Here is a 71,306-nt window from a genome sequence, read left to right on the forward strand (position 1 = left end):
CATGCAGCAGTGAAAACAGAAGAAATTGCGTTTAGAAATATCTTTTGCCCTGATAAGTATCCACATTGCTGCGAGGTTGACTGCGAGGTACTGGGTACCAAATTTCTGTCATTCGTGGTAATTCGCCTTTATCGCCCCGCCCCCCCCCCCCCAACCCCCCTTTCCTTATTTGCCACTACTGGCCACTATACGCGACTATTCGCACTATTCGAGACTATTCGCACTGTTCGCACTATTTGCTATTCGCTATACGCTATACCCTATTCGAGACTACTAGCTACTTGCTACTCGGGTTTTACAGACACCCGATAATTTCTGGCCAGTATGTGAATTTGAAGAATTTTTACGAAATTTCTTCCAAATGATCGTCGGACATTGGTTCTCGAAAATATGCCGAAATATTTTCGAAATATTTTTATTTTGACAAAAAAATCACATATGCATTGGTCCACTTTAGAGCTTATTTCTCAGAAACCAATAGGAAGATCGTTAAAGCCCGACTCACTTTGGTAGCATATCTAGTGCTGATTCACATAGTACAGTTTTTTTTGTTTTGTTTTTTTTTTTCGTTGTGCGTGATAATGCGAAGTCGGGTTATTTAGCGAAATGAACATCTACGGTTTTGAGTTTGAAGCTTCTCGCGTGCTTAGCAAAGCTTCAGTTTATTACCTTTTCGGTAATGTATCGTTTGCTGGAGTTTTACCGAAAATAACGCGTTTACGATAGATTTCCCTGAAGGCACCCCAAAAGAATATAAATAACCTTATATTATTTCAAAAATGCCACATTGAAGTGCAATCCTTTATCAAATTCAGGGAGCTTGCTCTAAATAAGAATGTTAGGTATTGGTGTGCCGTACGATTCTCGAACCCTTTTGTAAACTATTTCAGACTAATATCTCGTTCTTGTAGCTCCTTGTGTCATACCACTGCAACGAAATCCATAACCTTGATTTTAGCCTAAAATAACTGAAAAACAATGACTTATAATTACACAAAACACTTACAACTCATTTGAACATTTGAATTTTAATATCTGATATTTATTTTCTCAGGCTCTGCCGTGTACGCACTGATGGGAATGAAGTCTGAACAAAGTGAAATATCAATCCCTTAATGCCTTTCCTTTAACATATAAGCAATGCAGTGATACGAATTGTCGATATGCAGTTCAGTTTTATATATAATAATCGGAGTTGTAAAGAAATGTAAAAGAGCAGCGTAATAAAAGTGACAGGAAGACAACAGGCCTGAAAACACTGATTTTCTGCACCTTGTGCTGCCGACTTTCCTTGTTATCCGTCCCACCGACTCACAGTTTGTAAACATGTAAGTAATGATGAAATAAGATCCCCATGAGCAGCCTTCAGTTTTTCATTACTTATACATGCTGGCCTGTAGTAGTTTGAGAGGCTTTCAGTATCATTTACAAAGCATTGAGAGGCCACTGATTAGAATCAACAATTATAAAGTAAATGTTTAAAAACGAATAGGTTAATGTGTTACAAAAATGGTAAATGTCGCATTTGTCTCACCTTTACGTACCGTGTAAAGGTGTGGCAAATGGGGTATTTACCATTAGTATTTCGATTTTTAACCGTCTACATCATATATTCGCTGAGCCAAATTTGAGAAAAAACATTTTTTTCGCCTAGTGTTATCTTGAAATATATATTATTCATGATTGCCACCATGATGGTTTTCATTTTTTGATTGCAATAGGCCATATACTACTTTCTGATTTCAAAACTAATAAAATTTAATATAGAGATTTAGCCGGAGCTACTGGGGCAGATTGCTCAAAGCCTTATTAAGCTAGCCCAGGATAAGCAAGAATTTTGTTTTGAGTTTTGTGACTTTTCGGTGAGGTTTTCTGTTAACACTGTTTGGCCTCCTATTTGAGTTTCAATAATCTCAAACTACACACAACAGAAGCAGTGAAAAACATTTGTATAAAAGAAAAATTGATACTTCGGTTAACTTTTAATCCTGGGTTAGCGTTAACCACTTCTGAACAACCGGGCCACGTTTACAAAAAGTTAACCTGACATGAGCCCGCGATCCAATAGAAAACCAGCACTTGATGAGCAACAAACTAAAAAAACACATGATCTCGATGAGCCCGCGATATGTTCACGTTATACTAGTCAGCAGGTAGTTTGTTTGACAGGTGTCAATTGACCATAACTTTGATGTCCAATATAAAAGAAGTACGCTATAAACCAAGGGTGCGTGTCTCTGCCATTTCATTTTCACTGGAGTATGGCTGCCATCTTGTGCTACTCCGGCGCCGTCGTCGTCGTCGTGCGTGCGCGCCTACGAGCAATACCGCTAGCCATGATAACCATGAGAAAATCAATTCGTGGTTTTTTTCTTTTGTTTCCTGTATGAGTATGGTGCTCCGCTTGGCGACCCTTCGGCCGGCCGGAGCTCTATGTTATCGGTTCTTCTCGCGCCTGGCCTATTTGTCACCTGCTCGGCATGCGATCACGTGGGTGTCCAATTACAGGTTTTCAAATACACCTTGTAATTGGATATATACGCCATTCGCACGTCAATTATCTGCGCTTTAATAGTTTCCTTATTAATGTTTCCTACAGTTTTTGAAACTTACAGAAAGTGCTACTGACGTTTTTGTTCAAGAAAAGCTGAAAGGAGATTTTTCTAAGCTCAAAAATTGTTATTGATACGATTAATTAGTGACTGGATCTCGTGTCGTGCAATTCAGAGAGTAATCTTGCTCGTATTTCAAATCGGCCTAGAACTTTGGTGATTACTTCCTGAATTGTACACCAGTCAGTCAGACGAAAATAAATTTAGACATCAGTTAAACAGCAACAACAACAAAAAACTCATACATTTAGAATTTCTGGAGAATGAGGTAACCCGAGAGTTTTCTATTCAGTCTTCAGTTATTTTAAGGTTTTTATGGATATTGAGAATACATAGAATTCTTAAGAGAAGAGATGTGTACATGGTAAAATAGAATGGAGAAAATCAATACAAGTTTTAACAATGTTGTTCAGACAGTAAATAAAATTTCAGTTGTTTAGAGAAGTTGAAGGCAATGAGATCTTTGAGGTCATTCCACTGAAATAAAACCTGCACTGAGATTTTTGTGAAACTTTGTCTATTGACTCTTTATATTATAGGAACTTACATTTTGAAATAAAAATGAGGGATCCCCATGTTCGTTTAGGAGCAACAGCACCTTCTTTATACCCAATAAATCCCCATAACAACACCATGTAAACTCACGTTCCCAACGATTGTCTTTTTTTTGTTCTACACTGAGAACTGGTCCATATTTATATTACACAGAGAAATTTATTACCCAATTCAAAACAACAGAATAAAATGATAGATCACCATACTCGTTTGCGAGGAAATGACGATTTACCTTTATGGCGAGGTCCAGCCGCAATGAAAAAGCCGCCATTTTTTAATGCGCGCGTGCTAATTACGCGGGAAATCATGCGCAGTACGGATGCAATACTGGGGAATGACCTCAAGGTGCGTGGGGATATTGTCCCAGAGAATAGTTGCTCTGTAAGTTATTGTTTGTTTTCCAGAATTAGTACGCACTTTTGATATCATTTATAGATTTTGCCTAGATACATATCTGGTATTGTATCAGTGTACTTGACTAGCGTAAAGGAGAACAGAAGGCTAAAAAAAACACTGTGTTTAAACATTTTTTAAAAAGTTTATATAATGCATCGTGAGCAAAAACCTTTTTTTTTTTTTATTTGTAATACTACACTTTATGTACAATTTTACAAAACTAAACTTACTTACACTTTATTACTTACAAATTACAGTAACAATCTACATTACTTACGATACTAACAATATAACAACTTTTTTAACAAGAATTAATTCTAAACAACGATGATATTACTAATGAGGAAAAATGGTTTGAATTTCCTGTGCTTTTCATGGTCCTAAATTCCTAGTCCGCTTAGAGATTCAAAAGTACACGTAACTCTACCAGAACTTGCAGATGATGTACATAAGAGTTACAGGAATTATTTTAGCTCCAATGTTTCTTGAAGGAGAGCATGCCATTCATAATTGGCACATTCTTTCTTAAACTCTTTCCAGAAAAGCAAGAAATATCGCTTGGACACCACATTTAGATAAGTAGCCTATTTTTATTGGGATTGGGTAGGGGGAGAAGGGAAAGGGCAGCTAATTAAAGATATACATGTATAATATTTCTGTATTCATTTTTATGCCCTTTTAGAATATGCGACTATCCTCTTTATTTGGTATTGCAGGTGAAGTTGTACTATTGTGCATATCCAAATAACCCAGGTGAACACTGCAGTAACAACTACAGTATAATATGCAAGTGACAGTAAGCAGATGTTAATATTAACAACACCATTACTAATGCAATACTTGTTTATCAGCTGCCAAAAATAATATCGAAAGACTTCGTAGAAACTGGCTTTAACAACACCATTGTTAAGTCACCATTAAGACTTCATGGAATTAATCTGAGAATTACAGATCGATGTGGAATACTCCTGCTTAAAGAGAGAATAAGATGCTTTCAACACTTGTGTCAGCTGCCACTTGACCTGTTGAAACTCATTCTTTGCTAAAGACATTGGTTACAAGCATACATTTAAAACTGCTCGTATAATTTAAGAGTTTCGAACTTCATAAAGGTGCCTTAAAGTCAAGAATGTCAACCAGTGAAATCCACCTGAACTCACTACATGTGTCAAAACTTATCTCAGAAATGAACCTATAGCTTTACAGTGGAATACAGAAATACAACTTCAACTTAACATTAGCAGCTCCGTATCATGTTCACACACATGAACATATATACACGTACATCTAGAGTAAAATCAGTCCTTTCTATTGGGACCACAATTAAATGAAACTACTAGAACCCATCATAAGGAGACACAAAAATAGAATGTGTTAATCTGTCTCTATAATTAAATACAAATCTTGCAGTGTTTATTTCAAGTATAAGCTATCCTAACTGTTCCAGCTTATACCAGTTGAATTTTCATTCAACTCTTAAAATGGCCGCTATCATGCCGTACTTCTATTACATGTGTGTAATGCTGCTGTAACGATTATTTTATTTATAACTCAATAAAAATGTATAATCTACATGTATAGGAGACTGTTGGCTACAATGTCTCCTCTTAGCTTTTCTTTTGTATTTCCGTGGATTGACTTAATAAGAAAGAAACTGTTCCTAATAAAAGCAGTGTTCATCTTGGTTTTTGTTGTTGTGCTCTGTTGAAATCTTATTTCTGTTGAAATTTCAAATATGTAATAAATAATTATTTATTATAAAATGATTGTACCAAAGAACGAATTAAGCCACCTAAAGGGTTTCAATAAGCAATCATATTTGGACATTAGAAACTATACATCACATTTGACCAAACGATGTCTATTTTTCCTGTTTTTCACTGCAGTACCAAGAAGAATCCTACAATGATCAATTTCTCTTCTCGTTTTATTTAACTACCTTTCTACATTCATCCAATAGGCCATTTCCGAGTTGCCTTTCGTCCTTTCGACTTTCACCTACAAGTTCCTTTTTATGCAAATCAAACTCAGTTTTGCACGAACACTCGTTTTGAAACTGAGGCAAAAAGAAACATTCATCCATGAGCTGGCTCACAGGAATCTTTGATTAGGTGTAGATTTTTAAATCTACAAAGTATGTTCACGATGTCGGACAGTATGTCTGACGATATTATAATACCGTCAGACATGGTAAACATATTTTGGGCCACTACAACGCCTGAGGTTCTACTTTCCCTACTGATAGCAGCAGACACTTAAATGATCTTGAATTAAAAAAATCTCTCGACTATACTTGATTATAATATCAATTGATTACTATAAATACTTCTACTTAATGTAGTCAGTATTGTTCAGCAGAAGTTTAATTTACCTTGTTAGCCAATTTCAATGTATTTGGGTATGGATTTTGTCTTTGTCCCAATAGTAGATCCCCCGTTGCCACCTAGTAGACTGTTACATTATTAAAGTTGTTGTTCTCGTTGTTGGTGCTTTACAATTTTCCAAAATCTGTCACACGAAAGATATAGCTTGCTTACCATTTTTACCTGTATTGTTTCAGGGATAAAGATCACTTAATGAGTTTCCTAGTTTACGTATGGTGGGTGAGTATGTTTGCATCGGTGTCCCGGAAACAGGTAATAAATAAGGTAGATTCCTCTCAAACGCCGATATAACCTGGCTGAGAAACCATACTTATAAACAACATCCAGTTTGCTTTCACCACACTTTTCAGTGCTCTTTACGCAGTTTTTGGCTAACAAGGAAGTAAACAGCGCTCGTCATGAAACTTTGGCTAGTTCTTGCTATAGTGGTGGGAATCATTCAGTGTCAAAAAGGTTAGTTAACTGCACCCTAATTGTCGTTTTAGACGACTGTCGAAAATCAATTTGGCTTGAGCCACTCAACTTGGAAAATGGATCGTTTGTAAACAGTGAGAATTTTGATGCCACTGAACTGAGCTATTAATCCTTAGGTCATATATTATTTCCAAATCGAGCTATAAAGGCGAAAAAAGAAATAGAAATTGTGCAAAACGCAAAGGTAAAGGAACACATGATAAACTGTGACACCGTTGAAAACATTCATGAAGTTATTTGACGATCCTTGTCGAAGACGTTACCACAAAGAAAGGAACGCTACTATATCCGATCACCAAAGGAAGCAGTGACGCAGTCATAAAATACCTGTATTTCGGGTTCTGATTTTCTCTCCTATTTGTTTCGTTCTTTATTTCCCCTGCCAATGCTGAGTGATTTTACTCTCTTGTATCTTCTTTTTGGTGGCTTCTTCGTCTTCGGCTTAGCCCATCCATTGCCTCATGTGGTAAAGGGCAGTTTGACCAGTGAAACCGGTCTTCAGTTAGGCATTTACGATTGTAGGTTCTGGGGTCTCAATTCCAAGTTCGGGCTTCGAATTTTTTTCTCTCTTTGTTTAGAAAAAAACACTGTGTTCGGATTGGAATCACTATATCACAGGGACAGCACCGTGTCTCGTCAGTTCAACAAAGTTCTGCCCTGTTCTGCGACGTTCGTACTTGATTGGATGACCGAATACAAATACCCCGTGTTGTAACGATTTCCTTTTTTTCTTCCCTTATGAAGGCGATATCAGTCACTCTAGAAATCCCAGCCCTGTGTAAGGTCTTTTCTTTTGCGAAACGCATCGCACTGATTCTCCTCAATTCTCCTGTCCATTTCTCATCTAACAATTTTAATCACACCTTGAATCATTCGAAATTTCATACAGCTATTCAATTTTGTTGATTTTCAATATCTTCTTTTTTAACAGTCTTGTAAGGACTTCTTCAAAAATGCGCTATTTATATAACTAGCTTCCATACATGGAGACGTTAATTCGTGCAAAAATCTATTGAATGTAGACAAGAGACTATGCATAGTCTATTGATGTTGATTATTTCCGCGGTAAGTTATTGAGTAATTACGTCAGAAATACAAAGAACAAATGAGAAACATTGCCAATAAAAATTAAAACTTATCGCTCCATGAGGAAATCGTCTGTTAATCACCTTCAGGTCGAATGGATGGTGAAATGTAACTTTCGCAGCGACTGTGAAAGCCTTATACATTAGTCAGCGGATTCGATCACAAAACTTCTTACAGGAAGCGAAGGAAGGATCGAGTGAGTCTCCCATCCATATAGTCCATTGGCCAGGACAACAAAATGTCTTACCACTCTTAAGGAAAAAGGCTATCATACCTTTTTCGGAAACCTTGTTCACTCTACTTTATCTTTATGTATGATAGCCACGCTAACGATGTAGCTTTCATTTGAAGTCACGTGATCAATTGACATTGTTTAATGATCACTTTTGTTGACTGACCGGTGCGATACATAAAATGTTCTACGGAATTAAATACAATAACTGAGTGCTACAGCATGTTTCGAGGTTGAGATAGAAGGCCTTTCTGTCTGCTTGCTATGGCAACTAAGCTTCATTTCTAAAAATGTTTCTCCGTATTCTTTTGCTTGATTTTTTTTGTTTTATTTTTGCGACCTTCTAACAAGAATTACTGACAGTATACAGCTCGGCAACCTCAGCGAAACAGTTTTCGCAAAGTTTCTTCTTGCACTCAGCTTCGCAAACATTATCACGCTAGCTCTGAAGACCACAAAATATTTTATCTACTAAACACTTATTCCCATCGTGCTTCTCTGCTACCCACTTTTGGAATCCAGACCACACCGCACGGAACGCTTGTATTTCCGTTCTTCCAGCAAGCCCGACACTGAACCCTCTGCAATCACTTGGCACTCTACACATTGGTCTCTCAAACCAGCATCCTGGAGCCCATTTCCGATTATTCCAAACGAAGTGCAGGCGGTATGAAACGCTCCCATTCTGACAATGATATCTCTAAATTGCTCGCCATATTGGTTACCCATGATGCATAGCAAATCAAGCATATTATTATACCATTTAAAAAAGGTGTTAAGAAGCCCATTTTTGAACTGAACACTGCAAAAATATGAAAAAGTAACATATTGTGTTTGTTTTTCTTCCTGCCTATCAAACGCCTTGAAATTTCTGACAATTTGAAACACTTTTATTTTTAGAGCTTCGTTTTCAAGCCCGGAGGCTAATTTTTGAGATTTTTAACTATAAAATTAAACTCTAAAGCTACAAATTGCACAAGGCTATTACATTTTTTTTTTTTTTCAATACTTTGGTTCATTCTTCAAAAAGACACTACTCATAATTTGTCCCTAAAACTGGTAAGAAAATTCATTGTGGCCCATAGACTATACCTACAAATTGGATTTTCCAAGTTAAAAATGAATCAGTCACCAAATTTAATAATACTCTCTTTTGCTAGGACAACGTGATTTAAAAGTTACTTGTCAAACTAGATCAAATGAATAGCAGTTTTTTGAGACAAATGCTGCAGTGTAGGACTAAGCAAATTATCTCCAGTGAAAAAAGGTTATCCTAAGCATTTTGTTGTTCACGAGGAAATACTCTCTCCATTCACGCTCAACTGAGAGAGACAATCGAACTGATTTTTGTTGGGTATTTCCCATGAGGAAGTGACGCGAGGGAAAACTTTGCACAGAATTAGATCAAAGGCCCCGGTGCATAAGGAAGCTGCCACTGCTGAATCGCCAGGAAAATGTGAAAGTCCGGGCTTGGCTTTTCAAATTAGAAATTAAATCAGGTAAAAAAATTGCCAAGTAAAAGTATTGTAAAAAGCTCTGTTCAAAGACATTTCGTTTCTCAAGACGGAAAGTGGTTATCGAGATAATTGCTAAGTGTTTTTAATCGTACAACGCAAAAGCAATATCGTCACCTGAATCAATCGGTATTCGATGCCGAAAAAAGCTACCATTATGAAACATAACAGTATCGGCAGTATTTCTGTTAAGATTTGTGTAAAGTAATCCTAGATTAATTGGATTACTCTCAGTGTCGTGTCATAGGATATAAACTCAGCTCTTGACCAGAGCTTTTCGCATGGTATCTTCTTTATTTTTAGTGCTAAGCTGTGGTGGCGGAGGTAGCGGTGGCGGCGGCGGCAGTGGTGGAGGTGGTGGTGGTGGGCAAGGCGGTGGTGGCGGTGGAGGAGGCGGAGGAGATGGCGGCGCCGGTGGCAGTCGTAGCTTTGGTAAGTCTAATTGGGTGAAGCAGGACGAGAATAGTTTATATAAGAGGAAAATCTGCTCTTTTGCGCAATGGAGCAGTGCTCGGAAATAATATAACACCCACCTTAAGAGAAAAACCTAAGATAGCTTTTAAGAAAATAGTTTGCAATCTTCTATTTGAAATACCTTCGAAGGACGACAACTTTGTCTTCCTGATAAGATCAATTTTTTTTTTTTCCAAAACCTGTTGTGCACCGTCCAGGTCTTATGTTTTTGTTTTAAGAAATGGAATTTTGTCACCCTAGCGAAGTTTGGTTTTCTAAGAAAGAAAATGTCAGCTCTTCCTAATATCTTTTTCACTCTATCTTCATTACGTTCTAGGAGCGGGCCCTGGAGGTGATGACGATATTATGGACGATGATGATGCTGATGGCAGTGGAGATCCTGAACCTAAACCCGAACCTGAAGGGTAAGTTACTTTCTTTATGACTTTGGTCTGCCATTCAAAGAAAGAATAAGACAGGGAGTATCATCCAGGGTCATTTTAAACGAGATAAAAAACGTTCTCTGGTAAAATTGTCTAAAGTTGTGAGCTTTCAACAGCCAGTCTGCTGTCTTCGACCGACAGAAATGAAATGATAAAATAGACCTAAACGTTTTAGAATATAACAAGCGAATGGCATATATAAAATAGAATACGCGTGAAAGAATGTGAGAATGCTGAAAGTGTAAAATTAGTGTTTGTTTGAAAGAATGTTATATTGTCCCGGCAGAGGGCACGAATTGTTGTCGGCCTCGCGAGAAATAAGGGTGTCGAGGAATGGCAGCTGGCCATTAGATTCTTGCTCCATGGTGAATGAAATATGCGGGTCGATAGAGTGCAGTGAGCCATGAAAAGAAGTAACTGCATTCTTTCTGATGACACAAAAACTGTCGTCTAGGTAACGTTTCCAGATTTTGGGTGGAACCGTGGTTGATCAACCGCGGTTCCTCCCAAAATCTGGAAACGTTACCTGGACGTTACGTAGAACACAGTTTTTGTGTCATCAAAACGAATGCAGCTACTTCTTTTCATGACTCACTGAACTCTATCGACCCGCATATTTCCTTCACCATCGAGCACGAATCTAATGGCCAGTCGCCATTCCTCGACACCCTTATTTCTCGCGATAATGAGAGGCTCAACATTGATGTCTATCGGAAGCCCATGCACACGGACAGATATCTTCATTTCCGTTCACATCATGACAGAGAGCACAAAATCAGCACTGCAGCAACACTTTTACATAGAGCCCTAAAACTTCCAAACTCGGAAGCTGGAAAAGTATGGGGCGCCGTTTGTAAATTTATTATTTAGACCGAATTTATGCCATTTCCCCCTTATTTATAAATAATTGGAAACGCCACAAAATTTGTTTATAAGTAAGACACAAGAACTTGTCCGTTGATATGTAAATAATTATTTTAGGTACGTCCTGATTTGTAAATAATCTTTTACCATAGAGTTATTATATATAAATAACAAACTAAACAACTTCAATTATTTATAAATCAGGTCATCTCTAAAATAGTTATTTACATATCATAAAGTTTGTAAATCCCATTATTTATAAATAAATTACTTCGCCGGGAGTGTAAATTAATTATTTATAGATAATGAACTTCACTAAGTGTGTAAATTCATTATTTAGAAATAATGAATTTCACCTCGCCGAGTGTAAATTTATTATTTATAAATAATGAACTTCACTGAGTGTGTAAATTCATTATTTAGAAATATTAAATGTCACCTCGCCGAGTGTAAATTTATTATTTATAAATAATGAACTTCACTGAGTGTGTAAATTCATTATTTAGAAATAATGAAGTTTCACCTCGCCGAGTGTAAATTTATTATTTAGAAATAATGAATTTAACCGTGTGTGTAAATTCATTATTTACAAATAATGAAGTTTCATCTCGCCGAGTGTAAATTTATTACTTCTAAATAATGAACTTCACTGAGTATGTAAATTCATTATTTAGAAATAATGAAAGTATGAATGGCTGACCCAGCGCCTCTTGCCCGATCGATTTCGGAGGTTGTTTCTCGCGCCATAAGTGAGACAGTTAATGCTGCCCTTGCTCAGGTAGGTATGCAGCCTGAAATTCAGCAGTGGCGGATCTGGGTGAGGGGCCCGGGGACCCGTTCCCCCCCACCCCACGCTTCAAATATCTATTATGTCGTTCTTATTCACTCAACAATTCGGCAGCTCACACTGCAACAGGAACAACTACTCAAAGGCCGAGGTAACAGGTAAATTTTAAGAAAAGAAACTGCTGCATAAAGAAAATAAAAATCGCTTGGCGTGTTAAGTGAAAGGTCTGATTTCTATTGAAATAGACCTTTTTCGCTTGGGCGGTTTGTTGTTCCATTACAGACCACGTGATATTCTCTAGAGAATTGTTCTTTTATTCATCTAAAAATTATTTTTTCATATACGCGCAACTATTTGAAAATTTGAAAGGAAGAATTCTCAAGAGTATCATCACATGGTCTGAAATGGGGCAACAAACCGCCCAGTCGAAAAAGGTCTATTCAATTAATTTAGCTTTCCACGTGTACGATCTTTGGACTTGCCTGGAATAGACATGCTTAGCCGTGACTTGATCGAGCCAAACAAAGTGTGTCGCACAGCTATCCGTCCAAAGGTCACAAAGGTCACAAAGAATTTAACCTGCGAGCAGGCTCACGTTTGAGTCAAACGCACGAGTGACGAAGAGGAATAGCGATCGGCGGGAAAGAAGCGCCAAGAAAGTGACTTTCTCCTCTTGCGGCTTCGCCCGTCGATTTCTCGCTCTCAGCTACGCCGAGCGCGTTTGTGCTCCAACGCGAGCCTGTTCGCAGGCTACAAAGAATTATCTGAGCAAGTAAATACATTATTCGATTTCCCGATTTTAAAAGCTCTGCATTTTCTTCATGCAGCCGAATTGTTGAGTGAATAAGAACTACACAATAGATATTTGAAGCGTGATTCTCGCTTAAACACAATTATTCAAAATAAGGGGGGGGGGGGGAAGCCTCCCCTGGATCTGTCACTGCTGAATTTCAGGCTGCATACCTACCTGAACAAGGGCAGCATTTACTGTCTCACTTATGGCGCGAGAAACAACCTCCGAAATCGATCGGGCAAGAGACGCTGGGTCAGCCATTCATACTTTCATTATTTCTAAATAATGAATTTACATACTCAGTGAAGTTCATTATTTCTAAGTAATAAATTTACCCTCGGCGAGATGAAACTTCATTATCTCTAAATAATGAATTTCTAAATAATGAATTTACACACTCAGAGAAGTTCATTATTTATAAATAGTAAATTTACAGTCGGTGAGGTGAAATTCATTATTTCTAAATAATGAATTTACACACTCAGTAAAGTTCATTATTTATAAATAATAAATTTACACTCGGCGAGGTGAAATTTATTATTTCTAAACAATGAATTTACACTCCCGGCGAAGTAATTTATTTATAAATAATGGGATTTACAAACTTTATGATATGTAAATAACTATTTTAGAGATGACCTGATTTATAAATAATTGAAGTTGTTTAGTTTGTTATTTATATATAATAACTCTATGGTAAAAGATTATTTATAAATCAGGACGTACCTAAAATAATTATTTACATATCAACGGACAAGTTCTTGTGTCTTATTTATAAACAAATTTTGTGGCATTTCCAATTATTTATAAATAAGGGGAAAATGGCATAAATTCGGTCTAAATAATAAATTTACAAACGGCGCCCCATAGAAAAGCCCGTGAAATTGATCGCATTAGCACCGCGTTACGATCTAATGGCTACCCACAAAAAGTCACTGCTGATATCATAAGAAAGAAATCTTCGACTCCTCCAACACCTTCACCTGAAGAACTAGTTGGGATGTTCTTCAGTTGGGCTGACCCAACGAATAGTCAGAGCTTCGCGGTCCTTCCCTACATCAAAGGTATTACCGAGCCTCTTTCTAGAATTCTCAAAAGTCATGATATTCGAGTAACCAACAAACCAATCAAAACACTACAACAAGAGTTCCCTGTTCCCAAGTTTAGACCTCGGGTCGACGACCAGTGCAATGTTGTTTACGAAATGCCTTGTGGGTCTTTTCCCTGGAGTTACATCGGCGAGACAAAAAGATCGTTTAGTACAAGGCGAAAAGAACATATCAGAAATACTAAACAATGTGCTAAAGGCTCCAATGTAGCGAAACATGCCTGGGCCTTTGATCATACCATCGACTTTAACAATGCTGAGATAATTGACAAAGGCAACAGCCGCATTAGAAAGACGCGGGAATCCTGGGACACAGCGAAAACGGCCGAGACCGACAACAATTCGTGCCCTCTGCCGGGACAATATAACATTCTTTTAAACAAACACTAATTTTAGCATTCTCACATTCTTTCACACGTATTCTATTTTATATATGCCATTCGCTTGTTATATTCTAAAACTTTAAGCTCTATTTTATCATTTCATTTTTGTCCGTCGAAGACAGCAGACTGGCTGTTGAAAGCTCACAACTTTAAACAATTTTACCAGAGAACGTTTTTTATCTCGTTTATAATGAATCCTGGTATCGGATCTTCAATATTTTTAGGGTCATTTTAGCTAAATTAATTGTGAATAAATTTCATTGTCGTGTAAAAGAGATAATCTCCGTCCTTGATTTTGTTTTTGTTTTGTTTTCCTTTTTTTTTCATTGTATCTTCTTTGTTTTTTTCAGTCGCAAGACCTGGGGGAGGTGATGGTGATGATGGTGGTGGTAGTGCTGATGGTGAGTAATTTCCTTGTAACTGAAGCAAGTCGAGACTACCTTACTACATAGGAAAATCGTCCTTTTTCGGCAAACTCTGCAGTAACATAACAACCACCTAGAAAAAAACCTGATCTGATTGAACACTGGATCGAGCGAGTTAAAGAACGAGCGAATGATCAAAAGGGCTCGCGTCTTTAGAGTTTAAGGTTACTAATAACCTTTTCGGGGTTTAAAAAAAGTGGTTGAAATTTCTGCATATATGAGAAAAATTAGGCCATGAGGATTTGAAAAGCGATACAAATATTACGTTAACGTACACTAAACGTTGTAAAATGCCAGTCATAAGACCTCTAAAATACAAAAGGATAAATAAGACAAAAGAACTATGTTGAAAACTACAAATGATAAAATCAATATAAAATACGGCTGCGCTATGAAAATAACTTTGGTCAGATGGAGTCTGACTGCTTGTTCAAAGTTTGCTCTAGTTCTTTTATAAAAAGAATCTCATAAATTAAGCTGTCAAATTTGCTCTGGCTCTTCCGTAAGATCATAAATGTAAGATCTATGTCACTTGCCTCCCATGTTGCTCTCTGACGTGTTTCCTAATCGCAAACCCGTTATGTTCCTCAATACGTTGATACAGGAATTGGTATGTGCAGTCGATATAATCTGCATCGCACGGGTTACACTTAAAATACTTAAAATGGTATACAACGCATTCTTGATTCACGATAGGGGTGTCTCTTCCTTTGGCTTGGTCTCGGATCCGATCTTTCGGCTTGCGTGCACGATATGAACATCTGTACCGATTTTGAGGCTTAATTCCCCAAGTTTGTCTTCTCACAGAGTTGACTGATTTCGGGTGTGTGGAAAACCCGAATAGTGAATAGCGTATAGTCGCAAATAGCGAATAGCGAATAGTCCCGAATAGCGAATAGCGAATAGTACGAATAGTGCGAATAAGTCTCGAATAGTGTCGAACAGTCGCGAATGGTCGCGAATAGTTGCGAATAGTGACAGATAGTCGTAAATATTCAGCGCTTTAGTCCAGCACTGATCTGGATTCCTTGAAACCGATCACGTGGAGCAATAGCGTTTATCCGCGAACGCTGATTGTTTCGACTAAGCTCATGCAGCAGTGAAAACAGAAGAAATTGCGTTTAGAAATATCGTTTGCCCTGATAAGTGTCCACGTTGCTGCGAGGTTGACTGCGAGGCACTGGGTACCAAATTTCTGTCATTCGTGGTCATTCGCCTTTATCGCCCCCCACCCCCCTTTCCTTATTTGCCACTATTGGCAACTATATGCGACTATTCGCACTATTCGAGACTATTCGCACTGTTCGCACTATTTGCTATTCGCTATACGCTATACGCTATTCGGGACTACTAGCTACTTGCTACCCGGGTTTTCCAGACACCCGCTAATTTCTGGCCAGTATGTGAATTTGAAGAATTTTTACGAAATTTCTTCAAAATGATCGTCGGACATTGGTGCTCGAAAATATGCCGAAATGTTTTCGAAATATTTTTATTTTGACAAAAAAAAAAATCACATATACATTGGTCCACTTTAGAGCTTATTTCTCAGAAACCAATAGGAAGATCGTTAAAGCCCGACTCACTTTGGTAGCATATCTAGTGCTGATTCACATAGTACAGTTTTTTTTGTTTTGTTTTTTTTTTCGTTGTGCGTGATAATGCGAAGTCGGGTTATTTAGCGAAATGAACATCTACGGTTTTGAGTTTGAAGCTTCCCGCGTGCTTAGCAAAGCTTCATTTTATTACCTTTTCGGTAATGTATCGTTTGCTGGAGTTTTACCGAAAATAACGCGTTTACGATAGATTTCCCTGAAGGCACCCCAAAAGAATATAAATAACCTTATATTATTTCAAAAATGCCACATTGAAGTGCAATCCTTTATCAAATTCAGGGAGCTTGGTCTAAATAAGAATGTTAGGTGTTGGTGTGCCGTACGATTCTCGAACCCTTTTGTAAGCTATTTCAGACTAATATCTCGTTCTTGTAGCTCCTTGTGTCATACCACTACAGCAAAATCCATAACCTTGATTTTAGCCTAAAATAACTGAAAAACAATGACTTATAATTATACAAAACACTTACAATTCATCAAATCAAAGCAAGAATTAATGAACATTTGAATTTTAATATCTGATATTTATTTTCTCAGGCTCTGCCGTGTACGCACAGATGGGAATGAAGTCTGAACAAAGTGAAATATCAATATCTTTCCTTTAACATATAAGCGATGCAGTTATACGAATTGTCGATATGCAGTTCAGTTTTATATATAATAATCGGAGTTGTAAAGAAATGTAAAACAGCAGCGTAATAAAAGTGACAGGAAGACAACAGGCCTGAAAACACTGATTTTCTGCACCTTGTGCTGCCGACTTTCCTTGTTACCCCTCCCACCAACTCACAGTTTGTAAACATGTAAGTAATGATGAAATAAGATCCCCATGAGCAGCCTTCAGTTCTTCATTACTTATACATGCTGGCCTGTAGTAGTTTGAGAGATTTTCAGTATCATTCACAAAGCATTGAGAGGCCACTGATTAGACTCAACAATTATAAAGTAAATTTTTAAAAACGAATAGGTTATGCGGGAATGGTTAATGGTAAATGTCGCATTTGCCTCACCTTTACGTACCGTGTAAAGGTATGGCAAATGGGGTATTTACCATTAGTATTTCGATTTTAAACCATCTACATCATATTTTCGCGGAGCCAAATTTGAGAAAAAACATTTTTTTCGTCCAGTGTTATCTTGAAATATATATTATTCATGATTGCCACTATGATGGTTTTCATTTTTTAATTGCAACAGGCCATATACTACTGTCTGATTTCAAAACTAATAAGAGTTAATATATAGATTTAGCCGGAGCTACTGGGGCAGATTGTTTTGAGTTTTGTGACTTTTCGGTGAGGTTTTCTGTTAATATTGTTTGGCCTCCTATTTGAGTTTCAATAATCTCAAACTACACAAAACAGAAGCAGTGAAAAACATTTGTGTCAAAGAAAGATTTATACTTCGGTTAACTTTTAATCCTGGGTTAGCGTTAACCGACTTCTGAACAACCGGGCCCCGTTTACAAAACGTTAACTGACATGAGCCCGCGATCCAATGGAAAACCAGCACTTGGTGAGTGACAAAGTTAAAAAACACATGATCTCGATGAGCCCGCGATATGGTCACGTTATACTAGTCAGCAGGTAGCTTGTTTGACAGGTGTCAATTGACCACAAGTTTTGTGTCCAATATCAAAGAAGTACGCTATAAACCAAAGGTGCGTGTCTCTGTCATTTCATTTTCACTGGAGTATTGCCGCCATCTTGCCTGACTCCGTCGCTGCCGTCGTCGTCGTGCATACGCGCCTACGAGCAATACCTTTAGCGATGATAACCATGAGAAAATCAAATTGTGCTCCGCTTAGCGAGCCTTTGCCCGGCGGGAGATCTATGTTATTGGTTCTTCTCGCGCCTAGCCTATTTGTCACCTGCTCGGCGTGCGATCACGTGGGTGTCCAATTACAGGTTTTCAAATACACCTTGTAATTGCATATATACGCCATTCGCACGTCAATTATCTGCGCTTTAATGGTTTCCTTATTAATGTTTCCTACAGTTCTTGAAACTTACAGAAGTGCTACTGACGTTTTCGTTCAAGTAAAGCTGGAAGGAAATTTTTGTAAGCTCAAAAATTGTTATTGATAAGATTAATTAGTAACTGGATATCGTGTCGTGCAATTCAGAGAGTAATCTTGCTCGTATTTCAAATCGGCCTAGAGCTGCGAGCTCGTCCGATTTTTAAAATTACTTTGGTGATTACTTCCTGAATTGTACACCAGTCAGTCGAATAGCTATTACTTATGAGAGGAAAATAAATTTAGACATCAGTTGAACAGCAACAACAACAAAAAACTTAATTTACTCATACATCTAGAATTTCTGGAGAATGAGGTAACCCGAGAGTTTTCTATTCAGTCTTCAGTTATTTTAAGGTTTCTATGGATAGTGAGGCCTTTTGTGCCACGAGGCACAAAGAAGCTAGGTAACAGGTAACATGGATATTGAGAATGCGTAGAATTCTTACTGAAGAGAAGAGATGTGTACATGGTATACTAGAATGGAGAAAATCAATACAAGTTTTCACAATGTTGTTCAGACAGTAAATAAAATTTCAGTTGTTTAGAGAAGTTGAAGGCAATGAGATCTTTAAGGTCATTCCGCTGAAAAAAAAACCTGCACTGAGATTTTGTGAAACTTTGACTATTGATTCTTTATATTATAGGAACTTACATTTTGAAATAAAAATGAGGGGTCCCCATGTTCGTTTAGGAGCAACAGCACCTTGTTTACACCCAATAAATCCTTATAACAGCACCGTGATTGTAGTTACGATTGCTTGCTAAATTCACGTTTCCAACGATTGCTTTTTTTGTTCTACACTGAGAACTGGGCCATATTTATATTGCACAGAGAAATTTATTACCCAATTCAAAACAACAGAATAAAATGATAGGTCACCATACTCGTTTGCGAGAAAATGACGATTTACCTCTATGGCGAGGTCCAGCCGTAAAGAAAAAGCCGCCATTTTTTAATGCGCGCACTGTGCTAATCACGCATGAAATTATGCGCAGTACGGATGCAATACTGGGGAATGACCTTAAGGTGCGTGGGGATATTGTCCCAGGGAATAGTTGCTCTGTAAGTTATTGTTTGTTTTCCAGAATTGGTACGCACTTTTGATATTTCTAGATGTTGCCTAGATACATATCTGGTATTGTATCAGTGTACTTGACTAGCGTAAAGGAGAACAGAAGGCTAAAAAACATTTTTTTAAAAACGTTTGACAAGAGTATATAATGCATCGTGAGCAAAAACCTTTTTTTTTATTTGTAATGCTACACTTTATGCGCAATTTTACACTGGTTTGATATGGTTTAAACTAAACTTACTTGCACTTTATTACTTACAAATTACAATAACAATCTACATTGCTTACAATACTAACAATACAACAACTTTTTTTAACAGGAATTAATTTTAAATAACGACGATATTACTAATGAGGACAAAACTAAAAATAGTGCAACTAACAGATACAATACTACTACTACTGCTACTAATACGCTATTATAACAACTGACAAAAGTAAATATGCAACAAAAACAAAAGAGAAAGGAAGGAAAGCAAAATATATAGGGCCATGAAGTACTAAATTAAAGCTGTTCAAATGAAAAGGAACGTAAGCAAAAACCTAGGTTTAATTTTTAGAGTCATAGTTACTTTGACAGCAAAAACTCTGCAACGAGTACTCGAGAGTCCGCCGTTTTGGCCACCATGTTGAAGCCTTGGGCAGCCGACAAGTGACTTTTTTGCATATGTAGCTTTTTACAAATATTTGACACTTTAGGCGACGCTATTAAGAAATATAATTATTTTCACATTCTTTCTAAAAATCTACATTTTAAACGGTTCATCTATTTTGTATATTTCCAAAGACTTACAAAACAGCAATCACTGCGAAATTTCGCTGCGTGAGATGTGAATTCATGTTTGATCACGGAAGTTATAATTTAGTTTTTTGAAAACGTTTTGATATTGCGTGTGCTCTTTTGCGAATAAAAACACAAGCGTGAGTTATCCGATCACTGAACTTGTATCCTGCGTAGACTGGTGTTATTTTTACTTATTTGTTTTGTTTTCTTGGTATCCTCTTGTATAGGGGGATTCATGCTGACGTCATTGTGTACATTTTGCTGATTTGCATATGGCCTTGCGTACAGAAGGAAACATTATATTTCCTTGCGGTGAATGGATTTCAAAGGGTCCTCAACTCTTAAAGGAGCATTGTATGTTAATTGAAACCAGTTTAAGACTTCAGGAGTGATTCATCGTTTTATTGCTACAGTTCTGTTTCGTATGGTCAAACAGTGACCACACTCATCAGGCAACGTACAACGAAGGAAATATGTTAGATATGAATTGACTCAGGGCAGCTTAACAGCTAGTAAAATTTAATACATGGTGAAATTTTTAGCTCTGGGTGTAATATTCAAGGACATATTGTCTTTCAAAAACTGCAAATTTCCGGGTGGCAATAGCGCTAATGAGCTCATACATTCTTTGTAAAAACTGAGTTTTTAAACCCGTGTTGTACAAAAAGTATTCAATACATCAAGCTCATATTCATTGGCAGAGTTAATCGTGCTATTACCTTTCAATATTCAGAACTGATTTATTTTGTAGCTCCATCAGAAACTGAAATACTTATGCTAATGAGGCAAATATTGTAGACACTGAGGATTCCCCCATGTCATTTCTGTCACTCCTTTCTTAGTTTCTGAACTGTGTTACGGCATCCTCCCTTATATAGTATTGTAATTTAATTTTAAAATTTAGTCACATCTAGACCTGTCGAGGGCTGGTCTGGTCAACCGAAATGCTGTTTTAAATATACTATGTTGCGCCGGTTAGCCTTGCAGTAGTCTTGACTTATCATCGTTCACTAAACTTTGTCTAAAAGTACATGGTACTGTACCTTTTAGTCCTATCTCAATATCGGCAACCTGAAGAGGGATGAGAAAAAATAATCAAATATTTATTGACATTGGCCTCGGCAATATTTACGTTTTTAACTTGACTCTGGGTAGCCGATCTCCACTAGAATACACGGTAATGCTGGGGAAAAATCAGTTATAGGAGAGAAATTAAAACATCGAATATCTCTGTAATAATTTGCGACTATATTTCTTGGTTTCGCACACTAACCTAGCCTACGATATCTTAACAATTTATAGAAAATAAAAAATGAAAATCACAACAACACTAGCTGTATTGAACTTGCGAGACAACAATTGGATTATAATAATAATCTGGACTTTTGTTGAGTGGATGGCTTCGTTCACGTCGTTCTTCGTTTCTTGAGGGTCACAGTTCGCACAAAACGTGTTTTAAGAGTTGATTCTTCTTCATTTTGGTTAAACTATTTTTTTAAAGGCTTTGGGATAAAAGAAAAAATGTTCAAATCTCGTTGTGTTTGACCTTTAAGGTTATCCATGTTTACACTGCTTTCCAAGAATGATGTGCCTCTAAACTGATGCAATAAGCGTTATATTTAGCGTGATTGGGGGGTCTTCATATGGCAAGTTACTTACTCGTGCACGTATGATAAGTCACTTTAGAAAATAGCCAAAAGAAAATAAGCGCGCTGATTAGATGACAACTAGATGATTCGCTCTCGATTTCTATCGCGTGATAGTTCACGAGGGCGCAGCCGGAGTTAACTATCACGCATAGAAATCGAGAGCGAATAATATAACTGTTTTAGTATAAATCTATGAGTCGTTCAAAACTTTATCTACATTCTTTTTAAGACACTTCGAAAACGCAGAGAAGCGGCCGCTAGTTTGTTAACACCCGCACAACGCTACGTTACTTACTATCTACAACGGAAGAGATAGTGAGTAGCGTAGCCAATCAGAGAACGGTGAAATTTAATACTAAGACCAGAAATAATTGGAATCGTTATTTGAAGGAAATTTCAGTTAGAGTTCTAATAAAACAATTAGATTATGAGCTCGAGATTTCTATGAGGCGATAGCCTCATGAGGCTACCACCTCATAGAAATCTCGAATCTCGTGGAAACACTCGCCTGTCGGCCCGTGTTCCCACGGGATCTCACGTTCTCCCAAACTTCTCCCAAATTTTGGGCCACTTCTATGGTCAAAATGACAAGGACAAGGTTATAACTTCATTATCAGCAAGGAACATAAAGAAAAAGGACCAGGCTAGTTTAACAGCTGAGAATAGGTGTATACAGAATTTCCCGACTGACAGCATCAGACACTTAAATTACAAAATCTCTTGACTATTCCTAAATTGTAATATTAATTCACTGTTATTAATATTTCTACTTAATATCGTAAATATTGTTCAGCGAATTATAATTAGTCTATTTATTCAATTTTCAATCCATGTGAGCATGCATGAAACCTTAGTGTCTCCAATCAGTAGGCTCCATGCAGCGAGCTAGTATATTGACACATTATTAAAGTTCTTGCTGTTGTTGTTGTTGTTGTTGTTGTTGTATTAGGATTTTCCGAAATCTGTTACATGAGTCGAAAGATTTCACTTGCGTACTATTCTGGCGTGAATTGTTTCAGAGATAAATATCACTTGACGAGTTTCCGAGTTTACGTATGGAGCGTGAGTATGTTTGCATCGGTATCACGGAAACAAGTTATAAATAACGAAGATTTCTCTCAAAAGGCCGATATAACCTGGCTGAGAAACCATATAAATACACAACATCCAGTTAGCTATTCCATACTTTTCAGTGGTCTTTACGCATTTTTTGGCTAACAAGGAAGTAAACAGCGCTCGTCATGAAACTTTGGCTTGTTCTTGCTATAGTGGTGGGAATCATTCAGTGTCAAAGAGGTTAGTTAACTGTACCTTAGGGTCGTTTCAGACGACTGCCAAAAAAAACAGTCTCTAATTAGTTAGTAATACTCTTAATTATAATACTTTCTTTTGCTAACGCATCTGGATTTAAAAGTTACATGTATTAGTCAAACTACGTCAACTGAATGGCAAAGGACTATACTTTTAAGATTTGCCCTTTCTGGTAGCTTGCTGAGAAATATATGAGAAAGATAACTGATAGAACCAAATGTTGCAGTTTAGAACTAAGCAAATTATCTCCGGTGAAAAAAAGGTCATTCTAAGCATTTTGTCCTCAAGGAGGAAAGACCCTCTTCATTGACGTTCAAATAAGAACAACAATTGAACTGATTTTATTTGTTGGGTATTTCCCATGAGGAAGTGGCTGGAGAGACAATTTTGAACAGAATTAGATCATTACGGGATCGCCAAGAAAAGTTGAAAGTCCGGGCTTCGCTTTTCAGATTAGCCTCTTACCTCACTGATTTCATGACGGAAATTAAATTGGATGCAAGATTACCAATTACATTAAAAGTCTTGTAAAAATTTCTGTTCAAAGTATCTCAAGACGGAAAGTGTTTATTCAGATAAGTGCTGGGTATTTTTTGCCAAGCAACGCAAAAACATTTTTTTTTTTTACCTGACTAATCCTAGATTAATTGAGTTTACTTTCGGTGTCGTTTCATGGGAAATAAATCTCAGCTCTTGACGAGGGCTTTTCCTATTGAATCGTCTTTATTTTCAGTGCTAAGCTGTGGTGGCGGAGGTAGCGGTGGTGGCGGCGACGGTGGCACTGGTGGAGGTGGTGGTGGTGGGCAAGGCGGCGGTGGGGGTGGTGGAGGCGGAGGATCTGGCGGCGACGGAGGTAGTGTACAGCGTAGCTTTGGTAAGATATATATTCATTGAAAACCATTCTCTTATTCTTCTGATACTTACAAGGCAAATCATTTTCTTCATAACTCTTGTCTTCCTGATAAAAGCGATAATTATGATAATTATTATAAAAACTTGTTTTGCACCGTTCAGGTCTTATATTTTAGTTTTAGGAAAAGGAATGTGTTATCCTTGCTAAGATGTGTATTTTCAATGCTGTTCCAAGAGAGAAATGCCTGCCCTTCGTAAGGCCCTCTTTTCATTCTATCTTCATTCTGTTTTAGCTCCAGGCCCTGGAGGTGCTGGCGGTAACATGGACGATGATGATGATGGCAGTGGCAGTGGGGATTCTGAACCTGAAAAGTAAATTCTTTTATTTATGACTCTGGTCTTCCTGACAAATCCGAAATTATGTTCAAATTCATTCTGTACGATTCAGTCTTATTTGCATTAAGAATGGTAAATTTGGGTCATGTTAGCTGAGTTCTGTGTTATTTCATTGTCGTGTTACTGTCATAAGAGATAATCTCTGTCTTTGATTTTTGGATTTTTTTCATCGAATCTTCTTTGTTTTTACACCTTTTAGTCGCAGGCCCTGGGGGAGGTGATGGCGATGATGGTGGTGGCTGTAGAGGCGCTAGGAAAGTTTTGGTGAGTAATTTTCTTGTGCTTCCTTTGTTTATAAAGTGACACAAGACGAAAATAGCTTAATAGAAAGGAAACCCGTCATTTTTCTTGAGTAACATAACAACAACTGCCTTGAGAAAACACCTCAATATTATTGAACACTGGCATGGAGGATCGAGCGAGTGAAGGAACGAGTGACTGAAAAAACGGGCTCGCGTCTTTAGAGCATAAAGGATTTCAAAAATGCTAAATTTTGGTACAATCTCTTAAGAAATTTGGGTGTTTGTGTGCCATACGATTCTCAAAACCTTTTGCAAACCATTTCAGGCCAAATATCATGATTTTTCGCACTTTTCCGTCCACTTTTATCAGCAATATTTTATATTTCCCTTTATCAGCAATATTTTATCTTTCCCTTTCGATATCGATATCGTGCGAATTTGAATATTATGATAATAATATTTCGGTGCGGCAAAATCTGTGAACCCACTTTCACCCTAAAATAGCTCAAAAACAATTACATGTACATGATAAGGAGTGAAAACATGTACAATCTATCAAATTAAAGCAACAATTAAAAAGTATCTGATTTTTTTAAATATCTGATGTTTATTTTTCTCAGGTTCTGGCGTGTACAGACAGATGGAAATTGACCACCGAGCAAAAGTGGAATATCAAGCTCTTAATGCCCTTCCTTTAAGAAATAAGCAATGCAGTTAGACGAATTGTCGAAATGCAGTTTAGTTTTGATGTATTAATCGTGGTGATAATGTAATGTAAAAAGCACGGTAATAAAAGTGACAGAGTTAAACACGATTAGCCTAAAACATTGCTTTTCCACTCTTCGTGCTTCCAAATTTCCTTGTTCTATACTATAAACCCGATGGAACTGACTCGTCCCCCCGCACCGACGTTTCGTTAATATATGAACAGCTTTGCACTTTATGACAAGTCAGCCTGTAGTAGTTTGGGAAGCTTTCTGTATCCATGCAAAAAGCATCGCGAGGCCACTGATTGGATTGAGCACATATGATGTAATTGTTTAAAGTTAAGTGCATATGACATGAAAAATAATTTCTGCTTATTTGAAAGGCCTTCCAAAATACAGAAGAATGACGTTTTTATTTTTGAAATATCTTTTTCGTTTTAGGGATATTGACGTTTTTGTATTATGCAAATTAATCAGTGGTGATGTCATATTGTTTGCAACTAAAAAGTGGTAAAATACTGAATAAACGATATCTCTGGAAATATTGGAGCAGTGTTCTTGAAACGTGGCACCACAAATGTGCATCACAAAAGAAACAAAAGGACACTCAATTTATTATATAAACTGTGGTTGTTTATGGAGATTTCGAAGATTCACTTGCTTGGAAAATAAATGATTGAGCATATCACAATCCACGAAATAAGCTACAAAATATGACAGTTTCTATATAATATGTTATTTTATGATCCTCAGAATTGTAAGTGGTCTGTTTTGTAGATGGCAGAGTATAGATTTCTATTTGAAGGCACTAAAACAGAGGATGTAAATCTGGAGGAACAGTTTTGTTGTATAATAATGAAGTTCATGACTGAAATTTGGCAAAAACTTAGGCAGATTTCAAGTCAGCTCATCGGCGTTCGCAAGCAAAATGTCAGCTGATACAGACCAGTTACATTAAGCCAATTAAATTGTTCTTGTTTGCCATATAATAAACATCTTATTAACAGAGCTTAGTCGGTCTGTATGGGAGAATCTTGACCTCTGTCGTGAGTACATCACACCTCACTGCGTTCGGTCTGTGCTCAAGACCTCGGTCAAGATTTTCCCATACAGACCGGCTAAGTTCGGTTAATAAGAGCCAAATATTAACACGAATACAACCCACGATGCCTCACACGAAACGTCAGCTTTAGAAATGGTTACCGGTAGTTTAACTTTATCGACTTTATGGTGACAAGTAGCTAAGTGTTACACTTTTCCGCCGACGCAGCGCAACACTGGTTTACAAATAGCTTTTCTGAGTATCTTCAGAGGAGCGTTTCGTCCAAGAATTACACGAAGATTGTCGATCTATTATTCTACCGGTAAGGGATGGAGTGAAGGACTGCTGTTTTGAGGAATTGTGTGGGTGGAAATAGTAACTTTAGTTAGTAACCACCTTAATCATCAGTCGATTCGGAATAAAACTGCTTTTGTACCCCGAAACTAACAAGTGATTCATGGTTAATCAAGTTTATCTTACGTTTATTGCCTTGATTTGCTATAGCACTTTTGTAATTCTACAAGCATTCGATCTTCATAACCGGCAGAGTTTCGCCTGGTTATTTGTTCTACATGTATGTTAACCAAAAAACTATGGAGTCCTGAGTCTTTCCTCTTGTCCAGGCTTTGTCATTTGCACCAGTGAGTAGACTGCAAAACCTGAGAAAAATGAAAATCAGCCATCAAATAATTTTAAGAAGTGAATATATCAAATATCAGAAATTTTAATTTGACATGATTGATCATCGTAGTCATACACACACAGGTGAAAAAAAGAATTCAGGCTTGAACGGGATTTAACCCCAGGACCTACAAACCTGTCTCACAAAACAAGCAATGATTCGTTCGTTTACTCCTTACAGGTTTGAATTAAGTTATGATGGGGTGCTCCATAGGTTGCAGATTTTGAGTTTCTTAAAACTGCAGGGACAAACTTTGATTTTCGTCCTTAATAGCATTGAGCTTTTTGGGGGCGATTAACAAAATGGATATACTGTATTACACATAATCTTCAAAGGAACAAGACAGGCAACGACCGTCTGTTAATATCTGTCTGTCTGCAACGCATGTTAAAGTCTGTCTGTCTGCGATGCCTGTTAAAGGTGGGAGGTTAAATCTCCATCATTATCATCATCATCATCATTATGAGTCCTTGTCACGCCATTGGACGCATAAGCCCTTATGGGATAGAAAAAAGGGGATAGAAAATCGTACATTTAGGTCTCAGTTAAGTCAGGGGTTTTGAGTGCACTCGGGTGGCACAATCTGTTCAAAAACTTCCAAGTTCCTCCCTTCCCAAGAGAAAAAGTGATTCGTTGTTTGAATCGTTCGAGTTATCGGTTAGATAATTGCTTTGCTCGCTCACGTGTACATTGGTTGGTACCGATCGACAATGCCTTACCTTAACAAATATAAGGTGTGGGGTTCACTATCACGCCATTCTTCTGAAGTTGCACGTGAACATGATTTATCATACCACGCGACACAGCAGCCCTGTTTTCCATGGTACCAACGAAATCTCCTGCAGAAACGCTAACACGATCCCTAACTCCCTTGCTCACATACCACATCTTGACCTCGTAGCCTGGGACGAGACAAATGCAAAAGCAATGTAAAGTAACTGGCGATGAACAAAATCTGCTTGCCCTCATATTGTATCAATAATTATTATTACGCGCGCTCTGATTGGCTAATACTGTAGTGCAATATTCTCTCGTAAGGCCCACGGGCCGATTTCGGGCCTGCAAAGACAAAGAGAAAAGCCATATAATAAACAGCTTATTAACTTTTGTTGTTTTTATGGGAAAATATCAAACCTCGGCCTTCAATATAAAATACCAAACCTCGTTTTGAGATTTTCCCGTAAAGACCGAACGTTCATGGTTATTAAGTAATTAATAATCAGTTTTTTTTTTTTTTTTCAGTTAGTTAGATACGACTACAAAGTGCGAGATGCATTTTACATAATTAGGGTGCCTGATAATTTTGTCAGGTACATGATAATCATACATTGTAAGACTTGTAAGTCTCGACCGGCAAATATCCCGGTTACTGTAGTTTGTGACATGTAGAGCGAGATTGCACCGGTGCAAAGAGTTTCATGAACATATTGTACCCTCGGAAATTGCCAAAAAACTAAACAGAATTAGCGAGAAATTCTCCCGTACGTTGCTAACTGGACTACAAGTAGTTACTTGATTAAGCATGGTTAATTATTAAGTCGGCCCGGCGTATGGAGCCGAAGCCTTTCTATTTGCTCTGGCTTTCTTAGAATTTTGATATACTAAAGGGTAACGTCAATACGTTAAGGTTACTCGTTATTTCCTGTTATTGATCAAACTAAAAAGTAACAGTTTTACTTCAACAGATCAAAAAAGTATATTTGAGTCAAGCATTTTTGGCTGTTTCAACAAAAGATTTACTGATGAAGTTTCTACCTGCCCATGATCCAGTGCCTTCCATGAAGACACCGGTGTTGTAAACTGCCCCCCAGTGAGATGACTTAGGGCTATATGGTCTGGTCAACCCCTTATCTCTAGCGGGAAAAGGTGCGTAGACACTGGCCCCTGCAGAACATACAATGTCGTAACCTCTATGGCGGCGACTACCTCTGCAATAAAAAGAAAGGAAAAGATTATTATTTCTACAAAAAGACAATTAGGTGCGTCTATCATGATAAAAACAGGGAAATGGTTTTAAAAAAACCGATGAACATCAAACAAGCAAACAAACAAGCTAAAATTTATTTTGGAAGTTTATTCTTTTGTTTATTTTCATAGAGTATGCATGAATTTCATAATCGCAATGCTTCTATTGGTTAGTTCAAGTTGTATGAGCACACATAACCAGCTTATGTACTTTGCCAGGTTTTGTGCAGGGTCAACCCCCAAAACAGCCAATTATTATTTCAACAAAGAACTTTGCCAGGTTTCTTAACCTTTTCTCTCCATGAGTATGTGATGAATACATACAGGACTCTGGTAAATTTTAAGGTTGAGATTAAATTGTGGTGCTCTTACAAGATGTTTTCGGGTTTGCTGGTTCTAGCAGTATGTAGGACGCATGTCTCATATGAACCTGGTAAGTAACCTAGCAAACTCATCAGGAGTCTATGCATAACTCATTAGTTAGAGCGCCAAACTGTATGTATCTGAGAGGTCATGGGCTCGAATACTAGCTAATACTAGACAAATGCTGGACATTGCATCCATCACTCTAGCATTTATAAGTTTTCAAAACGGAAAAAAAAGACAAATCAATAAAAAGAGGAAAGCAATATGACAACAAAGAAATATAAAATACGCCATGAAAGAAGTCACCACCCTAGAATGCCTAATGCTCTTGGAAAATTTGCTGACAGTCGATGAAATATCTGAGGTCTGTCATATTTAAAAAGCACAATGGGGCGAATCTCATTGGTTAAAGGTCAAATGAACCAAAATTTAGACATCCTTTCTTCGGCCACTTTATACCGACGAAATGTTAAAAAAAAAAAACGAACATTTAAAGAACGTTATGCGGAAATTTTTCTTTCTGAGCCGTGAAAAGGAGTAAAAAAGTTAAAAGTATGAAGACAGCCGATTGCTTCACGAACGCGTTTCCAAAATGACCGCGCACTTTAATGGCAGGAATGGAACTTAGACTCTGCTTTGTGACGTCACTGTTGTATTGAACATTGCTGCGTTTCTGCCTCAGTGAGTCTTCGTGGGGAAGGTTTTAGACCTAAATACGAGCCTCATTTTACTTGGGAAATGGCTGAGGAGTTCGTCCGCTGTTTGGTGGGCATTATTCACTTGTTTTTCGTCAATTTTTGCCCAATTGCCGGCTTGCAACGTTCCATAGTGAAGTCAAAAATCGTCGGTAAAGCGTCTTTCTTGAGTACAAGTTGACGAAGCATGAAAGAGGGTCCCAACAAACCCCTTACCACAAAGTTTTGTTCGAAGCTGTCTTCGGAAAAGTGTTTAGCACAAACGCGCGAATAATTTTTGGGCGTAAAGCATTCTCTTTTCACTTTTATAAGCCATTCTAACTTAAGTTTTGGGTACGCCTGGATGAACTTGAAAGTGCTAACTTTGGATTTTGAGTGGTTTTCCTCTGAAGTTCAGTGTAAACTTGAAACCAAAACAGTTTCAATCTTCCCGCATTTCTTGAGCTCATCAACAGTGACGTCACAAGTTTTATTTCCGACAATTATCCGACAGTTTTCCCGATCGCTCTACGATTATGAAGAATAAAAAGCAGTGATTTTAACATTCCAATATCTCCGCAATGCTTCGTCCAATTCGTTTGAAACTTCAGAATATGTTTATTTTATACTTAATGAACACATTGGACTCAAATGAAATAAATGTCTAAATTTTAGTTCATTTGACCTTTAAGAGAACACGCAGGTTATCAATTTTCCGTTTGGAACAAGGCTTTCCTAATTAACTTAGGCAGCGTCCACACCACGCCGGGGAAATTTGAAATCGCAGCTCTATTTCTACCGTTAGGCCTACCGTTCACATTTATCCGTCACAAAAACGGAGCTTCTCGAAAGCGCTCTTCAAGCCGGACGAATTTGAAAACGCTGGCTTTTCAAAAACAAATCCAAATGACCGGTGATTGTCGCGTTTTTAAATTCCCCTGGCTTAGTGTGGACGACAAACAGTTGATGCGTTTTCAAAGTGAAACCTCTGTTTTCAGATTCCTCCGGCGTAGTGTGGACGGGGGCCTTAGGTGGTGGATTATCGAAACAATGCACCTTTTGTGTTATTGCTTTTTCTGTGTTGTTTTTTTTTTTTTTTAGCTTATTAGTGCCTCGTAGGACTCTCTTAAAGCCAATCTACCGATTTCACGAACTCACAACAGCCTGAAAAAAGAAAAAGAAATCAAAAGATTTGTTGTGCCTCTTTCCTGACTCTCAAGTTTTTAATTATTATAATTACGGTCACCCAACTAGTTTAGCTTTTTAGTTATTTTGGGTGTCCCACTACTGTATGTACTGTACTGTTCATTTACTTATTTATAATTATAATCTTGTAAATTTTTTTAGTTGTTTATAGTAGTAGAAAATAAACTGTTAAAAGAAGAAAAATTTGTTGCTCAGTGATCCGTATAAAAAGAACATACAAAAAATATGAAAGGCTGGTCTCTTGGAACGAAATAAATACAAAACACATCAAACACACCCAGACACATCAATCAGGCGGATGAGATGGTTATAACATATAGGGGCCATATTGATCATGGTGGGGGGGGGGGGCTTATTTTAGGGGGGATACGAGGGGATATTATTATTATTGGAATTTCACGCGGTGTTGTAACGCCAAATGTACTTTGATGACGTTGTATGAAAATGGCTTTACCTTCTTGCTAAATAAGCACCATCGCCTTGAGAATCGCTTCTTATTCGGTTGGTAGGATTGCCGCTACAGATCTGTGCAAAACATTTACTTCTGCTTGCACCTAGAGGTCCAAGAGCAGAACTCAATTAGTTAGAGAAATATTGCGGATCAGAAGTTATGACTCATTTTACTCAGCTCTTAATGGATTTCTTGCAATTTGTGAGAAGTTTATTGTGTAACAATCAACTACGAACTTTAATGCAAAATGTTATTATAGCCTGCTTATATTAGCCAAAAATGCTCAAGCCGAAGGACGCAACAACTGATCGAGGCCGCGAAAATTGCACGGATCACCTTCTGATACAAATACAGGTAGAAGGCACATACCGAGGGGAAAAAGTTGTTCTTAAAGCAATTATTAAAGTGCCCCTAACCCCCAAAATTGTTTTTCGCTAAAACGAATCCACTTGTTACTTGAAGCATTTGGGCGAAACAATTTTTGAATTTGGTTGAATCCTTGATTTTTTATGCCCTTTCAAAATCGTGCTTGAAGTGTTGCACGACCGCGTTTAAGGGAGTCTGGGCGGCGGTTGCCGATGACGTCTACCCAGGAACTAAACACAATGGCGCCTCAGTCAGCTCTCTGTATTTGCTCGAGAAAATGGAAAACAAAACTAATCGTTCCAATATATTTTGGGACTAAAACGGCCACGTTTTGTTTCAGAATCATTTCTTTTTCGTCACTGGAGTCAGAGTTAAGTTTCGATTCGGAAGAATCCGAAATAAACTTCGATCGAGCACGTTCGACAACTGTGAACTCACTGCTTAGGCCCGGTTTAAACGTCGCATTTTACTTGCGCCGAATCAAATGCTAATTTTAGTCGACTCGAATGAATAAGTTTGGCTGATTTGATTTAAACGTTGCATTTTTTTTGCCGAATAAAATTGCTGGGCGCGAGCGATAGCGACGTGTTAATTCCCATTCGAGCAAACATAATAATTTCTTTAACATAATTTATTTAACACAATTTATGAATTAGATTCGGCACATGTAAAATGCGGCGTTTAAATCAACTGTCCAACTTTAGTCGTATATTCGACTGGATCAGTCGAATATTTGACTGAACTCGCATTTCATTGAAATATGTCGCATTTAATTGATTTAAACGTTGCATTTTACATGCACTTAATTCGGCAATTCGATTCGGCGCGTGTAAAATGCGACGTTTAAACCGGGCCTTAGAGCTTTGAGAACAATATGCAATATTTCAAGCGACGACGGCGAAGACTTCTTTGCGGACGAGCTGTTTGTATATTAGAAATGGAAAGCTAGATACGAAGTGGAAGAACAGGCAAACGAAAAGCAGTAAAGAAAACTCAAGGACTGCTTTGTATGGTAATTTCGTCACCTAAACACAAGATTCCCACGCGTGGTTATAGCCCGTTTACATTTGTCCTTAGCGAGAATGTATTTTGTCAAGGTATGGTTGTTCTATTAAATCCAGTTTGTGTTTTACTTTCTGGAATGCTTCATGTTGAGAAGATCGACGTAAGTGTTGCAGTTTTCGAGACTTGATGACTTCCAAAACACTGGCTTCGATCGATTGAAAATCGTAGAATTGTTTGGACCTGTATTTTTGAAGCTGCGGGAAGCAAAGGCGGAAGGAAACATTTCATACAATTACCGATTTCACATTGTCACACGTTTTAAGTCGTAACTCCACCTAACCAATGTAAATTTTTCTCAAAGTTTGCAGTGAAATTCGTCGGATAAGCGAAAAGGATGTGTTCCGTAAGCGGTCCGCAGATAATGTTACGCGGTCATAGACACTATTGCACAGAATACGAATACGAACTATTGCACAGAATGTTTGTCGCACTGTTGATTTCCAAACCTTCGAAAAACGCTGTGAGTCTAACAGTTTTGTGATCATGTAATTCTTAAGGATTAATCTTTGACTTTTATCTAAATCGAAATAGAATTAAGTGTTGGTTGGCGGCGTACAGTTGCGACCGACATTTACATATCAGTACAGCGGTCGTAACGCTTCTTGATTGATCACACGACTTTGCCAGTTATGTTATAAATACTGCGGGACTGGAAGATATAGGTTGTTGGTAGTAATTCTACAAATTGCTGGTTGGCTTTAAGCAGAACATTTTGAAAATAGCGTTTGAACGTCTGCGGAACAAATTCCAGTGAAAGTTCTTCAATGGTTCTCACGGACTCAGTTCACTTGTTTCGGTTCGACAAAATTAACCACCGTTTACGTCTTTCTTGTAGCATTGACCGCTCATCGCCAGTAAATTGTACAGTATATCTTTCTTTATATCTGGGATATTGCTGCAAAAGCCGATAGCACTTCTGGAAGGCGTTTCTGAGCACTTTTCGAATGTGTAGTGCACCATCCTGAAGGAAATGAGAGGACGTGAGATATTCAACCTTCCAGGGTAGACGTGGGCTAGGTGCACTTTAAAGCTTTTAGGAAATGAGAGAATAACAGATCATTAAAAAGTTTCTTTAAGGCATTGATCTTGGCAAGGGAGCGACTTGGACCGTTTTCAAGATTATTTATAATTGGCTAAACTAAACAATAGGTAAACAAAACAAACAGTTCCCCTAGCGCTATCAATAAAAGAGGTGCAGATGAACAAAAACGAATCAAAGTAACGTTTCAAAGAGGTGCAGGTCGACCGTAACATAGGTTTTTCACTTAAGACAAGTCATTTTGCTATGTTGCCGCTGATTACTGTTCCATTGGAAAAAAAAAAAACGGTTCTCAAAGTTGCTGTTTTCGTTTTCGTTTTCGTTCGCAGTTTAAAACCGAGAAACTAAGTGGAAATTACTTACCACCAACACCGCCGCCGCCGCGTGGTGGAGGCAGCGGTGGTGGAGGTGGGGAGCCTCTACCACCACCTCCACGGCCACCGCCACGGCCACCTCGACGACCACCACCACAGCCGAGAACTAAAAAGAATAAAATGATGAGATGAAAAACTTAGTTTTTTTTTTTTTTAAAAAAGAAAAAAGAGCTGAGTTGTCTTCTAGTCGGAGATTGATTATGGCCTGACGACTAGAATTACAAAAATTTACTGAGCTTACGACAAATATACTTGCATTGTTGTAATGTTTCGAGATTAATTTTCCTTAGCATTGAGGACCACGCGTGATTTAGTCAAAAATTTTATCTGTTTCGCGTTGCTTTATCCAGTATAGCATACTCAGGGAATATCTATTTGGTTCTGGCATTTTAACAAGAATAGTCATATCTAATGTTTTTTTTTTTCTTTTATAATCAAACATTTTATTCAATTAAAACGGAATAAGAAAAGGCTTTTCCCATCGAGAAAAAAATCGCAGTAGGCTAGTTACTAATTTTAACGATTATTTTGTCCTCATGCGAAACGATACCATTTCGCCGACCGCTTGAACTCTGAACAATGAAACTTGGACTCCGAAAGTCTATTATCAATCAGTTGAGAAGATTTTCGGAGCTTTAGTTTAAATTTTGGCTTGTTAACTAAACCTTCTTTAAAGTACCATCAACTAACCTTCTTGAGAATGAATGATTCCCACCACGAGAGCGATAACAAGCGAAAACTTCATAGTCAGTCAATGTAGTAAACTTATCGCCTCCTTACAACCGCAGACGAAATTTGCGAGAACGCAGCCTAAATCTTCAGTTTTTATAGCGCCTCTCACTTATATCAGCTTGTTCGGAAAACATTTTCGTTATTTTTAGCATTTTTTTTTTTTATTTAACAAGCTTATGTGCTGTTACGTCGCTGAAAGACAGTACTAGCCCCTACTTGAATGTGTTTTTTTCGTGGTAATATGATATTGTTACGAATAATGATTGACTGCCCCATTCTCAATATACATGCAGCATCTGAACTTATTTTCTTGCACGATATCGATATTTTTGCCTCGAGACCAATACACAGCAGCCATATTTACGCATACATTTTAAACCCGCTCCCATGCGCCACCGGAAGACATAAGTAAAGTTCCGCTTAAAATCGTATACGCTACGCCTTACCATCAAGGATAAATCCATAAAACCTTGAGTTTTAATTGTTTATAACCTGCAAGTTATCATGGAAAGAGTAAGCAGTTAGATTTGTAAGTCCTTGCTTTACAAATTGCAAACCTGTCGCCGTTTTAGAAGTCCATCCTGATCTTCTTCCTTTTATTTTTCGCTTTACAAAATTGCGATACTTCAATGACATACCGGAGACAAACCACAAATGACACAACACTTTCTGTCTATATCAGCTTTACGGAGGCGCGTTCAAAACGCCGATAAAGAGTCCAAACCAGTGTCATAGATCATTACAAATTTCTCAAATCTCTACAGTGCAAGGACACTGTGTTATCAAAATTTCTTCCCCTTAGCCTTGTAAAGTCAGTGATCTCATTGAAGGAACTCCAGTATTACCCGGAACTATTCTTAAAATAACATTAAGGTTACAGTATACCTTCGGGTCGGCAATTTTCTTCAAATTTGGATTTTTGGGTCAAAATAGTGGTCGAAGAATAATCTCTAATTTCTGGGAAAAAAAATTGAAAAAGGCTAAATATTGGCGGAGAAATGGCGGTTTTACGTTTTCACCGGAAGTAAAAGTTTACCTCTTGATTGACAGCCCTATGGCGCGTATGCAATCAACCGAGACGATTTTCGCGGGAATTACCTATATGGATGTCACGAATTGACTACTCAGTTGATCAGCATTGTTGTTCTGACTACCCAGCATTTTTGGTATTAGGCGTGTCTCTATTAAGTTAAAAGTAAACATAGACCACATTTAAACCATGGACCAGTTCGAAAAAGCGAAAACAGCGAAGAACGAATGAAAATACATCAATGAGTGAAGAAGCGATAGTTCGCCACGCGGATGAAGCTATAGTTATCGTATAAGGCGGGCAAATATTCGTGGTAAGAGAAAAGAAAGGTTCTTTAAAAATTTCGGAACTTGACAGCAATAACAGGGATGCTGAGTCCGATATCGACGAATCGTCGGACTCATTGAGACCATTTGAAATATTATCCATGCAGAGTTGCCCACACACAGTTGCTCTCTGCGCTTTCTTTTGTTTGTTTCCTTCGCTCAGCCACTCTAGCGTTCGTATCCTTTTTAGTCTTCCCCATTTTGCCAGACCAGCTTCAAGAAAAACCGAGCTACAGAAAAATTATCTCTCTGCCTTCGGTTCCTTGAGCGCATTGCTAAACACAAGAATTTTTTAGAGATTCGCGCGTAAATTTCACCAGGAGGTTAACGGTAGTAAACTTTCCCTGCACTGATTGGCTTAGTTATCTGAGAACCCAGTTGAAGGCGTTTGTGGGCGGAGTTTGTTTGCGAAGCAGAAAATTTTTCTTAGCGCTGTTTTCTCGAATAAATTTTTTCACTTGAAGCAGACACTTTAAAGAGTTATAACTCAAAGGGATTTTGTTCAATTGCTCTTAAATTTGGACAGTGGCTAGTTTAACATATAAACTACAAAAGTGTGTCTGGGAATTGTTAATTTCGAGATACTTTTTCTTCGAGAGCGATTTTTGTACGATCACTCCACATTTTTTTAATCCTATTTCGAAAAAGTTCTGTAACTTTTTACTGCAATTGAATATGCCAAATCGCGGACACCTGTTTTAAGCGCTTTGGGCCCTGAAACCGAGGAAAAAATTAAATTGGCGAAAAACGAAATTCGCTTTGACTTGTAGCTTTCGAAAGGTGATTCGGGCGCTCGCATTTAGAAGTCGTGAAAAATTCGACAATTCATTTTCTTTCAAAATTCTTGGTATAGTTTGATAGCCAGCTCCATAAGCTTTAATTTGATATAGGGGTTTAGGTCTCTACAGCTTAAACTGCACGCGCTAGATCGCTTCCGCGCGAGACACCCCTGAAGGTATACTGTAACCCTAATTCGCTTGGCAAAAACCACTCACCGCTGATTGCGCATCACTGACCATCATCCAAACCTTGATATAGCATCGCTCATAAGTGTTCCGGGATTTTCCAAAGTGCTTGTGTGTGAAAGGTCTGCATGCATACTGCTGCACGCTTCTGCCAAAAAAATGTCGCCTGATCTCACTTCGCATGTTAATTTGAACTCAAATTTCAAAGCTTGACCAGGTAACTTCTGATTTTGAAGCGGTAGTGAAGTAAATTAAAAGGTGAGTTTAAAATATATAGCTATTACACGTAGAATTAAATTATATTTGTTGAAGGTCACGATCATCCTCTGCCTAAATTATATGATTTATCGTGTTACGGTCTCGATAATTTCTGAACCTATTGGCAAGAGGTATAAAGACTATTGCTTAGATCCCAAGTTCTAAACAAATGCCCAGCCTGAAATAGAGGAAAAAACCAAGAGACCGACCAATGGGACGTTTTGGTTAAAATAATTTAACCTTTTTTTAGCTATAAAGACCTATGGTAAACTGGGTTAAACTGGACCGTTAACGCCTTGTTGATATATCAATAATGATGTATAAGATTTTATAATAAAGTTTCCATATAACGCGCGCTCTGACTGGCTGAAAGAGCGTGCTTTATCAGAGAACAGAGCACGGGTTGATGACAGTAAGCTAACTTTCAAATTTTGTTTCGCAATTTTGACAAATTTGGCCCAAATTAAACATCCCTGTGATTCAGACAAAAGCAATGGAAACGAGCTATTTGTCTGTAGTAAATATGGCTCACAGAGACCATTGTTAGCAACAGTAGTGTTAAAACTGTACTAAAATAACAAGTTTTGCTAGATTCCCGCCGACAAAACACGTAGCGAAATAAACAAATTCTCAACCTAAACAGTGCTTCGATAAAAGACATTATATTTGTTACGAAGGCAGAAATTATACTTAAGAAGTAAAACAACGACAGAAAACAACAATTGAGCTGTCTCTGTTTATGATGAGAAGCTTTATTTTTGTAAAAATGCTCAATTGTTCAAACAACACTTACATGCAGTGTAGTAACGCTCGTTCTCCGGTCATCTCAGCGAGGTGAACCGACGAGAGGTCAGTCCAAAGCTCGCTCTGATAATCTCTTCTGTGCACGGAGTAGAATCAGAGGGAGCCATTTGTCACGCTAGTTCGGGCAATCTTGCTGCATGCGGCTACAAGCCGTAAATGGCATGTACTAAAACCCGAAACAACGAAACGAAACCACCGAAACGAAACCACCGAAACGAAACCACCGAAGCGAGCGAAACGAAACCACCGAAACAAGCGAAACGACCGCAACGAGCATAATAGTAAGTAAATAAATAAAAAAGTTTAAAAAAAAGCCTTGATCTCTAGCATGTTATTATGGCAGCCGGATCTCGTACCCATGTAGCACATGATCTACTTACGAATGAATTATTTTAGAATTGTTGGAATTACTGTAAATAATGCAGTTAAATTTTAGTCTCTTTTTATTGTAAATATCAAATTTAGGTTTTTAAATTTTATAATTTATTTTATTTATTTTATGTGTCCCCTATTAGTAGAGGGTTTTTTATCCTCGGCTAGAATGTATTTGACACATTAATAAAGTTATTGTTGTTGTTGTTGTTGTTGTTGTTGTTGTTGTTGTTGTTGTTGTTGTACCCAGATCCTGCTCTTAAATCACATGTGTGACATTGTGACATCACAAACCTGAAAGGTGGATGAGCGCAAGCGTGTCGAGCAGGAAGACATCGAGAAAAAGGTGGGTATTTTCACATTCTGAATGGTATTCTAGCTAAAACAAGAAATCTAATTTCAAAGAAAGGTTTTCTGGTCGTATCGTGGATTCTTAGACGGTGACGAATCGAATGGTCTTTTCGAGAATGACTTTGCAGCATTCTTCGTGCGAACCAGGACTTAACAGGCTTTAATCATATTAACGTCAAGCCTTCGTGACTCCTGCAGTTCTCAAAGTAATTTCTTATTAGGCGCTTCAGCTCTTCACGGATACTAGTACTCTTAAGACTGTGTTTCCGTACATTCTGGGCTCGGCGTAGTCGATTCGCCACTGCCTAAGAATCCACGATACGACCAGAAAACCTTTCTTTGAAATTACATTTCTTGTATCAGCTAGAATGCCATTCAAAATGTGAAAAATACTCACCTGTTTCTCGATGTCTTCGTGGTCGTCGTCGACACCCTTGCGCTCATCCATCTTTCAGGTTTGAGATGTAACGATGTCACACATGTGGATCTGGATACGAGATCAGGCTGCCATAGTAACGTGCCAGAGATCAAGACTGTTTTTTTTTTTTTTTTTTTAATTTTTTAATTTATTTACTTATTATTTTACTCGTTTCGGTCGTTTCGGTCGTTTCGATGGTTTCGTTTCGGTCGTTTCGTTTCGGTCGTTTCGTTTCGGTCGTTTCGTTTCGTTGTTTCGGGTTTTAGTACATGCCGCCGTAAATAACTGTAGCTCCTTTCAAATTCAACTCGGCATTTCGCATTTTCATCAGCAAGCTTTGAGCTCCGCGTTTCGTAATTTCCACTAGAAAATTGCACGTTTTCATGGGCCACAATACGGCCGGATTCCTCTGGACTATAAACCTTCACCTGCCTTTAGATCCGTATTTAAAAATTAACTTAAAAGCGAACTTCAAAGGCATCGTTCTTCTCTCGAAAGCCGCTCAAACTACTCGAAACTGAAAGCTTAGCTGAAATCCAGTTTGGAATTGACAGCTGTCGCTTCGTTAGCCAATCAAATTATTTGAACAATTCTAACAAGGATTGTGATTGGCTTATTTTAGCGTGCTTTATCAAAGAACAGTAAACGGCTGACACCACTTTTGCTCGTTTGGAAAATAAAATTCAGCCAAATGCGTGGGGAAATTATCGGATTCTTTATCATAAAACAAATAAAGAAACCTCGACTGTGCTCTGTTCTGTTGTAAAGCACTTAGGAAGCGGTGGAGCACTCAAGAAGTAGGGAAAAACACTCGATTACGTCTCGTGTTTTCCCCTACACTTCTTTCGTGCTCTACCGCTTCCTGCGTGCTTTACAACAGAACAGAGCACAGTCGAGGCTTCTTTATTTGTTAAGTATATAATATGGTTCCGGGCTATCTTAAGCCCCGGCCAAACGATCGCAACATGTCAATGTAACATATCGCAATATTGTTGGGCGCAACATGTTGCGTGCGTTTGGCCACCGTGTTGCGATGTGTTGCGACATGTTGGGTGTTGTTGGCTCAAATTTGATCATTTTCAAACTTGAGCCAACAACTTCCAACATGTCGCAACACATCGCAACACGGTGGCCAAACGCACGCAACATGTTGCGCCCAACAATGTTGCGATATGTTGCGTTGACATGTTGCGATCGTTTGGCCGGGGCTTTAGCTCGCACTTTGTCTTCCGTTCCGATACCTTAATATATAACTTAAGAGATAGTGACAGTTCGCGTGCTATTCCACAGCCCCGCACTAATTATTGTAAAAGAAGTCTGTCCTAGAGCGGAGCTGTATTGTGGAATAGTTTACCCTTGGATATTCGTCAGTCACCCTCTCTTGATGAATTTAAATCTAAGTTGAAGAAGTATGGTTTTGATGGTAGCCTTATGTAAGTTTCACTTTGCTTTTATACACGGCTTCCTGGTAAAGCAGGTTTCTTTTTATCATTTCTCTTATTGTAGTAGTTATTAGTGATTTATTAGTTAGGTAGTTAGACTAATTTAATTCAATATTGTTAAATCCTGAAGGAAATACCGTGTCTAAATAAAGATTTTACCATACCTTTAAAGACCCAAGAACTCAAGGTCGTTAATGAGCCCCCTCACCCCCCTTAGAATCCGGACCTCACAATTCAGAATCCAGCGCGAAAACCATTAGCCCTGCCCACCGCGCCTCTACAAAATATCCAAGTACTGTGTAACTATTACAGCCTGTACCTGAGCAGTTTTCCCAGTACAACGACGAAAAAGCCGCTAAAACTTCTAAGATAGCTTACAATATAGTGCGATAAAAAGAATATAATTTAATTACTTGTCAAGAATGAGTATGTAATAAAGCCAGGAACGCTGGAAGGCGTTGTGACCAAGAGAAAAGGAAGCTCTGAAAACGTGCGGGAATGATAGTTTTCTGAGTAGGGGAAGACAGGGGGCGGGAACCCGGGAGATAGGGTGCGGGAAGCTGGAGAGGAAAGAGAAGGAAGCGGAAGTTCGGGAATCATTTATTAAGCGTTACATTTAGCCTATTTTTAGACTTCTGGGCCGACGGAAAAATGAAAATTCGCCCTTGGGCTGAAAAACTGACCTACTTCCGGTAAAACTGGAAACCCTTTTACGGTGGTCACATCATAGGTCATGAAATGTTGTCGCTTAAGCTGTCAAAAGACGTGAGTAAGAGGAGCAAGGCTGAGAACAAAGGAAAAGAGGATAAGGAAATGCCTAATGATTGCACACCTAAATAACTATGATGTGTTTTGAGTCTCCTTATTTACAGGGGACGGGAGCGAGACGGATGAGGGAGGGAGTCGAGGGATAAAGGTACGGGGAAGCGGGAGGTTCTGATCCCCCGGTCTCCTCCACTTCTGAGTTCAGAGAAGAGAGCACTCTCTGGTTAAGGACAAGAAGAAACACCAACAACCAGAGAACGCAAGCTGTCAATGTGTTTCAAAAGTAACAATAATAATTCTAGACCGGTTACGTTTACGCTACTTTTATTGCCGTGCTTTTTAACATTACATTATTTTTGTAAATCTACTTCTATTTGACCATTAAGTTACAAAATTCACAGCGGCAATTCGTTTTAAAACTACTTATTCGTTCTTTAAGAAGCGGTATTTTCCTTCCTTGTTTCGGTCCGGTCATTTGTACCATAGCGTGCACTGTTCCTTATCCTGTAAAGCCTATGGAAAATGAAAATCGGCCATTAACTTAAATTTAGAAGCTACGTAGAGATAACGACATGGAAAATGAGCGAGCACTAGGTTGTTGACGAAGTGAGTAATATTGGAAAAAGAACGAGTGAGAGCAATGAAGAATGAGAAAGTGAACCAGTGGATAAGTAGATTAAAACTAATTAAATCATAGCTAGCGGAGCCGCGCAATCAGTCTCAGTCAGGTACTTAAGCGTGTGTCAAAATCCAACAAAGTGCGCCCGTGAAGTGGGTGAAGTTAATATCATTACCTTTCGTTCTGCGAAATGAATTCCTAGTTCTTGTAATGTTTTAAAACAATTGATTTGCTTTACTTTGATACAGAGGCAAAAAATCCGAAGTGACCCTTGTTAATTAAATTGATAGATCGTTTACAACTAACTGTTCGCTTCTATGACAATGAACACGCGTTACCTCAACATCTGAAATGAGTTGTGTCGACGTATCGATCTGGGTCGTTCTCATTCATACGACGAAGCTCCAATTGCAAGTGAACGTGATTTGTCATATCGCGTTTCCCATCATTTCCATACTCGGTAGCCATGTCAGTCATTTCACCGATAATTGTGCCTTCATCGACATCTGTTCCCATCAATTCATCTTTTACTTTCACGTAAAACAACGTCACTTCGTAGGCTGGGAAATAAGACAGACACAAAAACTTCATACTTCATACGAAAGATTCAACAACAAATAACATGCACCAGGGAAGACATACGTTTGGTGTGGTGCTCGGTTTCGAAACAACTGGATTAATTTTTCTTTGTACAAATGGTTCCTCGGGTACAGAATAAACCACACCAGTTTCTGTACAAACTGACTGGGAGGCACTAATGAATGCGTGCTTTAACACCCCAAAATTGGTGCCTTCGTCGAATATATGAATACAAAAAAATATATATTAAATTGTTCTCAAACACAAAATAATCTCCCCAAAATATGCTACTCTACGCCAAAAACTACTGGTAAAAATTGACTACTTCCTAAAATAAGAAACGCGCTTATTGCAACATTTAAAATATTAATATTACTGTAAACACGCAAATGGTTCAGGAATTTGATATGAACGAAATGAATGTTACATCATATGTTTTCTACACGTGTTTTTTTTTTTTTCCTTCAATGCGTTAGAGCTGATTTTAAGTTTTTGGGTTTTTGGCAGTTTCAGTGTTTTTAGTTCCTTGTTACCTGAAAATTGCAAGTAAACTCTTGTGCGCCTCGACGCACTCGTGAAAGTCTGTAGAAAGAGGATCCCAAAGAAAGCCAAACATCGGCCCGGGGACTCACCAGGGTAACGAAAAGTATCCCGCCAATCAAAAACCACGTGGAACATTTTCAAATAGGAATCCCTACTTTAAGAATTTTGCAACAATACCGATAAATTCGATTTATATCTTAGTTTAAGAACTAGCCCTTGTTAGTTTAATTCTTACCGAGAAATCAGAAGTTGTAAAAATGTAAAAAATGTTCAGTCGTGCTTGAAATTTTCCAAAATAGTCAAACTTTGAAGAAATAATGTCCTGTTTCTCACAAGACGATGTTTATGATTGAAAGTTCCATTTCCTCTCCTCTTAGATTTTGCAGCTGTGATATTATTTTCAGCGGTATACTGTGTGGTTACTAGGCTGGCTTTATCGTGATAAATCGTAATTCAGTAACAACAAACTTGCTGATAAGTTTATATACCTGACCATATTCCACGTCCTTTCATGAGGACACCGACGTTGTGTACACGGCCTACATTTTTTGCTCCTCCAAGGGGTATGCGGACACGAGTAACTGTAGCGGGTATAGGTGAGTAGATGTCGGAGCCGGGATCGCACACGATGTCAATGCCTTTGTGACGATAGCGCAGTGTCTTCTCTCCGACTTGTTTCCTTCTGTGCATCAAAACAAAAAGAACAAGACGGACAATTGCCCGTTAGCTCATTCGTTCCTCTTGAACGGTAAATCTACCAACGCAATAATCAAAGTCTCGCGCTATCGGTCAACGGCAATCCCAGTCCGCTGGTTTGGGCTGGTCACGTTGCTCTTCGAACATGGGAGATGACCGTAAACAATTACAAAGGAGGGTTAATTGCGTATTTTCCATTGACCATTCGGATAATCATACTTTTTGCACTGGACTGAAAAATGGCCCTTTTTTTGAAGTAAAGTTTCCTAAACTAATCAGTTTTCAATTCTGAAATATTTCTAAATATCTTCCAGATTATTTTAACTCTAACTCATTAATTTACACCAACAACACCATACCGTGATGCTCCATACCCTCCGCAACCCTGACGATCACATCCTCTTATCTCGTTGGAAGGGTTGCTTGCGCAAATCTGTGAAAGGCACGGCATTCTGCCACTTTCGCCTGGAAGTCCGATAACAGTACCAAATCAGTTCATAACTTGTATTTTGCTTGGCTTCTAATAGATTTCTCGCTTGATTATGAGATGTTTTGTTGTATCGTGCAACCGTGAAAAAACTATGAACATCAACATTAAACCCCTGAATTTTTTCCGGTTTGTCTCACAAAATCCAAAATATCGACAGATGCAGGAATTAAGAGGATTTTCCACATACTTATGCAAAAGAAAAGACTTCCAAAGGCTATACGTTTCTATAATAAAGTCCCAAAGACATTATGCTATTTATAGAATCTTTAGTAACAAAGATTTGGTTTTTGTTTTTTGTTTAGATTCATACCTCTACGTTACGTGAAGGACAGGCTTTCGGCTTAACACTACATCACTATTTTACAGAAGTTGAAGCAAAATTTTCCTTCTGGTGCAAAATTTTGAAAGGTTTGAGAACACAGACCAGAATTAATTAGTGAACTAACCTATATGTGACTGAGCGATTATGATTCCCAACACGACCGCAAACACAAATGAAGATTTCATGGTGAACGCTGTCTCAGAACACGTTAACAACCGACAAAATCTGTGAGAACACAAAACTGTTCTGTGGTATTTATAACAATTTCAATGTCTTCATTGAGCTTGCGCGAAACAAGGTGAGTACAGGAACTCGAAAGAGTCAGCTTTTACAAAAGCAGCCGTCAAAAGCAGTCACGAATCTTGGCACGATATCTTGACACGTTCCGAATAAGAACAACTTACACTGTAGCGTAAAAGGAACACTATTCACCACTCACTCGATAGAATCAGCATTTACAATCACAGCTGTCAAAAGCAGTCATGATCCTGGCACACTATTGTGGCACGTTCGTAATAAGAGCATTGTATAAGCACAAGCTGTTACTATTAGCTCATAAAGGTTTTAATGGCATCTCTCCGGTACCTATTACCCACCTATTTACCACATACATACACTAACAAAATAGGAATGAAAATGACGTTGTCCGTGGCTAAGCCCAACACCAACTCCGTTCGTAAGTCAATTTATTCATCGATTTCCAACACAAACTGTTTTAAAAATGGAATATGATGCTCATATATGTATTTAACAATTATTCCACGACCGCGCGTTGGATATGAGTTGGTAGATACCCACTAAACGCCAGTGGAAAGATGGTTTTACTAAAAACGCCCCCAAAATATAGAAAACAAAACTAAAATAAAAAGAAAAATGCCCCCAAAAAATTACGTGCACGTTTACCATATTTGTAGCTCATATACAGGGGCGGGGGAGAACACTCTGCGACGCCTGGCACTTTTTGTGTATCTGAATCATCCAACAAAAAATGACGTCACATCCGGTAAAAAAAAGCGCTGAGCGGCAAAATCAAATTTGAACATGGCATAATCGTTCTCTCAGTAAGGAAAATGGTAATATTTTGCAATCGGCCGGATATTTTTAACGTTTTATTTGGCCACGATAAACAAAATTTTGTCTTCTTCCTCGTCATATCAGTTTGTTTGAAGGACAGGGTAATTATTTATTCAAAAACACGCTGTTTTGAAGGCGTGTTTTTTACGAAATGTCGCCATTTCCTCCTCGCTGAATTCCACAGGAGTCATCGTTTGTGTGGAAATAATGAATTCTAGGTAAGTTGCACTCAATTCAAATACCCCATTCTCTTAGGTAGGCATCACACTAAGAAAAATGCACAATGACAGGTTTCTAGACATGGTGGAACCTTATTAACAGAAGCGCCTTTTTTAAAACTTACTGTTGCCAAACACTCGAGAGTACTTGAGTGCTGTTAATCGTATCACTGCAAGAACAGACCCACACACATAACGCGCTTTGCAGAACTTTCTTGCCGATCGACACTAACACAAACTCGTGTGTTTGCTCATGACTCAAACTGATGCCATAAAACATGTTACGATTGGTTAAGAACCTTAAACAAGATATGTTTTCCCTAAGCAATCCCTTAATTGATAAACGCTTCGTTACAGGCAGGCCGTGAACCCCTTAAAACAAAGCAAGAGGATTAGTTTTAACGGCGATTAAGTAATTTGGACATGTCGTGGTTTTTTCTCATTTATAATCAAATTTATTTTTCCGTTTCAACAGTGTTAGACGTCAGCAGCGCTAAGTTCCAATACCCCCCCCCCCCCCCACTGAGGTCAAGCATACACCTTTAATTTCTTCAAACCCTCTCATTTGCCCTGTTTGCAGACCAAGTTCCTCATCTATTAATCCCTGTCACATTGGCAACCCATTTTGAAAGGTTACTAAAAAATTGTGCATTATATTTCAGTGTGCTTTCTCTTTGTAATCTTACATCAAGATATTTCAATCCCTAAGGAAATGAAAGAACACTAGCAATACTGACAATTTTCAGTAATTCATCACTTTCAATATGCCATCTAAACAAATTGTTCATAAACAGCAGTGAAATTTCATGCCCCTACACCTAGCCATAAAAGGAAGTCTGGGAACAGGCAATAGCAACAGTGACAGTGCCAGGCTGGTGAATTTTACAAGCTAATGAACTCATGTCTAACAATGATGAGTGATGAAGAAGCATGGTGAAGTGAAACTGAAGAATCAGACTGTGAGTGACAGTGATAGAGTCAGTGTCGTGAGAGTGATGCTAGTGTCTGTGAACTTGGACCAGATCAGCAAAGAAAAGGTTTTGTACTAGAAATTGACCGAGAGCAACAAGTTTGTGCTAAAAAACTGAAGAAGCTGGCTCAGACCAGTCTTAAAGCCAGCATCTACTTACAGTACTTGTCAAGAGTTCCTGACTTGTGTATGTGGGAAGGCTCTCTGTAATGACCTATATGGGGAGGCTCAGCTCACGATGAGTACCTTTTTCAGGCGTCAGGTATAAAATTAATGATAGGGATTTCACAAGTTGAGGTGTACGAAAGGGTAGGAAAATCTGTCATTTAGGGATTCCATTCTTCTGTTTCTAAAATGTTGTTGAAAAGCTCTCATTTACTCTCCTCAGCCTGAATGAAGAGATTCTGTAATATTATTTATTAACTTCTTTCCAAGGGAATAGAAAAGGGATGCAGTATTCTTAAATAGGTTTGTTAAAGGGGTACATTTACCCTTTTGCAATGTAAGGTCGACAAAAGAGGTGCCATTTCTATCAAAATGGTACAAATGTATACAAAAGGGTAAGGGGTAATGGACCTTGAGATAAGGCCTTTCCATTTAAAACTTTGTAGAATACCCCTTCCCCCCCCCCCCTCCCAGCTTGTGAAACAAAGATGTTCAAATTATTGTTTTGTGAAAAAAGGCAATTATTAAAAAACAAAACGGTGCCAAGAGATTAAGTGATTGTCAATGCAAGTTTCCATTTGTATTTTGAATTAAAATGGGTATAACATGATCCTAGAGTATACTATGCAGCTTCACAGAGAGGCCCAAACTGATGATGAAAACATATGTTTTAACACTTAAAATTCTATTTTTGCCTCTTCCCTTGTACCTTGTGACCTTTCTAGGGAAATTCTGAAAAGGTCCCCACCCCCACCCCCAAAAATTCAAATTTTATATACAAATCACTTTTTTATCTTGAAAATGGTCTCAGAGACAACAAAACATTTTTATGGCTAGCTAAACTACTTATTAGGAAAATAAAAATGTTCAAGGAAAAAATGAACAGGAAGAAACAACAACAAATTAACTTTTTTTTTTCAGAAGAGCTACTACTTGTATTTTTTTTTAACTTACATGTAGGTCAACATAATTTGTTTTCACAATTTACCACAAAAGAAAACACCACAGAAAGGAGAACTATAGTTGTGGCATCTGAGCTACATTTTTAAATGGAAACATTTCCCATAAAAATTTCCAAATTATATTCTTACCAGTACAACAACATACCAGCTATATTTTGCAGAGAAGTATACTTAATTAATAAAATTGATGTAGTGAAATTTTCTATTTAATTTTTGTACACCTGATCTTACAGAGTGCAACCTTTGGTTTAACTGGTTCACTTTACTGTTAAGGAATAATTAAATAAATCACACCAGAGTGGCTTTGTATCTTTATTATAATTCTCATTATCAGTAGAGAAATCACACTGGTACACTGGTCCACTGATCAATACTCTTACGTGTATGTTAAACATGGGAAAGCAGGTTGCATCATCTAAATCATAACATTGTATGCCTGTGTGGGGTGTATATGCCAGGAGGTAACCACCTAAGAAAAGACAAACATAAATTATGTCATTGTTTCAATGACTCACCCTAAGTGGGTATTATGCTCATTACCACCTTAATAAACAAGATATATTAAAGTATAATTTTTACCTCCGCTTTAAACTTTTCAAACCTACAGTTTGTTTTCACTTTCAGAGAGGTTCTTAAATTCACAAGCACACCACCCACCCCCCTCAGCCCTGATTCCTACTCTCCCATAGCCAGGATCCCATTTCAACCCTCCAATAAATCAGTAATTTTTTTTCTAATTTTGGTCTGACTTAGATTCATCTCCACTCAGCCATGAAAGCAATGGTGGTAGATTTCTGGATATTTGTTGGTCTAGTTCACTATTGTTCTCAGATTCCCACCTCCCTTTTGACAGAATTAAATTCCGTTAAAAAATAAACTACAGTAGTTTAATCAAATTAATGCAGAGGCAAACATTGAACCAGAAACTTACTATAATTTTGGTATGAACGATACCAAAGTATAACTTACATAATTAATATCACATCTTTTCTATTGTAATTTAAGACAGTGCAACTACTAATAGATTGACCCCAAAAACCTAAAAACATGACTTTAGAAACACAGATAAGTGAGAATATTACCAGTTTTGCTTTTGCCACCAAGCACTCTGCTTTTAAAAAAAATACATGGAAGATAATGACAAAGCAATAACAAAACCAGCCAACCAACCTCTGGAAATTCAATAAACACACCAAATTCCCCTCCAAAATTCTCTTTAACACCTTACAGTACATGTTAATGTCAGCAGCATAAATTCAACTCAATGATTTGGCATGCTACTATCATCAAATGTTTATCCCTTGATTCAGAATTTTTAGGAGTATCAAATAGAATTCCGCTATAGATTACAAATACTGTTTACCTTAACAAATATTTGCATTAATTCTGGAGATATTTAAGTTTAAAATGTGTAAAATATATGCAAATGAGAGGACTGATGATGTCATACACCAAACCCAATATTACATCAAGTGCAGACCATATATACAGCAGAGATCATTGAAACTTGGTAACCTTATAGTTCTACAAGCAACACACTAATATGGCTACAAAAAAATGTTCCCTATTGGCAACTCAATCTTTTCCAGTCCCCTCTAACCCAATTTCAATAATCCAGTGATTTTCAGCTTGAAAAACATTAATCAAGGACATGAGGTGGCCAGAAAAGCCTAGAATATCAGGGAAGGTCTGAAATGCAGTCTGTTGCCATGGTAACAAAACTGTTACGCTCATATTATGTAGCACATCTGCAAATTGCATCGTAATAGCACTGTCCGCACTGGAGCCCATGGTTCAGTAGTTTACTTGGAGAATAAAATTCATAACTTTCCTGGGGGACTGGATGATCTAACCGGTATGTGGGAGACTCCCAGAATATTTGCAAGAATGTATGACTATCTCTTCACAGGTATTCATTAATAAATAAATAAATATATAAACAAATAAATAAATAAATAAATAGACACTAACACTACTAACATGACTGAGTTTGGAAAATATATATTTTTTTAGTCTATGATATTTTGAAAAATTCCCCTCTCCCATCTAACACGCTGATCTTCTTTAATTTGGTACTTGAAATTGATAACAAGGATGCTACACCTTGGCAACTCGTTGGCCAGGATATGTTGCACAGTCTTCACATCAGATAATGGGTCTGTACATATTATTTATGTATTTATTAAACAGAGATCTCCCCATCCCATCCCTATGAAAATTCCAATTTTTATTAATAGTTTTCTTTAAAAAGTTTGGCTTTTGAGACCCTCCCAATCCCTGGAATTTCCAGTAATCTCCTTGGGGTGGGTATGGACATTTTCTAGAACCACACAATAAAACAAATAAACAAACTTTAAGATAAAATGTTGAAGTATAAGTCAGTGGGACATATATACATTGATCAACTTATAAAGACATGATTGATCATTGCAACGTACTATACACAACTTAAGCAAAGGTGAAATTATAGTCTGAAAAAAAAATTAGGTGTGAACTGGATTCTAACCCATGACCTCTGTGATACCGGTGCGATAACTTAATTAATTAAAGTTCTATGCTACAACATACCAAACTGCTAATTTATTATGAAGTGACACAGCTAAAGGAGAGTTGTCAAGAAATCAACTTTTTTGTGAATTCTAAGATCAATATGAGTCTTCTAAATTTAAGATTATTATTCCTAACAAAAGACATATAGTAGGGCACTGCACTGTGTGCTCTCTCTACACACTCTTCCAGGCAGGATAGTAATACATATACATGTACTTTTTTTTTTGTTTGGAATATACTGTTACTGCATGGTCATACAAGAGGTACTAGTTGCTGCTGAGTAGTCTTAAAATAAGTGAACTAAGTGTGACAAAATATAATGTATATTAAATCTGCACCAGTTCAGTACAATTTAATACCAAATTTTAATCAGCCGCAAAAAAAAAAATTGTTAGTAATTAACCTGATATTACATGTACTTTGTGAAGGCTTCTGGAGGGGTTATACTTTTATAAAGTACCTGGCAGCAAGTACTATTTTGATTTACTAAAGCAAGACTGTAGTAACTGCTAAGAAAATGTGTTTTGTACATCCCAGAAAAATTGGGTGGGGGTCAGTGCAGACCTCTTCACAAAAGTTAAACTCTTAACCTATTTATGACCAAAATCTGTGATTTTCCCTACCCCATTTATGACTGTTGCGACTGCTACAGTTGCCCTAAACATAAGTTTTGAAGGACTTTTGTCGATGGTCTTATCAATAATGATGAAAATTGAGGTAGCTTATTCTAAAAAAACATAACAAATTAAAGACTAGAGGGCAAAAGCCTTACCCTGGAGTATTTATGACCAAAACGACTGAATAACCATACCCTTTGGGGCTGCACAGCTGTATATAGCACACAGAGGAGAGTCCCCCCCCCCCCCCCTACCGCTGGAGCAGGAATCAAAATATTATTGCCTTGATGACATAATAAAGATAAAATCTCAAAATAATCAAGAGTTACATATATGCATGGGACTTCACTAACAAAATGATGCCTATTGCTTGCTGTAAATTGTATATAAATTACTCCTACAATGTGCCAGAATTCTGTTAATCTGGTCACCAACAGGTCACAAAAATCTGACTGTATAATTAATAAATAAGAAAATGACCGACTGAGCTTTTGTTTGAGCCAGAATAGAGTGGCCATAATAACTAGGTGGCTGTGTTAACAGGGGTGGCCGTATGGTGAGGTACATTCCACAGTAGTGATAAAGATGACACTCTCAAACATCAGTACCCATAAAGATTTTGGACAGTATATTTTGCATAATCAGTTGGAAGAGGAAGAGGGAAAATGGAAATAAAATAGAATAGCTCTTGTGTACCAGAGACAACCCTTTCCCCGAGTTACCCTGGCGGAGCTATCTTTTCACTTATTTCTTTGCAAAATTCAACCAACCGTTTACACAAGGATGATGAACCAGACTTGGGGGTGAGACAATTCAGGTGGGCAAGTTGACTCACCTTAGCAGCTAAAGTAACCAACAACTTTTCTTTGAGTATACATAAACACTTTGGCTCGCCTAACTGGAACAACTCTCAGCATGGCGAGTGTCACGTAATGCCTAGATTTAAGATTTAAAGCAGCAATTTGTATCAAAGAAGAGAAAATTAACTCAGCAAAACCCACTCTGATCAAATGAGTGAGGGAAACTTAAACAAAGAGGGATAGTTGCACATTTGATTATTCAATAGGAGTTACGAATAATCATGCAGGGTCAACTTTTACTCGGCCTACATGGGCTACATTTTCTCATACAAACACTTGATAAAGTTGCCTCAGGGGGAGGGTTATCCCGGGTACCCGAGACCATACAAGTGGGACCTGTGTTACCTCAAAGAACACCCCCACGATTTTCAAAGGGGAAGGTCCATGAACAGGACCTTAACTTAGGGCAGCTTCAATGGCAGATTCCCTCTGATGGCTTGGATTTGAATAATTGATTTAATTACTTTTAAAGAGGACTAGAACTCAAAAATCTTGCTCGAATTTCGACCCAGCGAGGCATAAGTTTCCATGCCGTGAATCAAGTTTTTACTGGGCGTTTTAAAAGCACTCACCAAAGAGAAAGAGACTGATGACCCCAAACTACCGATGCATATGTACTGTATCTTACTGAAAACAACAATCTTCAACGAGAGATGTAGGAATGTGGGATACTGACCTTCAGCATGCGATCCAGCTTGTCTCTTCTACCAATACACGTGAGCCAAGAGTAACAAAAGTTCTGGTGACAGCGACTTTCGGAGCTAAACGGCTTCTGTTAATTATGTTCCCGTAGTACACAGTGCAAACTATGGCCAGCAATACTTCATCCAGGTTGTTGTTAACATTATAGGCTATTACACTTATTGTTATCACTAAATCACGAACAACAAGAACCAAAAGTCGGAACAACACCAGTTTTACAAATGTGTAAAATTCGCCCGACGATGACGGAAGGCTCTCCGTTATTTTGCTTCAAAACAATAATAAACTTTTCTCTTTTCCCGAAATTTTTGCTTCAAAAGTCGAAGTAATGTGTCTGCAACATCCTTCCATATTCAATATAAAATGAAACGAAACTGATGGTTTACAAATAGAGGGAAACCACGAGTAATCGAAACGCCATTTTCTCGCTTTGTGAAACGAGCCGCGAAGCGCAGTTTAAACCGGATGTGACGTCATTTTTTGTTGGATGATGCCTATACGAAAATTTCAGGAGTCTTCTGCCCCGCCCCTGACACTTTAGGCGACGCTATTAAGAAACATAATTATTTTCACATTCTTTCTAAAAATCTACATTTTAAACGGTTCATCTATTTTGTATATTTCCAAAGACTTACAAAGCAGCCATCACTGCGAAATTTCGCTGCGTGAGATGTGAATTCATGTTTGATCACGGAAGTTATAATTTAGTTTTTTGAAAAAGTTTTGATATTGCATGTGCTCTTTTGCGAATAAAAACACAAGCGTGAGTTATCCGATCACTGAACTTGTATCCTGCGTAGACTGGTGTTATTTTTACTTATTTGTTTTGTTTTCTTGGTATCCTCTTGTATAGGGGGATTCATGCTGACGTCATTGTGTACATTTTGCTGATTTGCATATGGCCTTGCGTACAGAAGGAAACATGTTACATTATATTTCCTTGCGGTGAATGGATTTCAAAGGGTCCTCAACTCTTAAAGGAGCATTGTATGTTAATTGAAACCAGTTTAAGACTTCAGGAGTGATTCATCGTTTTATTGCTACGGTCCTGTTTCATATGGTCAAAGAGTGACCACACTCATCAGGCAACGTACAACGAAGGAAATATGTTAGATATGAATTGACTCAGGGCAGCTTAACAGCTAGTAAAATTTAATACATGGTGAAATTTTTAGCTCTGGGTGTAATATTCAAGGACATATTGTCTTTCAAAAACTGCAAATTTCCGGGTGGCAATAGCGCTAATGAGCTCATACATTCTTTGTAAAAACTGAGTTTTTAAACCCGTGTTGTACAAAAAGTATTCAATACATCAAGCTCATATTCATTGGCAGAGTTAATCGTGCTATGACCTTTCAATATTCAGAACTGATTTATTTTGTAGCTCCATCAGAAACTGAAATACTTATGCTAATGAGGCAAATATTGTAGACACTGAGGATTCCCCCATGTCATTTCTGTCACTCCTTTCTTAGTTTCTGAACTGTGTTACGGCATCCTCCCTTATATAGTATTGTAATTTAATTTTAAAATTTAGTCACATCTAGACCTGTCGAGGGCTGGTCTGGTCAACCGAAATGCTGTTTTAAATATACTATGTTGCGCCGGTTAGGCTTGCAGTAGTCTTGACTTATCATCGTTCACTAAACTTTGTCTAAAAGTACATGGTACTGTGCCTTTTAGTCCTATCTCAATATCGGCAACCTGAAGAGGGATGAGAAAAAATAATCAAATATTTATTGACATTGGCCTCGGCAATATTTACGTTTTTAACTTGACTCTGGGTAGCCGATCTCCACTAGAATACACGGTAATGCTGGGGAAAAATCAGTTATAGGAGAGAAATTAAAACATCGAATATCTCTGTAATAATTTGCGACTATATTTCTTGGTTTCGCACACTAACCTAGCCTACGATATCTTAACAATTTATAGAAAATAAAAAATGAAAATCACAACAACACTAGCTGTATTGAACTTGCGAGACAACAATTGGATTATAATAATAATCTGGACTTTTGTTGAGTGGATGGCTTCGTTCACGTCGTTCTTCGTTTCTTGAGGGTCACAGTTCGCACAAAACGTGTTTTAAGAGTTGATTCTTCTTCATTTTGGTTAAACTATTTTTTTCAAAGGCTTTGGGATAAAAGAAAAAATGTTCAAATCTCGTTGTGTTTGACCTTTAAGGTTATCCATGTTTACACTGCTTTCCAAGAATGATGTGCCTCTAAACTGATGCAATAAGCGTTATATTTAGCGTGATTGGGGGGTCTTCATATGGCAAGTTACTTACTCGTGCACGTATGATAAGTCACTTTAGAAAATAGCCAAAAGAAAATAAGCGCGCTGATTAGATGACAACTAGATGATTCGCTCTCGATTTCTATCGCGTGATAGTTCACGAGGGCGCAGCCGGAGTTAACTATCACGCATAGAAATCGAGAGCGAATAATATAACTGTTTTAGTATAAATCTATGAGTCGTTCAAAACTTTATCTACATTCTTTTTAAGACACTTCGAAAACGCAAAGAAGCGGCCGCTAGTTTGTTAACACCCGCACAACGCTACGTTACTTACTATCTACAACGGAAGAGATAGTGAGTAGCGTAGCCAATCAGAGAACGGTGAAATTTAATACTAAGACCAGAAATAATTGGAATCGTTATTTGAAGGAAATTTCAGTTAGAATTCTAATAAAACAATTAGATTATGAGCTCGAGATTTCTATGAGGCGATAGCCTCATGAGGCTACCACCTCATAGAAATCTCGAATGTCGTGGAAACACTCGCCTGTCGGTCCGTGTTCCCACGGGATCTCACGTTCTCCCAAACTTCTCCCAAATTTTGGGCCACTTCTATGGTCAAAATGACAAGGACAAGGTTATAACTTCATTATCAGCAAGGAACATAAGGAAAAAGGACCAGGCTAGTTTAACAGCTGAGAATAGGTGCACAGAATTTCCCGACTGACAGCATCAGACACTTAAATTACAAAATCTCTTGACTATTCCTAAATTGTAATATTAATTCACTGTTATTAATATTTCTACTTAATATCGTAAATATTGTTCAGCGAATTATAATTAGTCTATTTATTCAATTTTCAATCCATGTGAGCATGCATGAAACCTTAGTGTCTCCGATCAGTAGGCTCCATGCAGCGAGCTAGTATATTGACACATTATTAAAGTTCTTGCTGTTGTTGTTGTTGTTGTTGTATTAGGATTTTCCGAAATCTGTTACATGAGTCGAAAGATTTCACTTGCGTACTATTCTGGCGTGAATTGTTTCAGAGATAAATATCACTTGACGAGTTTCCGAGTTTACGTATGGAGCGTGAGTATGTTTGCATCGGTATCACGGAAACAAGTTATAAATAACGAAGATTTCTCTCAAAAGGCCGATATAACCTGGCTGAGAAACCATATAAATACACAACATCCAGTTAGCTATTCCATACTCTTCAGTGGTCTTTACGCAGTTTTTGGCTAACAAGGAAGTAAACAGCGCTCGTCATGAAACTTTGGCTTGTTCTTGCTATAGTGGTGGGAATCATTCAGTGTCAAAGAGGTTAGTTAACTGTACCTTAGGGTCGTTTCAGACGACTGCCAAAAAAAACAGTCTCTAATTAGTTAGTAATACTCTTAATTATAATACTCTCTTTTGCTAACGCATCTGGATTTAAAAGTTACATGTATTAGTCAAACTACGTCAACTGAATGGCAAAGGACTATACTTTTAAGATTTGCCCTTTCTGGTAGTTTGCTGAGAAATATATGAGAAAAATAACTGATAGAACCAAATGTTGCAGTTTAGAACTAAGCAAATTATCTCCGGTGAAAAACAGGTCATTCTAAGCATTTTGTCCTCAAGGAGGAAAGACCCTCTTCATTGACGTTCAAATAAGAACGACAATTGAACTGATTTTATTTGTTGGGTATTTCCCATGAGGACGTGGCTGGAGAGAAAATTTTGAACAGAATTAGATCATTACGGGATCGCCAAGAAAATTTGAAAGTCCGGGCTTCGCTTTTAAGATTAGCCTCTTGCCTCACTGATTTCATGACGGAAATTAAATTGGATGCAAGATTACCAATTACATTAAAAGTCTTGTAAAAATTTCTGTTCAAAGTATCTCAAGACGGAAAGTGTTTATTCAGATAAGTGCTGGGTATTTTTTGCCAAGCAACGCAAAAACATTTTTTTTTTTACCTGACTAATCCTAGATTAATTGAGTTTACTTTCGGTGTCATTTCATGGGACATAAATCTCAGCTCTTGACGAGGGCTTTTCCTATTGAATCGTCTTTATTTTCAGTGCTAAGCTGTGGTGGCGGAGGTAGCGGTGGTGGCGGCGACGGTGGCACTGGTGGAGGTGGTGGTGGTGGGCAAGGCGGCGGTGGGGGTGGTGGAGGCGGAGGATCTGGCGGCGACGGAGGCAGTGTACAGCGTAGCTTTGGTAAGATATATATTCATTGAAAACCATTCTCTTATTCTTCTGATACTTACAAGGCAAATCATTTTCTTCATAACTCTTGTCTTCCTGATAAAAGCGATAATTATGATAATTATTATAAAAACTTGTTTTGCACCGTTCAGGTCTTATATTTTAGTTTTAGGAAAAGGAATGTGTTATCCTTGCTAAGATGTGTATTTTCAATGCTGTTCCAAGAGAGAAATGCCTGCCCTTCGTAAGGCCCTCTTTTCATTCTATCTTCATTCTGTTTTAGCTCCAGGCCCTGGAGGTGCTGGCGGTAACATGGACGATGATGATGATGGCAGTGGCAGTGGGGATTCTGAACCTGAAAAGTAAATTCTTTTATTTATGACTCTGGTCTTCCTGACAAATCCGAAATTATGTTCAAATTCATTCTGTACGATTCAGTCTTATTTGTATTAAAAATGGTAAATTTGGGTCATGTTAGCTGAGTTCTGTGTTATTTCATTGTCGTGTTACTGTCATAAGAGATAATCGCTGTCTTTGATTTTTGGATTTTTTTCATCGGATCTTCTTTGTTTTTACACCTTTTAGTCGCAGGCCCTGGGGGAGGTGATGGCGATGATGGTGGTGGCTGTAGAGGCGCTAGGAAAGTTTTGGTGAGTAATTTTCTTGTGCTTCCTTTGTTTATAAAGTGACACAAGACGAAAATAGCTTACTAGAAAGGAAACCCGTCATTTTTCTTGAGTAACATAACAACAACTGCCTTGAGAAAACACCTCAATATTATTGAACACTGGCATGGAGGATCGAGCGAGTGAAGGAACGAGTGACTGAAAAAACGGGCTCGCGTCTTTAGAGCATAAAGGATTTCAAAAATGCTAAATTTCGGTACAATCTCTTAAGAAATTTGGGTGTTTGTGTGCCATACGATTCTCAAAACCTTTTGCAAACCATTTCAGGCCAAATATCATGATTTTTCGCACTTTTCCGTCCACTTTTATCAGCAATATTTTATATTTCCCTTTATCTGCAATATTTTGTCTTTCCCTTTCGATATCGATATCGTGCGAATTTGAATATTATGATGATAATATTTCGGTGCGGCAAAATCTGTGAACCCACTTTCACCCTAAAATAGCTCAAAAACAATTACATGTACATGATAAGGAGTGAAAACATGTACAACTTATCAAATTAAAGCAACAATTAAAAAGTATCTGATTTTTTTTAATATCTGATGTTTATTTTTCTCAGGTTCTGGCGTGTACAGACAGATGGAAATCGACCACCGAGCAAAAGTGGAATATCAAGCTCTTAATGCCCTTCCTTTAAGAAATAAGCAATGCAGTTAGACGAATTGTCGAAATGCAGTTTAGTTTTGATGTATTAATCGTGGTGATAATGTAATGTAAAAAGCACGGTAATAAAAGTGACAGAGTTAAACACGATTAGCCTAAAACATTGCTTTTCCACTCTTCGTGCTTCCAAATTTCCTTGTTCTATACTATAAACCCGATGGAACTGACTCGTCCCCCCGCACCGACGTTTCGTTAATATATGAACAGCTTTGCACTTTATGACAAGTCAGCCTGTAGTAGTTTGGGAAGCTTTCTGTATCCATGCAAAAAGCATCGCGAGGCCACTGATTGGATTGAGCACATATGATGTAATTGTTTAAAGTTAAGTGCATATGACATGAAAAATAATTTCTGCTTATTTGAAAGAAGAATGACGTTTTTATTTTTGAAATATCTTTTTCGTTTTAGGGATATTGACGTTTTTGTATTATGCAAATTAATCAGTGGTGATGTCATATTGTTTGCAACTAAAAAGTGGTAAAATACTGAATAAACGATATCTCTGGAAATATTGGAGCACTGTTCTTGAAACGTGGCACCACAAATGTGCATCACAAAAGAAACAAAAGGACACTCAATTTATTATATAAACTGTGGTTGTTTATGGAGATTTCGAAGATTCACTTGCTTGGAAAATAAATGATTGAGCATATCACAATCCACGAAATAAGCTACAAAATATGACAGTTTCTATATAATATGTTATTTTATGATCCTCAGAATTGTAAGTGGTCTGTGTTGTAGATGGCAGAGTATAGATTTCTATTTGAAGGCACTAAAACAGAGGATGTAAATCTGGAGGAACAGTTTTGTTGTATAATAATGAAGTTCATGACTGAAGTTTGGCAAAAACTTTGGCAGATTTCAAGTCAGCTCATCGGCGTTCGCAAGCAAAATGTCAGCTGATACAGACCAGTTACATTAAGCCAATCAAATTGTTCTTGTTTGCCATATAATAAACATCTTATTAACCGAGCTTAGTCGGTCTGTATGGGAGAATCTTGACCTCTGTCGTGAGTACATCACACCTCACTGCGTTCGGTCTGTACTCAAGACCTCGGTCAAGATTTTCCCATACAGACCGGCTAAGTTCGGTTAATAAGAGCCAAATATTAACACGAATACAACCCACGATGCCTCACACGAAACGTCAGCTTTAGAAATGGTTACCGGTAGTTTAACTTTATCGACTTTATGGTGACAAGTAGCTAAGTGTTACACTTTTCCGCCGACGCAGCGCAACACTGATTTACAAATAGCTTTTCTGAGTATCTTCAGAGGAGCGTTTCGTCCAAGAATTACACGAAGATTGTCGATCTATTATTCTACCGGTAAGGGATGGAGTGAAGGACTGCTGTTTTGAGGAATTGTGTGGGTGGAAATAGTATCTTTAGTTAGTAACCACCTTAATCATCAGTCGATTCGGAATAAAACTGCTTTTGTACCCCGAAACTAACAAGTGATTCATGGTTAATCAAGTTTATCTTACGTTTATTGCCTTGATTTGCTATAGCACTTTTGTAATTCTACAAGCATTCGATCTTCATAACCGGCAGAGTTTCGCCTGGTTATTTGTTCTACATGTATGTTAACCAAAAAACTATGGAGTCCTGAGTCTTTCCTCTTGTCCAGGCTTTGTCATTTGCACCAGTGAGTAGACTGCAAAACCTGAGAAAAATGAAAATCAGCCATCAAATAATTTTAAGAAGTGAATATATCAAATATCAGAAATTTTAATTTGACATGATTGATCATCGTAGTCATACACACACAGGTGAAAAAAAGAATTCAGGCTTGAACGGGATTTAACCCCAGGACCTACAAACCTGTCTCACAAAACAAGCAATGATTCGTTCGTTTACTCCTTACAGGCTTGAATTAAGTTATGATGGGGTGCTCCATAGGTTGCAGATTTTGAGTTTCTTAAAACTGCAGGGACAAACTTTGATTTTCGTCCTTAATAGCATTGAGCTTTTTGGGGGCGATTAACAAAATGGATATACTGTATTACACATAATCTTCAAAGGAACAAGACAGGCAACGACCGTCTGTTAATATCTGTCTGTCTGCAACGCATGTTAAAGTCTGTCTGTCTGCGATGCCTGTTAAAGGTGGGAGGTTAAATCTCCATCATTATCATCATCATCATTATGAGTCCTTGTCACGCCATTGGACGCATAAGCCCTTATGGGATAGAAAAAAGGGGATAGAAAATCGTACATTTAGGTCTCAGTTAAGTCAGGGGTTTTGAGTGCACTCGGGTGGCACAATCTGTTCAAAAACTTTCAAGTTCCTCCCTTCCCAAGAGAAAAAGTGATTCGTTGTTTGAATCGTTCGAGTTATCGGTTAGATGATTGCTTTGCTCGCTCACGTGTACATTGGTTGGTACCGGTCGACAATGCCTTACCTTAACAAATATAAGGTGTGGGGTTCACTATCACGCCATTCTTCTGAAGTTGCACGTGAACATGATTTATCATACCACGCGACACAGCAGCCCTGTTTTCCATGGTACCAACGAAATCTCCTGCAGAAACGCTAACACGATCCCTAACTCCCTTGCTCACATACCACATCTTGACCTCGTAGCCTGGGACGAGACAAATGCAAAAGCAATGTAAAGTAACTGGCGATGAACAAAATCTGCTTGCCCTCATATTGTATCAATAATTATTATTACGCGCGCTCTGATTGGCTAATACTGTAGTGCAATATTCTCTCGTAAGGCCCACGGGCCGATTTCGGGCCTGCAAAGACAAAGAGAAAAGCCATATAATAAACAGCTTATTAACTTTTGTTGTTTTTATGGGAAAATATCAAACCTCGACCTTCAATATAAAATACCAAACCTCGTTTTGAGATTTTCCCGTTAAGACCGAACGTTCATGGTTATTAAGTAATTAATAATCAGTTTTTTTTTTTTTTTCAGTTAGTTAGATACGACTACAAAGTGCGAGATGCATTTTACATAATTAGGGTGCCTGATAATTTTGTCAGGTACATGATAATCATACATTGTAAGACTTGTAAGTCTCGACCAGCAAATATCCCGGTTACTGTAGTTTGTGACATGTAGAGCGAGATTGCACCGGTACAAAGAGTTTCATGAACATATTGTACCCTCGGAAAATGCCAAAAAACTAAACAGAATTAGCGAGAAATTCTCCCGTACGTTGCTAACTGGACTACAAGTAGTTACTTGATTAAGCATGGTTAATTATTAAGTCGGCCCGGCGTATGGAGCCGAAGCCTTTCTATTTGCTCTGGCTTTCTTAGAATTTTGATATACTAAAGGGTAACGTCAATACGTTAAGGTTACTCGTTATTTCCTGTTATTGATCAAACTAAAAAGTAACAGTTTTACTTCAACAGATCAAAAAAGTATATTTGAGTCAAGCATTTTTGGCTGTTTCAACAAAAGATTTACTGATGAAGTTTCTACCTGCCCATGATCCAGTGCCTTCCATGAAGACACCGGTGTTGTAAACTGCCCCCCAGTGAGATGACTTAGGGCTATATGGTCTGGTCACCCCCTTATCTCTAGCGGGAAAAGGTGCGTAGACACTGGCCCCTGCAGAACATACAATGTCGTAACCTCTATGGCGGCGACTACCTCTGCAATAAAAAGAAAGGAAAAGATTATTATTTCTACAAAAAGACAATTAGGTGCGTCTATCATGATAAAAACCGGGAAATGGTTTTAAAAAAACCGATGAACATCAAACAAGCAAACAAACAAGCTAAAATTTATTTTGGAAGTTTATTCTTTTGTTTATTTTCATAGAGTATGCATGAATTTCATAATCGCAATGCTTCTATTGGTTAGTTCAAGTTGTATGAGCACACATAACCAGCTTATGTACTTTGCCAGGTTTTGTGCAGGGTCAACCCCCAAAATAGCCAATTATTATTTCAACAAAGAACTTTGCCAGGTTTCTTAACCTTTTCTCTCCATGAGTATGTGATGAATACATACAGGACTCTGGTAAATTTTAAGGTTGAGATTAAATTGTGGTGCTCTTACAAGATGCTTTCGGGTTTGCTGGTTCTAGCAGTATGTAGGACGCATGTCTCATATGAACCTGGTAAGTAACCTAGCAAACTCATCAGGAGTCTATGCATAACTCATTAGTTAGAGCGCCAAACTGTATGTATCTGAGAGGTCATGGGCTCGAATACTAGCTAATACTAGACAAATGCTGGACATTGCATCCATCACTCTAGCATTTATAAGTTTTCAAAACGGAAAAAAAAAGACAAATCAATAAAAAGAGGAAAGCAATATGGCAACAAAGAAATATAAAATACGCCATGAAAGAGGTCACCACCCTAGAATGCCTAATGCTCTTGGAAAATTTGCTGACAGTCGATGAAATATCTGAGGTCTGTCATATTTAAAAAGCACAATGGGGCGAATCTCATTGGTTAAAGGTCAAATGAACCAAAATTTAGACATCCTTTCTTCGGCCGAAATGTTAAAAAAAAAAACGAACATTTAAAGAACGTTATGCGGAAATTTTTCTTTCTAAGCCGTGAAAAGGAGTAAAAAAGTTAAAAGTATGAAGACAGCCGATTGCTTCACGAACGCGTTTCCAAAATGACCGCGCACTTTAACGGCAGGAATGGAACTTAGACTCTGCTTTGTGACGTCATTGTTGTATTGAACATTGCTGCGTTTCTGCCTCAGTGAGTCTTCGTGGGGAAGGTTTTAGACCTAAATACGAGCCTCATTTTACTTGGGAAATGGCTGAGGAGTTCGTCCGCTGTTTGGTGGGCATTATTCATTTGTTTTTCGTCGATTTTTGCCCAATTGCCGGCTTGCAACGTTCCATAGTGAAGTCAAAAATCGTCGGTAAAGCGTCTTTCTTGAGTACAAGTTGACGAAGCATGAAAGAGGGTCCCAACAAACCCCTTACCACAAAGTTTTGTTCGAAGCTGTCTTCGGAAAAGTGTTTAGCACAAACGCGCGAATAATTTTTGGGCGTAAAGCATTCTCTTTTCATTTTTATAAGCCATTCTAACTTAAGTTTTGGGTACGCCTGGATGACCTTGAAAGTGCTAACTTTGGATTTTGAGTGGTTTTCCTCTGAAGTTCAGTGTAAACTTGAAACCAAAACAGTTTCAATCTTCCCGCATTTCTTGAGCTCATCAACAGTGACGTCACAAGTTTTATTTCCGACAGTTTTCCCGATCGCTCTACGATTATGAAGAATAAAAAGCAGTGATTTTAACATTCCAATATCTCCGCAATGCTTCGTCCAATTCGTTTGAAACTTCAGAATATGTTTATTTTATACTTAATGAACACATTGGACTCAAATGAAATAAATGTCTAAATTTTAGTTCATTTGACCTTTAAGAGAACACGCAGGTTATCAATTTTCCGTTTGGAATAAGGCTTTCCTAATTAACTTAGGCAGCGTCCACACCACGCCGGAGAAATTTGAAATCGCAGCTCTATTTCTACCGTTAGGCCTACCGTTCACATTTATCCGTCACAAAAACGGAGCTTCTCGAAAGCGCTCTTCAAGCCGGACGAATTTGAAAACGCTGGCTTTTCAAAAATAAATCCAAATGAACGGTGATTGTTGCGTTTTTAAATTCCCCTGGCTTATTGTGGACGACAAACAGTTGATGCGTTTTCAAAGTGAAACCTCTGTTTTCAGATTCCTCCGGCGTAGTGTGGACGGGGGCCTTAGGTGGTGGATTATCGAAACAATGCACCTTTTGTGTTATTGCTTTTTCTGTGTTTTTTTTTTTTTTTTTTTTTTAGCTTATTAGTGCCTCGTAGGACTCTCTTAAAGCCAATCTACCGATTTCACGAACTCACAACAGCCTGAAAAAAGAAAAAGAAATCAAAAGATTTGTTGTGCCTCTTTCCTGACTCTCAAGTTTTTAATTATTATAATTACGGTCACCCAACTAGTTTAGCTTTTTAGTTATTTTGGGTGTCCCACTACTGTATGTACTGTACTGTTCATTTACTTATTTATAATTATAATCTTGTAAATTCTTTTAGTTGTTTATAGTAGTAGAAAATAAACTGTTAAAAGAAGAAAAATTTGTTGCTCAGTGATCCGTATAAAAAGAACATACAAAAAATATGAAAGGCTGGTCTCTTGGAACGAAATAAATACAAAACACATCAAACACACCCAGACACATCAATCAGGCGGATGAGATGGTTATAACATATAGGGGCCATATTGATCATGGTGGGGGGGGGGGCTTATTTTAGGGGGGATACGAGGGGATATTATTATTGGAATTTCACGCGGTGTTGTAACGCCAAATGTACTTTGATGACGTTGTATGAAAATGGCTTTACCTTCTTGCTAAATAAGCACCATCGCCTTGAGAATCGCTTCTTATTCGGTTGGTAGGATTGCCGCTACAGATCTGTGCAAAACATTTACTTCTGCTTGCACCTAGAGGTCCAAGAGCAGAACTCAATTAGTTAGAGAAATATTGCGGATCAGAAGTTATGACTCATTTTACTCAGCTCTTAATGGATTTCTTGCAATTTGTGAGAAGTTTATTGTGTAACAATCAACTACGAACTTTAATGCAAAATGTTATTATAGCCTGCTTATATTAGCCAAAAATGCTCAAGCCGAAGGACGCAACAACTGATCGAGGCCGCGAAAATTGCACAGATCACCTTCTGATACAAATACAGGTAGAAGGCACATACCGAGGGGAAAAAGTTGTTCTTAAAGCAATTATTAAAGTGCCCCTAACCCCCAAAATTGTTTTTCGCTAAAACGAATCCACTTGTTACTTGAAGCATTTGCGCGAAACAATTTTTGAATTTGGTTGAATCCTTGATTTTTTATGCCCTTTCAAAGTCGTGCTTGAAGTGTTGCACGACCGCGTTTAAGGGAGTCTGGGCGGCGGTTGCCGATGACGTCTACCCAGGAACTAAACACAATGGCGCCTCAGTCAGCTCTCTGTATTTGCTCGAGAAAATGGAAAACAAAACTAATCGTTCCAATATATTTTGGGACTAAAACGGCCACGTTTTGTTTCAGAATCATTTCTTTTTCGTCACTGGAGTCAGAGTTAAGTTTCGATTCGGAAGAATCCGAAATAAACTTCGATCGAGCACGTTCGACAACTGTGAACTCACTGCTTAGGCCCGGTTTAAACGTCGCATTTTACTTGCGCCGAATCAAATGCTAATTTTAGTCGACTCGAATGAATAAGTTTGGCTGATTTGATTTAAACGTTGCATTTTTTTGCCGAATAAAATTGCTGGGCGCGAGCGATAGCGACGTGTTAATTCCCATTCGAGCAAACATAATAATTTCTTTAACATAATTTATTTAACACAATTTATGAATTAGATTCGGCACATGTAAAATGCGGCGTTTAAATCAACTGTCCAACTTTAGTCGTATATTCGACTGGATCAGTCGAATATTTGACTGAACTCGCATTTCATTGAAATATGTCGCATTTAATTGATTTAAACGTTGCATTTTACATGCACTTAATTCGGCAATTCGATTCGGCGCGTGTAAAATGCGACGTTTAAACCGGGCCTTAGAGCTTTGAGAACAATATGCAATATTTCAAGCGACGACGGCGAAGACTTCTTTGCGGACGAGCTGTTTGTATATTAGAAATGGAAAGCTAGATACGAAGTGGAAGAACAGGCAAACGAAAAGCAGTAAAGAAAACTCAAGGACTGCTTTGGATGGTAATTTCGTCACCTAAACACAAGATTCCCACGCGTGGTTATAGCCCGTTTACATTTGTCCTTAGCGAGAATGTATTTTGTCAAGGTATGGTTGTTCTATTAAATCCAGTTTGTGTTTTACTTTCTGGAATGCTTCATGTTGAGAAGATCGACGTAAGTGTTGCAGTTTTCGAGACTTGATGACTTCCAAAACACTGGCTTCGATCGATTGAAAATCGTAGAATTGTTTGGACCTGTATTTTTGAAGCTGCGGGAAGCAAAGGCGGAAGGAAACATTTCATACAATTACCGATTTCACATTGTCACACGTTTTAAGTCGTAACTCCACATAACCAATGTAAATTTTTCTCAAAGTTTGCAGAGAAATTCGTCGGATAAGCGAAAAGGATGTGTTCCGTAAGCGGTCCGCAGATAATGTTACGCGGTCATAGACACTATTGCACAGAATACGAATACGAACTATTGCACAGAATGTTTGTCGCACTGTTGATTTCCAAACCTTCGAAAAACTCTGTGAGTCTAACAGTTTTGTGATCATGTAATTCTTAAGGATTAATCTTTGACTTTTATCTAAATCGAAATAGAATTAAGTGTTGGTTGGCGGCGTACAGTTGCGACCGACATTTACATATCAGTACAGCGGTCGTAACGCTTCTTGATTGATCACACGACTTTGCCAGTTATGTTATAAATACTGCGGGACTGGAAGATATAGGTTGTTGGTAGTAATTCTACAAATTGCTGGTTGGCTTTAAGCAGAACATTTTGAAAATAGCGTTTGAACGTCTGCGGAACAAATTCCAGTGAAAGTTCTTCAATGGTTCTCACGGACTCAGTTCACTTGTTTCGGTTCGACAAAATTAACCACCGTTTACGTCTTTCTTGTAGCATTGACCGCTCATCGCCAGTAAATTGTACAGTATATCTTTCTTTATATCTGGGATATTGCTGCAAAAGCCGATAGCACTTCTGGAAGGCGTTTCTGAGCACTTTTCGAATGTGTAGTGCACCATCCTGAAGGAAATGAGAGGACGTGAGATATTCAACCTTCCAGGGTAGACGTGGGCTAGGTGCACTTTAAAGCTTTTAGGAAATGAGAGAATAACAGATCATTAAAAAGTTTCTTTAAGGCATTGATCTTGGCAAGGGAGCGACTTGGACCGTTTTCAAGATTATTTATAATTGGCTAAACTAAACAATAGGTAAACAAAACAAACAGTTCCCCTAGCGCTATCAATAAAAGAGGTGCAGATGAACAAAAACGAATCAAAGTAACGTTTCAAAGAGGTGCAGGTCAACCGTAACATAGGTTTTTCACTTAAGACAAGTCATTTTGCTATGTTGCCGCTGATTACTGTTCCATTGGAAAAAAAAAACGGTTCTCAAAGTTGCTGTTTTCGTTTTCGTTTTCGTTCGCAGTTTAAAACCGAGAAACTAAGTGGAAATTACTTACCACCAACACCGCCGCCGCCGCGTGGTGGAGGCAGCGGTGGTGGAGGTGGGGAGCCTCTACCACCACCTCCACGGCCACCGCCACGGCCACCTCGACGACCACCACCACAGCCGAGAACTAAAAAGAATAAAATGATGAGATGAAAAACTTAGTTTTTTTTTTTTTTAAAAAAGAAAAAAGAGCTGAGTTGTCTTCTAGTCGGAGATTGATTATGGCCTGACGACTAGAATTACAAAAATTTACTGAGCTTACGACAAATATACTTGCATTGTTGTAATGTTTCGAGATTAATTTTCCTTAGCATTGAGGACCACGCGTGATTTAGTCAAAAATTTTATCTGTTTCGCGTTGCTTTATCCAGTATAGCATACTCAGGGAATATCTATTTGGTTCTGGCATTTTAACAAGAATAGTCATATCTAATGTTTTTTTTTCTTTTATAATCAAACATTTTATTCAATTAAAACGGAATAAGAAAAGGCTTTTCCCATCGAGAAAAAAATCGCAGTAGGCTAGTTACTAATTTTAACGATTATTTTGTCCTCATGCGAAACGATACCATTTCGCCGACCGCTTGAACTCTGAACAATGAAACTTGGACTCCGAAAGTCTATTATCAATCAGTTGAGAAGATTTTCGGAGCTTTAGTTTAAATTTTGGCTTGTTAACTAAACCTTCTTTAAAGTACCATCAACTAACCTTCTTGAGAATGAATGATTCCCACCACGAGAGCGATAACAAGCGAAAACTTCATAGTCAGTCAATGTAGTAAACTTATCGCCTCCTTACAACCGCAGACGAAATTTGCGAGAACGCAGCCTAAATCTTCAGTTTTTATAGCGCCTCTCACTTATATCAGCTTGTTCGGAAAACATTTTCGTTATTTTTAGCATTTTTTTTTTTTATTTAACAAGCTTATGTGCTGTTACGTCGCTGAAAGACAGTACTAGCCCCTACTTGAATGTGTTTTTTTCGTGGTAATATGATACTGTTACGAATAATGATTGACTGCCCCATTCTCAATATACATGCAGCATCTGAACTTATTTTCTTGCACGATATCGATATTTTTGCCTCGAGACCAATACACAGCAGCCATATTTACGCATACATTTTAAACCCGCTCCCATGCGCCACCGGAAGACATAAGTAAAGTTCCGCTTAAAATCGTATACGCTACGCCTTACCATCAAGGATAAATCCATAAAACCTTGAGTTTTCATTGTTTATAACCTGCAAGTTATCATGGAAAGAGTAAGCAGTTAGATTTTTAAGTCCTTGCTTTACAAATTGCAAACCTGTCGCCGTTTTAGAAGTCCATCCTGATCTTCTTCCTTTTATTTTTCGCTTTACAAAATTGCGATACTTCAATGACATACCGGAGACAAACCACAAATGACACAACACTTTCTGTCTATATCAGCTTTACGGAGGCGCGTTCAAAACGCCGATAAAGAGTCCAAACCAGTGTCATAGATCATTACAAATTTCTCAAATCTCTACAGTGCAAGGACACTGTGTTATCAAAATTTCTTCCCCTTAGCCTTGTAAAGTCAGTGATCTCATTGAAGGAACTCCAGTATTACCCGGAACTATTCTTAAAATAACATTAAGGTTACAGTATACCTTCGGGTCGGCAATTTTCTTCAAATTTGGATTTTTGGGTCAAAATAGTGGTCGAAGAATAATCTCTAATTTCTGGGAAAAAAAATTGAAAAAGGCTAAATATTGGCGGAGAAATGGCGGTTTTACGTTTTCACCGGAAGTAAAAGTTTACCTCTTGATTGACAGCCCTATGGCGCGTATGCAATCAACCGAGACGATTTTCGCGGGAATTACCTATATGGATGTCACGAATTGACTACTCAGTTGATCAGCATTGTTGTTCTGACTACCCAGCATTTTTGGTATTAGGCGTGTCTCTATTAAGTTAAAAGTAAACATAGACCACGTTTAAACCATGGACCAGTTCGAAAAAGCGAAAACAGCGAAGAACGAATGAAAATACATCAATGAGTGAAGAAGCGATAGTTCGCCACGCGGATGAAGCTATAGTTATCGTATAAGGCGGGCAAATATTCGTGGTAAGAGAAAAGAAAGGTTCTGTAAAAATTTCGGAACTTGACAGCAATAACAGGGATGCTGAGTCCGATATCGACGAATCGTCGGACTCATTGAGACCATTTGAAATATTATCCATGCAGAGTTGCCCACACACAGTTGCTCTCTGCGCTTTCTTTTGTTTGTTTCCTTCGCTCAGCCACTCTAGCGTTCGTATCCTTTTTAGTCTTCCCCATTTTGGCAGACCAGCTTCAAGAAAAACCGAGCTACAGAAAAATTATCTCTCTGCCTTCGGTTCCTTGAGCGCATTGCTAAACACAAGAATTTTTTAGAGATTCGCGCGTAAATTTCACCAGGAGGTTAACGGTAGTAAACTTTCCCTGCACTGATTGGCTTAGTTATCTGAGAACCCAGTTGAAGGCGTTTGTGGGCGGAGTTTGTTTGCGAAGCAGAAAATTTTTCTTAGCGCTGTTTTCTCGAATAAATTTTTTCACTTGAAGCAGACACTTTAAAGAGTTATAACTCAAAGGGATTTTGTTCAATTGCTCTTAAATTTGGACAGTGGCTAGTTTAACATATAAACTACAAAAGCGTGTCTGGGAATTGTTAATTTCGAGATACTTTTTCTTCGAGAGCGATTTTTGTACGATCACTCCACATTTTTTTAATCCTATTTCGAAAATGTTCTGTAACTTTTTACTGCAATTGAATATGCCAAATCGCGGACACCTTTTTTAAGCGCTTTGGGCCCTGAAACCGAGGAAAAAATTAAATTGGCGAAAAACGAAATTCGCTTTGACTTGTAGCTTTCGAAAGGTGATTCGGGCGCTCGCATTTAGAAGTCGTGAAAAATTCGACAATTCATTTTCTTTCAAAATTCTTGGTATAGTTTGATAGCCAGCTCCATAAGCTTTAATTTGATATAGGGGTTTAGGTCTCTACAGCTTAAACTGCACGCGCTAGATCGCTTCCGCGCGAGACACCCCTGAAGGTATACTGTAACCTTAATTCGCTTGGCAAAAACCACTCACCGCTGATTGCGCATCACTGGCCATCATCCAAACCTTGATAT

General features: G+C 38.0%; 5 protein-coding genes and 1 long non-coding RNA gene across 8 annotated transcripts; 3 read left to right on the top strand and 3 right to left on the bottom strand.

Moving 5' to 3' along the window:
* The first annotated feature begins 5,236 nt into the window (after positions 1-5,236).
* LOC145488004 (uncharacterized) lies at positions 5,237-16,942 on the top strand. 3 transcript variants are annotated; one of them, XR_014049472.1, is made up of 4 exons: positions 9,543-9,685; positions 10,044-10,131; positions 14,435-14,485; positions 16,663-16,942. It is a non-coding gene; the product is annotated as an uncharacterized LOC145488004 (long non-coding RNA). The 3 variants fall into 3 exon arrangements; XR_014049470.1 differs by lacking the exon at positions 16,663-16,942 and having other exon boundaries at positions 5,237-9,685; positions 14,435-15,624; XR_014049471.1 differs by lacking the exons at positions 14,435-14,485; positions 16,663-16,942 and adding an exon at positions 10,336-12,989 and having other exon boundaries at positions 5,237-9,685; positions 10,044-10,200.
* Positions 16,943-22,892: 5,950 nt separating this feature from the next.
* Positions 22,893-25,505, top strand: LOC145469962 (uncharacterized). The gene is made up of 5 exons (XM_081454103.1): positions 22,893-22,947; positions 23,703-23,836; positions 24,108-24,186; positions 24,410-24,474; positions 25,073-25,505. Exons 1-5 carry the CDS (start codon positions 22,893-22,895, stop codon positions 25,148-25,150), a joined length of 411 nt encoding a protein of 136 aa, XP_081310229.1. The 3' UTR covers positions 25,151-25,505.
* Positions 25,506-26,673: 1,168 nt separating this feature from the next.
* On the bottom strand, positions 26,674-35,215 carry LOC145488032 (leukocyte cell-derived chemotaxin-2-like). Its single transcript, XM_081466801.1, has 6 exons — positions 35,080-35,215; positions 34,379-34,495; positions 31,549-31,648; positions 28,639-28,811; positions 27,603-27,785; positions 26,674-26,860 (listed from the first exon to the last, which is right to left on the bottom strand). The coding sequence occupies exons 1-5, from the start codon at positions 35,132-35,134 to the stop codon at positions 27,604-27,606; spliced, it is 627 nt and encodes a 208-aa protein (XP_081322927.1). The 5' UTR covers positions 35,135-35,215; the 3' UTR covers positions 26,674-26,860; position 27,603.
* Positions 35,216-42,792: 7,577 nt separating this feature from the next.
* LOC145488041 (leukocyte cell-derived chemotaxin-2-like) lies at positions 42,793-45,286 on the bottom strand. Its single transcript, XM_081466812.1, has 4 exons — positions 45,226-45,286; positions 44,649-44,754; positions 44,082-44,275; positions 42,793-43,031 (listed from the first exon to the last, which is right to left on the bottom strand). The coding sequence occupies exons 1-4, from the start codon at positions 45,284-45,286 to the stop codon at positions 42,811-42,813; spliced, it is 582 nt and encodes a 193-aa protein (XP_081322938.1). The 3' UTR covers positions 42,793-42,810.
* Positions 45,287-56,735: 11,449 nt separating this feature from the next.
* LOC145470850 (uncharacterized) lies at positions 56,736-59,454 on the top strand. Its single transcript, XM_081454836.1, has 5 exons — positions 56,736-56,790; positions 57,545-57,678; positions 57,950-58,028; positions 58,252-58,316; positions 58,915-59,454. The coding sequence occupies exons 1-5, from the start codon at positions 56,736-56,738 to the stop codon at positions 58,990-58,992; spliced, it is 411 nt and encodes a 136-aa protein (XP_081310962.1). The 3' UTR covers positions 58,993-59,454.
* Positions 59,455-60,399: 945 nt separating this feature from the next.
* On the bottom strand, positions 60,400-69,008 carry LOC145488023 (leukocyte cell-derived chemotaxin-2-like). Its single transcript, XM_081466789.1, has 6 exons — positions 68,873-69,008; positions 68,174-68,290; positions 65,347-65,446; positions 62,461-62,633; positions 61,426-61,608; positions 60,400-60,686 (listed from the first exon to the last, which is right to left on the bottom strand). Exons 1-5 carry the CDS (start codon positions 68,925-68,927, stop codon positions 61,427-61,429), a joined length of 627 nt encoding a protein of 208 aa, XP_081322915.1. The 5' UTR covers positions 68,928-69,008; the 3' UTR covers positions 60,400-60,686; position 61,426.
* Positions 69,009-71,306: the final 2,298 nt, after the last annotated feature.

Source organism: Orbicella franksi, chromosome 1 (genome assembly GCF_964199315.1).
Source record: "Orbicella franksi chromosome 1, jaOrbFran1.1, whole genome shotgun sequence".
Classification (NCBI taxonomy): domain Eukaryota; kingdom Metazoa; phylum Cnidaria; class Anthozoa; order Scleractinia; family Merulinidae; genus Orbicella; species Orbicella franksi.

Coding starts and splice junctions, on each gene's coding strand:
- LOC145488023 (XM_081466789.1), bottom strand. CDS start 68,927: ATGAAGTTTTCGCTTGTTATCGCTCTCGTGGTGGGAATCATTCATTCT. Junction 68,291..68,872: donor AATCATTCATTCTCAAGAAG/GTTAGTTGATGG, acceptor TATTCTTTTTAG/TTCTCGGCTGTGGTGGTGGT. Junction 65,447..68,173: donor CGGCGGCGGCGGTGTTGGTG/GTAAGTAATTTC, acceptor TTGGACCTCTAG/GTGCAAGCAGAAGTAAATGT.
- LOC145488032 (XM_081466801.1), bottom strand. CDS start 35,134: ATGAAGTTTTCGCTTGTTATCGCTCTCGTGGTGGGAATCATTCATTCT. Junction 28,812..31,548: donor GGTGCTTATTTAGCAAGAAG/GTAAAGCCATTT, acceptor TTTTTATTGCAG/AGGTAGTCGCCGCCATAGAG. Junction 27,786..28,638: donor AGGCACTGGATCATGGGCAG/GTAGAAACTTCA, acceptor GTCTCGTCCCAG/GCTACGAGGTCAAGATGTGG.
- LOC145470850 (XM_081454836.1), top strand. CDS start 56,736: ATGAAACTTTGGCTTGTTCTTGCTATAGTGGTGGGAATCATTCAGTGT. Junction 57,679..57,949: donor CAGTGTACAGCGTAGCTTTG/GTAAGATATATA, acceptor ATTCTGTTTTAG/CTCCAGGCCCTGGAGGTGCT. Junction 58,317..58,914: donor GAGGCGCTAGGAAAGTTTTG/GTGAGTAATTTT, acceptor TATTTTTCTCAG/GTTCTGGCGTGTACAGACAG.
- LOC145488041 (XM_081466812.1), bottom strand. CDS start 45,286: ATGAAATCTTCATTTGTGTTTGCGGTCGTGTTGGGAATCATAATCGCT. Junction 44,755..45,225: donor AATCGCTCAGTCACATATAG/GTTAGTTCACTA, acceptor TCGGACTTCCAG/GCGAAAGTGGCAGAATGCCG. Junction 44,276..44,648: donor GGAGGGTATGGAGCATCACG/GTATGGTGTTGT, acceptor TTTGATGCACAG/AAGGAAACAAGTCGGAGAGA.
- LOC145469962 (XM_081454103.1), top strand. CDS start 22,893: ATGAAACTTTGGCTTGTTCTTGCTATAGTGGTGGGAATCATTCAGTGT. Junction 24,187..24,409: donor GGGGATTCTGAACCTGAAAA/GTAAATTCTTTT, acceptor TACACCTTTTAG/TCGCAGGCCCTGGGGGAGGT. Junction 24,475..25,072: donor GAGGCGCTAGGAAAGTTTTG/GTGAGTAATTTT, acceptor TATTTTTCTCAG/GTTCTGGCGTGTACAGACAG.